Consider the following 72089-nt stretch of genomic DNA (forward strand, 5'->3'; position numbering starts at 1 on the left):
AAATACTTTCAAAATGAAAACATCACCTAAAATTCTTAATCACTACTATAAAACACATAGCACACCTTGTTCATTTCTAACTCACCTTTGTAGTTGTTATTCAGATTTCAAATGACACACGCATAAAAAAAATTCTTGGTCACATAATACATGTACAGCTCCGACTTCATCAAGAATGAAACCAGAAATGGCACAATTTCTCTGTCGCTCCACACATAAATACATGAAAAGAACAAATCAGAATACTTCATTCCTTCAATGACATTCCAAAACTTACCTCCATTGGTTAATTTAGAATTTTCCATACGAAAAGCTACTTAATATTCCGCGCCACATACAGGTCACAAGTTCAACCTATACCACACTTTCTGGAATCTTCTACGACGCCTGCAGGTTAAAAGTTCATCAATGTATTTTTAACCTAACAATATACTTTTGCAACATTTTATCGAACATTTAATGGCACATGCAGGTTAAAAGTTTACAATAGGGGTCAGTAGTTCATCAGCTTTATTCCCAACTCCAGCAGCACCTCACCAGACGCCCCCAGCGCCATCAGACCTGTAGGAGTCAGTGCTTTCCACTTTCCAAATTCATTTCATAAAAAAATATTTATCCACGCACTCCCTATATAACACCCCCTAAGCACCATACACAAGTTACAATGTTCAAAACAAAAGTTCCTCCGAGTAGCTATAACTACATGCTGACACTACTTGGACAGATGTGGGACAGCGGCTAGAGCACATGACTTCACAGCATATGACACAATTTGGGCTCACGCTTTCATCCGGAGTCTGGCAGCAGCTCAGCTTAGCAACATGAGACTCTATACACTACCTCACATATTTTCCGTACCCCAGGACTTTCAGACCAGTACAGGTCAGTAGTTCATACTAGTAGTTATAAACACATGCTGACACTACTTCTACAGCTGTATTGCAGCCGCCACAGCGCATGACTTCACAGCATAAGACACACAATTTGGGCTCACGCTCTAATCCTCGAATTTTCGTAGCCTAGCAATTTCACACAGGTAGGTATGATTAGTTCACTTCCCACCCCCTCTATGGCACACCCTAAACACCCCTCAAAGGTTATAGAGCTCCTACCCTCCTCTTTCCCACATTTTTCACACTTTTCCCCCCTTACTCGCTTCAACGGAATCACAAAATGTCTGCCAACACTTCCTAGTTGCAAACGCTCGCAGCCAATCAGCAGCAAACTTGTGCTCTTCACACCTCAGCCAATCAGATAGCAGAATTCCCAAATATGGATATCTGTAATTTCGATATTTCTCAAAAACTACTGAACGGATTTACACCAAATAAACAAAAGCGTGCTTTCTAGACCAAGACCCTCTTCCATGTCAAATTTTGGGTAATTCCGTTCACCCGTTCGACCTGTAGCCTTGTCTAAAATTTCCTATGGAAATTAACATTGAAAAAACACCCTTTTTTCTCAGACCCCCTTGATGAATCACCCCCAAACTTTCAACATAGGATCTGATCTGAACAAAGGATTAGTTTTGAAAATTTCACGAAGATTCATCAATCGGCTGTAAGTTAGTTAGCTGGCAGATTTTATTTTTAAAAAAAACATCAAGTGGTTTTGGCCGTTACCTCACCGCCTTGTTCATATATATTTTCACTGAAAAATCCATAGGTTTCAGGGACTTTATAGTTAGAAATTAGCATTTAAAAAACATTTGAAATTCACTGAAAAAAACATACGTTTCAGAGACGTTTTAGTTAGAAATTAGCATTTAATACACCTTTGACATTCACGGGAAAAACCACAGGTTTCAGGACATTATAGTTAGTTGGACATTGCACTCATACAAAACCAGAGAAATTCAGCCGTTATAGTTAGTTGAGCTAACTATAACTCATTCCCCCGCAATGCACTGCTGGTGATATCACATATTACATCATTCATGACGTGGTCAGTGATATCACTGATGACATCACTGATGACATCATCCAGTGACTGTGTGTTTCTGCAAAGTTTAAATATGTTTTATATATATATGACAAGGTACATTGAAGAATGAGTGGGTGTATAAGTGTCTAAATGGATGATTTAGTAGGTGCCTGACTGACTGTATAAGTGATGATTAAACGTGTCTTACTGAATGTGTGGTTTAGTGACTAAACTGTGTGAATGTTTGTATCAGTCTGTCAGTTTGTAGGCGACTGCATGGGTTGGTGAGTAGCTACATGAGTGTCTATAAGGGTTATTGATTGGTTATCTGAGTATCTGTATGGGTGCCTGTGTGGATGGGTGGTGTGTGTGTGTAACTCTGTGCATAGATGTATGAGTGGGTGATTCACTGGGTGTATGGGATCAAGAGTACATATGTGAAGGGCTGTATGGGTGGGTGAGTGTGTGTATGGGTATGTTGGTTAGTGAATGGATCTCTCAATGGCACTTGTGTGAGTAACTACATATGTAAAAGGCAGTATATGTGAGTGTTGGAGTACATAAATGACTATATGTGAGAGTGAGTGATTGTGAGAGTGGCTGTATGGATGAGTGTGTGCTTGTATCAGTGATTGTATAATAAAGTAAGTATGTGTTAGTATCTGTATGAATAAGTGAGGTGGTGTTTGTATAACTGTATAGGTGAGTACATGGGAGTGAAATTGATTCTTTGTATGACTGACTAGGTGTGTGAGTAACTCTATGGAGGAGTGGCTGTGTGTGAGTGTCTGTATAGGTGTATGAGTGCATATGATAGTGCTGTATTGATGAGTGACTGTATGGGCGAATGTTTAGATGTGTCTGTAGATCTAGGAATCAGTGATAGGGTATGTAGTAACTGGTATTGGTGTGTGTTAGACCTGTCTGCTTCTGGGAAGACTCTAACCACCATGATTTATTTTTTTTGTCCCCCTTAGCCTCCCAGAGTTTCTATTTTTATTTTTGCATATGTCCATCAGGAGTTGTTTAATGCTGTCAGGAGGCTAGGTGCTCCTTGGCGATGACGCCATTTTTCCCTCATAACCTGTGAGGCCTAGTCAGCCCCCTTGAAAATCTAGGGATCTCCAGAGACCTAAAATGGTGTCCACCAACTGCCATAACGGACACCACTGGAGGACAGGACCATAGGTTAACATTAGGGAACTTTCTAGAATACCCTAGAGAATTCTGCAGGTCTCAGGCCACCCTATATAAGGCCAGTGACCAGCAGCCATTTTGTGCTGACCCCAGAGTAGAGGAGTGAGGCAGTGGTGAGAGGAGGTGGACACACTGAGAGCAGCTAGTTTGTCACTGAGGCTGACAGTTACTTCAGAGGATTGTTCCCCCTTCAGCCCTTGACCGATCCCTCTACCAAGACACCAATTATTGACCAATGAATCGAGCTACGTGAGGAGGAAGACCCTTCGAAGTCTTGCCCCCGCTGATCCCTAGCGGAACGCCTGACTAGGAGACTTAATTTCCCTGAGTAAGACGTCCACCTACCAGCGCTGAGTAGTAGAGTGGATTCCATCCAGGTGTGGACTATGTGGTGCTCCTGAGGCTTGGCGTAGGAGGTAGGCGGCAGCAGAGCCTGTTGGGACCCTGACGATAGAGCGCCCCGCTCTGTGCAGCGTTTTTCCTGGAGTCCAGTGAGGGGAGGATCAGTGGCCAAAAGTGTGGTGACAGTGCGGCGCCAAGCGGGAACACTGGTCCCTCGCACCCGCGCTGCCTTGATCAGTCTTTGTGAGGCGAGGTGAGCCGGCCCTGAGGAGACGCTTCCAGCGCCGGGTCCGCGCATGCCCTGTGAGCGGCGGAGGTCCCCGGAAGGAGGGGCAACAAGGTGAGCAGGCCCGAAGCAGTGCGTCGCTGAGGAGGCGGAGCCGGCGTGGGACGCTTCCGCGCATGACCGGAGGAGCAGCGCGATTGTCGGTGTGACGGAGGAGGCGCCGGAAGGCTTCCTGGAGCGCCGTGTCAGCAACACCGATTCCCCCCACGCTCGAGCGCCGGCTGAAGGAGCCAGTGCGAGCGAAGGAGAAAGTAGGCTCAGGCGTGTGCTCCGGTTTGCCTTTCCGCTTGTGTGTAAAGAAAACACGAGCAGGGAAGGGTGAGCGGGGCCCCCAGTTGATTCACTTCCAGACGCCCCAACAAAGCGCCGGTTCGGCAGAACAGAGGCACAGACGCCGGCAAACGCCCAGAGGCAACAGTAACGCGTGGGGACTGGGACATCATCGTCCCCACGCTAAAGTAAGGAGTGGGGAAGAGGGGCTCCTAAAGAATCTTATATCTGGGAACTGCTAATAAGACTCCTAACCTGTGAATAGAGGAGATAATAGTTCATTGTGGAGCTCAGGGCTCATCTGAACGGGGAGTTAGCTTGTTACCCCAGAGTAATTATAGCCTTGATTACCAGGGTAGTGATACTAGGGCCTTGAAAATTACTACTGAAGCAGGCCAATAATCTTGAATAGCCCTGTGAAACTGTTAGGAAATGTACCTGCCAGTTAGGTGATGCAAGTGTGTAACCCTGCATAGTAAAAGAACTAATAGGTTTCTTCTAATTTCAAAAGAGTGTCACTTCCTCATTACTGAACGTTGATCAAATGAATGTGTTTTACTGCCTTTTTCCACAGCTGGAGGAGTGAAAACTATTTTCCCTAGTAAAAGTGTAATGTTTATTCCTAAAATCAATTGATGTGATAACCTGTATGATCTCAAATCCAAAGAGCCATATTATTTTTATAAAAGGTAACGGTATTTTTGCAAACAAAGGTGTTGTGTCTTTATTTTAGTGGTTCATCAATGTGTTACTGTGGGTAAGCCTTGTAAGTACTTAGCCAACGCCGGGAGTTAGCTGTAGACCACTACTGTGCCAAGCTACCATATGTAGGCTTGGGTAATCTAGGTCCAACAGTGTGTCTATGGTTTCGAAAATGGTAGTCTGTATTTTAGAGTAGGTCTATCAAAGGTTATATTTGGGTATGAGGGGGTGCATCAGAATATCATGTGGATGATGTCATCAGTAATGGCATCAGTGATGTCATTTGAGATGCCAACAGTGATGTCATCAGTGATGTCACTGACCATGTCATGAATGATGTAATATGTGACTTCATCAGCAGTGTTATATATAGAACAACTAACTATAACAGCTGAATTCTTCTGGTTTTGTACAAGTGAAATGTCCAACTAACTATAACGTCCCTGAAACCTGTGTTTTTTTCTGTGAATTTCAAAGGTTTTTTAAATGCTAATTTCTAACTATAATGTCCCTGAAACCTATGGTTTTCGCAGTGAATTTCAAGGTTTTTTTTAATGGTAATTTCTAACTATAACGTGCCTGAAAAGTATGTTTTTTTCAGTGAATTTCAAAGGTTTTTCAAATGAAAATGTCTAACTATGTCTACAGCGGTAGGACATATGCAAAAACAGGAAGAAATGCAAAGAAAGAAGCAAAAGAAGCAAGAGAAGTGCAGAAAGAGGCAAAAGAAGTCCAGAAAGATTAATAAAGGTGCAGAAAGAAGCAAGAGAAATGCAGAAAGAACCAACAGTGGTGCATAAAGAGGCCTTGTTGCAAAGTCATCCTGCACCCCCAACTTTTTGCTGACTGGTACTGGTGGTAACTGACTCTTACAAACCAGGCCCAGAGCCAGTGTTATGCAGGTAGACACTTAGAATACAGTGAAAACACCTACATACACTAGGTTACACTGTAGTTTGGGGTACCCCTGAGATTGGCATGATGGCCTGTAAGGTCCTAGTGCATAATAGTGCAGGAAGATTAAAACTACCTCTAAGTCCCTAGCTTATAATAGGGCATGGCAGTTTAGAGGCCAGCAGCCCTTTGACCAGCACTCAAGAATTCAGCTGCGTAGGACTTACAGGAGGTACAAGGAGGGCTTCTTGGCCTCCAAACTCCCTCAGGAGTAAAGTAGACTTCCTCACCCAACCAGTTCTGTGCCAGGTGTTTTTTTTGCGAGTGGTGGAGAAAGGGGGCATGGCCTCTAAAAAACCCTTAGCAATCTCACAGTGTGGGACTTAGTGGAGGAAATAGCAGAGGTAGTTGGCCCCCAAGGACAACCTTGGCTGCCAAATTCCCTCAGGAGTAAAGTTGACTTCATCCCCCAACCAGTACTGTGCCTGGTGGCTTTTTTGCAGAGTGGTGGAGAAAGGGGGCATGGCCTCCAAAGACCCCTTAGCAATCTCACAGTGTGGGACTTAGTGGAGGAAATAGCAGAGGTATTTGGACCCAAGGACAACCTGGGTACCTACTATCCCTCCTTTTACCTCCATTAATTAATTAATTAATTGTGGGTTTGTAATGCGCTAGAATCGACTCCTGAAGGAGTATCTCTGCGCAGTAGACCGCTGGGGAACCCGTCCTGGCTTTCCCTGTGAGATGGTCCTTACTGGGTATCTCCAAGGTGAAACCAGGCATCCCCGGCGTATGTCTGACACACTGGGATTGCTAAGTTGTCTTGGAAGGCCATGCCCCTTTCCCTACTCCTCTGCAAATACACTCCCTAGCGCGCTCTTGGATTGGTATTATAGTGATCCTTGCTTCTGGGGTTCCTTAGGGGCCAATTAGCCTACGTGATATCACCAGTATGCCCCATATAGTGGGATTACTGATTGGTGGACACAGGTCATGCCCCCTTTGTCCACCATATGTCCCATCATGCATCAACAGACAATTGAATTATGTTAATGCCCACTGGTGGTGACCGCATTAATAAAAGTAATGAAAATAAAGGAAAGGTGAGCCGTCAATGTTATGTCAGCAAGCCCATGAAGAAGAGACGTGGAAGCCTCGAAACGCGTCGGCATGGTTTGAAGTTAATGGCTGCAGCGAGAATAAAAACCGACGGTAGGAGCGCCGTTGTGTTTCCTTTCAATGCTTTGGAGCATTTGATGGAAAAAAATGGGAACACGGCTGGCCTGCTGTGGAAAGGAGAACCATTTCGAGAGTGAAAGGCTGTGTAATGGATTTTTTCCAGACTTTACAGAACGGCGTTCCTGAATGAAAATGAGAGCCAGCAGTAACTGTTTCCAAACCTATTAAAAGTTATTAAAAGCACGATAACTGAGTATACAGGGAACCTACTAAGGAATACTTTTACTCACCTTTAGGGACTATATGTCCCATTATGAACCAACAGACGATTGAATTATGTCAACGCCCACTGGGGGCGACCGCATTAATAAAAGTAATGAAAATAAAGGAAAGGTGAGCCATCAATGTTATCTCAGCAAGCCCATGAAGAAGAGGCTTGGAAGCCTCGAAACGTGTCCTCATGGTGTGAAGTTAAAGGCAACAGTAATGCGAGCTGCAGCAAGGCAAAAATCCGTATGGTAGGAGCGCCGTTGTGTTCCCTTTCAATGCTTTGGTGTATTTGATGAAAAAAAATATATATATGTATACATATAATCCAATCTGAAGGTTAAAATTCATCAATTATGTAATTTCAGATGTCGCTTTGATGTATTCAATGATGTCTTAGAACATAGTATGAGTGATTCAATATGTGAGGTAACAAGTAATACGCAGCAAGAGAGCAAGCACAAGTTATTAGAGAGAGAGAGTCAAGGTTGGTAAATATGGAGTTATAAATAGTACATCTAAACTTGTCTGCATATACTTACCCATGATAACAATGTGGTACTTGATCTTATTGCAGCCCGATTTTTTTAATTTCACTACTCTTATATACATCCTTAGTCTTCTACAGTATAAGTAAGAATATACCAGATATTTCTTCAGCATGTACCAGTAATGATTTTTGAATCAGACGATTAAATAGGTTTAGTTTGATAACTTACTTTTGGTTTCTTAGATGTGTATTTTAGCTAAAATTGAAGGTGATATTACTGAATGAGGCAGGATTGGCAGCCTCAATGCTAGAGAAACATTCAATTTACTTCAGCCATGGAATAATTAGAGTTAGAAGCCTGTTCTAAGAATCATGGTTGACATTTTCTGAAACATAGGACCAGGCTCGCTCAAATTTATTGCTACGATCAATACGGAGCAAAGCTAAATCTATGCAGCACCATGTTTCCTCCATCTGTGGTTGGCAGACAAAAGTCCACAGAACATACCTTGGAGTGTAATCCTTTGCTCTCTGGTATTTTGAGCATACAAGTTTTCCATTTTGCAAAGATATGTTTGCTCTTAAACTTAACAGTTTATAATAGATTTCTCTTTTGTTAACTCCAAATAAATTATCCAATTTCGTTATGAATGCTTGTTTGTCCTTTCTATGTACTGGGTTGTATTCAGATTACTGGAGGTGTACACTGGCGGGGTCGGCTCAGGTAACAGCGGCGGGGCAGTGGGACGAGGTGGGAGCAGGGCGGTAAGGGTCGTGGGGGTAGTTGACAGACCACAGGATAGGGAAAGTAAAATAAAAATATTTTCAAAACATTTACCTGGCGTTCGCCGCATCGCTGACTCAGCAAAGCGGTGAGCACAAGGTAAGTGGTTTTATTAATTTTTTATTTTACTTTCCCAATCTCATTGTCATTCTACTTCAATCCACACCACCCACCTGCCTACCCCGGACATACTGCCCCACCGCTGTTACCTGTGCCAGCACCTCCTGTGTGTACATGTGGCTATAGTGAAGTTGGGTAAACATCCGTTAATGAATTCATGCCCAAACCGGTTCCCTAGTGTGTGAAACCAACAGTAGACTTCTGCATGATTGGTCATTTTTTCTCCGCCAAAATTTGTCAGAATTTACAGGTAATCATTTTCTGCAGGAGAAATAACTGCCAAGTGACAAAGATGGGGTGGGGCAGTGCGACTGGCATACGGCTCAGTTCATCCTGTGACTGGTAAATGAGTATGAAAGTGGGAACCCTCTTTTTACCAGTTTTCAAACAGCCAGTCTCCCAGAGGTGACTGTACATCAACTTAAGGCTGCACAGCTTGCTGCAGAAATGAAAATGAAGATTTTCCAATATGTTATCATGTCTAGAAGTTTGCTGTATTCATTTAGCTTCAGAAGGATATCCCAGTAAACCGACTGCATTGTACAGTAGACCTTAGGGATTACGTAACAATGACACAGGAATACTCACTCACCACACAAATCGTGATATCGGCTCAAGTAACATCCTCACAACCACCTTTACTTATACTACCCACAACTTCATCAGGATCAACCTAACAGTGTTCTCATAGTGGGACGGTCCTTGAATTTGTGTTTGGTGATGAACCTTTGCATACTATTATGACCCAAACATCCCTCATTAGGATTTGTCCTTATCAATGGCATCCTCACTGATTTTCAGAAACGGTTCTCTCACAACTTTTTTCACTAATCATAATACCAATTGCCACTAGTGGAATTTGCCATCATTTATTTGTCCACATGCTCCTTACCAACTGAATACCCTCCACAATCTCCCACTGGTAATTGTTATCTTTGATCACGTTCTTGAATGAATGAATGAATGATTGAATGAATGAGCAATGATTTCTAAAGGGCGCTGCTACCCTAAGGGTGTCCTAGTTCTTATTTTTTTTAATTGGGTCCGACTCTGGAATGAAGGTCAGAATACCTTGAGAAAAGTCAGTATTTTTAGATTTTCTGAAGGTGATTTGATCCTGTTGAAGGCAGAAGAGTTTTCTAAGATTCTTCTGCCAGAAATAAAAAAGACCTGCATCCTGCTACACTGTTTTTAAATTTACAAACCTTAACTATATGCTTATGGTTTGACTGCGGTTGTTTAGGTAACAGTGTTAACATGTGTCTTGTAAATAACTATGGCATGTGTCATCATTCATTGCATAATGAACCAGCAACGAACGAAAAAAACTATTTCTTTAGGGCTCCAGCATAAGGTCTTGAAATGAGAAAACATAGGGGTTCTCAGGTCTAAGCGCAGGACTAGCTGAGCATGTACAGCCAGGAGTCTCTTCAGCCTACATAGACCTTCATCACAAATTAGCCAGACTTTCCAGCGGAGAGACTGGAGAGCCAGAATGTCTGCTGCAACAGTCCGGCCATTCCAAGTTGTGCCTATGAAATAGGGTATAATTGCTCACAACAGGATTTACCAAGTGTTTTATCATGCTATTGTTCATCATTTCTGAGATAAAATCCTTTCATTTTCTGCTTGAGTGTATGCAGAAATGCTGGTGAGAGGTAAGGGGTACAGGTCACTTGGGTTTAAGGCAGGTTTGTACCTATTCAAGGGGAGTATTGTAAGCTCCCCCCAAACTGCTGCCCCTAGACCCTATCATGCAGCTAAAGTCCCAGGCCCGGTGTCTTCAGGTAAAGAATTAGTAGGTGCTGAGTTTTAGGACTCGATAGTTCTGGGCTCTGACATACTTGTAGTTTTGACTTACATTACTTCATCCAGAGTTTTCACTCTGGATGACATAAGACAACTCATACTGAGGTCCATAGTGGATTACCAACTCATAAGGAGTGGACATAGTGAGACTACAACAACATAAATAAGTGTATCACAGTTCAAGGAATTGATACTTTCTCTACTATTTAAGATAGTACACGTAAGATAATGTTTTTTTTAATTAAAATCCAAAGTTGCAATAAAAACATCAAATCATGATATTCATACACCAGCAACATAACTACATATACACATCGCATTTCATCATAGAATAAATCGGTAAACAAAACTGCATTAAAAACTCCAGATTTACATTAATACAAATTACGAATGTAGACAGCTCTCCTTCCTAGTTAAACATTCTACCTCTTCAACCGACCCCGAAGCTTCTTCCATCAATTTATCAAATGTCCTACTCCCCCATAGTGTAGACCATACAGTCATTTCTTATCTCTTACTTGCTTAATTTTTACCACCCATTGCCCTATTGTGGGGACCGACTCTGACACCTTTGAAATAATAAGTAATTGGCTTCTGCTATTGCAATTTATAGTAATTTTGTACATTTGGCAGCTAATCAAATAGCAGGGTTGTATCCCAAATCCATATACCAAATATTAGGGGCTAATTTAGTCCACCAGACCCTCCTCAAGTACTGAAATATGTATTTCCAAAATTCTTAAATCGAGACACATAGGCCAATAACATGTGACCTGTTTGCACCAGCCTCCGAATTGCTTCAAAAGCAGAGACCCGACACGCTGGGGTTAACCTGTGCTAAAAATTGCAGAGTTCTATAGAGAAGCCACTTAGTAAAAATACAGGGGCATATTACCAACAACTAGCGATAATTATCGCTATGTTGATTTAGCGGCGATATTTTTATCGCTGAGCTGCGGCGATTTTTATCGCTTAGGAACCCTGCTATTATCAAGGTTTATCTCCTAAGCGATAAAAATCGGCCGAAATGCTGAAAAGTCAGCGATATTCATGCATTACCAAGCTAATGCTCTTAGCCATGTTATCCACCTACCACTGGATAACATGGCTAAGAACTGCTCACGGGCAGGTGTTAGCTTTTGGAGATATTCGCGCTTAGCGCGAATATCTCCAATAGTTGGTAATAGGAGATAGCGATGTTAGCGACTGTTTCCAGTCGCTAACATCTTGGCACGCCCACTTTGCATGTCATTAGTGATAAATATCACTGACATGCAAAGCGGGGCCCAAGATGGTCGCTATCTCCTACTAGCTGTCGCTAACTGGTGTTAGCGACAGCTAGGAAATAGGGAGATAAAATTATCTCTGCTTTCTTGGCTTTTAAAGCCAAAAAAGCGGAGGTAAACCCTCTTGATAATATGCCCCACAATTCTGCCACAATTGACTCTTCTTAAAACGTTAAAATGTTGTGTATTCATTTTATCCCACATCTTTTTTGCGCATTCCAACCCTTCATACAGTTCCCATTTACAATTGCTTTTTGGCAAAGATCAGGGCCTTTTGTAGAGGAGAGCAGTGTTTTCCATTCTCCTAGTCGCTTATGGGCGAGAGTTCTACTAATGCTGTTACCACTTTTAGACTTCTCCAAATCTACCTAGACTCTAAATTGTTGAAAAGACTAACCAATATTCTAAAGGAGCTAAGGATCAGAAAATCACTTTGGACAAGTTCAGAAAATTTCCAGCAGGTTTATCCACCTCTTTCCACTCGTAAAGTCCACTCCCTTCTTAAACCCAGCTCACTCCCATTTTTGGATTATATCGTGATAAAACTTAGCAATTGAATCCCCGGCTAGTTCTGACCAAGATGTAACAGCATTAGTATGGGGGAACAGAAGGCTGAGAAGGGATTCTGTGGCAAGGCTCCAACTGTGCCAGTGATGTTTGCCGGAAAAGGAGCCAATAATGTCGCAGCACAGGTGGATTTAAGACTGTCCCTGGGTAAAGGTAAAAGCGCTGCCAATCTAAACGCTTAAAATCTTAAAGACACTGGGAAGAAAAAGCTAAATGAGAATAAAGGGGCACAAAAAAATGGTTTGAACAGCCCTGTGAGGCCTGATAGCACGGTGTCAAGGGCTGATGAAATTAATGGCCTTCCTTCTGAACTGGCTAATATTTTTACTAGCGTCCCCCCTAATACAAACAGTGTGCCAAAAAGGCAATGCACTGAGGAAACTCCTGTGGAGGACTAGGAGCAATTTGGGGGACAATCAGAGACCAATGGTAACAGGTCTCCACATACCCCGGTAAAAGTACCATCTCACACGCCCTCTCAGGCACAAGCTGAAGTAACTGGAGCAGCGACCCCAGAGGCGGATAACTTATTTTATTTTATATATTTGTAGAGCGCTCTGTTACCCGGAGGTGTCCTGGCGCTAGAAGGATAGACTGGTGTGATGGAGCGTGCTTACTGAGTGAAGAGCCATGTTTTGAGTCCTCTTCTGAAGGCCATCAGATCCTGAGTTTGTCTGAGCGCAAGTGGGAGTTTTTTCCAGGCCTCTGCCGCCCCAAGAGAAAAGCTCCTGCCTCCCCAGCGAGCTTTTTTAGTTCTGGGGACCGTAACCAGGGCCAGTTGTCCTGACCTCAGGGATCTTGCTGGTTTATGCCAGCAGAAAAGTGATTTCAAGTGCCTAGGGCCCGTATCGTGGAGGGCTTTGAAGACCATGCATACTGCCTTGAAAGTGATTCTTTTACGGATGGGTAGCCAATGTAACTTTACCAGATCTTGAGATACTCAATGACTGATGATTCTGATATTCCAGAGGACAGCTGGAAAAACAGCCCCGATGGCCTCTCAACAGACAGCGGAAGCCCTGTTCTGAAGCCTGACACTCAGAGGCGCATGCCCTTCCACTGTAAAAAGAAAAGCCCTAGAGACTTGGGAAAGGATCAGGGTTTTACCTCTGACTGTAGCCAGTCAAGACAGATGAAATGGGACTACTCTGCCTCACAGTTAGAAGGAGCTCAAGAGACAGAACCCATACCTGGGCAGGGTAACACAAACGGTGCTGATGGTGCTACAGGGGCTCAAGGGGGCCAACCTTCTATGGAACTGATTTATGCTACTTTAAAACAAATACAGTCGGAAGCCCGACAGGAGCATAAGAGGGCCCATGCAACAACTAGGAAACTCCAGGGCGCTGTTAGGAAAGTCAATAAAGCCAACTCTGAGATTAATGATCGGACCACTGCACTGGAGGAGCGCATAGTACACCTGGAGGCAAGTGTGGGGAACTCTGACAAACAGTCCACTTCTAACGAAAGTAGAATGACCGACGTCCTCTGGAAGCTGGGGGACTTTGAAAATAGACAAAGACGAAACAACCTACGGCTACTAGGAATTGTGGTGAAAGAGGAAGGCAACAACATTCGTGGCTTCGTATTGAAGCTTTTTCGAGAGGCCTTCCTGGAGTTTGCTCATTGGAACTGGGCAAAGGGTGCATAGATTCGCCTTAATGCTTAAGAAAAGACTAGGCCAGGAAGAAAAACCTAGAGCCATTTTAATTTTCTTCTGTAACTTTCTTTTACGGCAAGCTATTTGTGAGAAAGCCAGGCCAGACGCAAGAAGATCTGCTGCAGGACACTCCTTTTTCGTGCGCCCTGACTTTTGTCATTCCACAGTAGAGAGGAGATGGAGACTCCGCTCACTTATCTCTCCCTTCCAGCAACAGGGGTGTGAAGAATTCTTGCTAAACCCTGCTAGGCTGAAAGTTATTTGTAAAGGCACGACTAGAATGTTCACCTCTGAAATTCAAGCCCAGGAGTACTTGAATGAGCTTACGAATAGGGACATCACAAAATGAGGGTTAAGCTGGAGATAGGCAGCATACTTTATGTTGGTCCTTTTTTTTGTGTTTTGTTTTTCTCTTTTTGTTTTGATGTGGGGTCGTGGCCGGGAGGGGCTAGGGGCGCAACCACATGCAGGAGGCATCACAAGGGTCCTTGGACCTATTTTGCCATTTTGAAGGGAGGGGGAGGGATGGGTTGGGGAGAAGGGTGGGGGTCCGGGACCACGGGAGAAGCAGTATGTTCATGGTTTATTGGATTGCACAATTTTACTCTGGCTGGATGGCTTGCTTTTGACCTTATTGTTATTTTGTAATGAAGAAAATTGGAATAGCCTCGGTTAATATTTGTGGCTTAACCCCTTCAACGCTGATGACGAGCTGGGCTCGTCATGGCGTAGCCTCCTCGCACGCTGATGACGAGCCCAGCTCGTCACGTAAAGTGCGTTTCCGCAAAACCCAGCGTGCGAGCGGAATTCCGCTAGCGCGCATGGTGTTAAATGATCCCCAAAAGAGGACGCGGGTTAGTGTTGATGTGCAATTGTTAAGAGCTGAAGGAGTTGTCTGGGTATCATATTGTAGCTAGCACAACACAAGAAACTCGTACAAAGGGTGTGGCTATCTTGGCTCGGAATGGGACGGGTAGCTTTCTTAGCTTTCCACAATGTCTGGTTGATAGTTTGGGCAGATGGGTGATCGTACAAGGGTGTATAGAAAGTAAAATGTTTACCCTCTGCTCTGTATATGGATCTCTGCTAGATGATCCAGCTCTATTTGACTGGCTTAGAACCGAATTAGTAGGCTGGACTTTACCCCTGATTCTTTGTGGAGATCTAAATGTTAATTTGAATAATCAAGTTGCCTCTAGGAAAACCCTGTATCAGGGCAGGAAGCCCAAAGTGTTTAATTCACTGTCTCAACTGCAGGCATTGCACAGGTTAGAGGATGTGTGGCCTTGAACAGGGGCGTAGAATTAGGATACACATATTTTTCCGTTCCTCACAAGGTTTACGCTAGGCTGGATTATTTTCTAGCTTCACAGGAGCTAGCCTCAAAAAGTACCATTGAGTTATTACCAAAGGTTATGTCAGATCACATATCCCCTGGTGATTGAGCTAGATATTAAGCTACCTCTCAGGCAGTGTTAGTGGTCTTTTAATAGGGCTTTTTTAAGTGATAAACAGCCAGATTCATCAATGTCAAATTCTGCGATTTCTAAATTGCGGGAAAATGCGAATCGCAATTAAGAAATCGCAGAATGGCATTCATGAATATTTGCGAGAAAAAAAGCGATTCGCAATCGGCCGCAATCGCCGATTGTGAGTCCCCAAAAATCAGTCAATATTCGCAGAATCGGCCGATACCCGTGATGAAATTGCGATCTCGCAATTTCCGAAATCGCAAATTGCGATCTCGCTAACTGCGAGATTGCAAAAATGGGAAGTCGCATCCTGAGCACAGTGATGACATCACAACCAGGAAGTAGGCAGGTTCCACCCTCATTCAGCAGTGAGAGCCTGAAGTGGAAGCAGCAGTGTCAGAGCTCCCCTCCAGTGTGCCTACAGGAGTAAACCAGGAGACACCCAAGTGGCAAGCATGTCACAGGAAGCTGCAGGTGGATCTTCCAGTGGAAGAAAAAGGAAAATAAAATTTTCAGAGCAAGAGCTCGAATTTTTGATCGAAGGAGTCTGGAAGGACCACAATCGGCTCTTCGGTAAAGACTCCAGAAGGGTGCCTGAGGCTGATAAAAGGCGGATATGGTTGCGCATCCGCGCAAAAGTGAACTCTGTGGGGGTGACCCAGCGCTCCGTGGACGAGCTCAAAAAACATTGGTATGACCTCAGAAGGCGGGCAAAGGAGAAGATTGCGGAGAGGCTGGGGGAGCATGTGGCGACAGGTGGAGGGGAGCCCACTGTCCCACCGAACACACCACTGAAGGACCGTGTGGAGGACACCATCAATCCGCAGTCATGCGTGGGTCTGATCCAGCTGGACTCCTCCCGACTCACCCAGGACACACCAGGTAAGAGCCTTGCGACTGCAACCCCTTGTCCCCTAACAATGTCCATGACTCCAGAGCATCCCATATCAAACCCCAGTCATGCAGCCAAAGCACACCACTAAAGCGCTATTGCATTGTGGGACATGTAGTCTGACCACAATTACCATCTTGCCCCATAAAGCCAGACACGTTTAGTGAGAGTCAATCCTGCAGCGAGTCAGGGAATGGTAGTCTGCATGCATGTAGGAAGCCTAAATGTGTAAGAAACATGTCACTAATCAACGTCCACTCTACATCACAGGTGGCGCTGAAGTCCCCAGCCTGGTAATTGAGGACATCACGGAGGACACAGAGGGAGACACACATCTATCCCCACATCCCCGACCATCAGGGCAAGCTGCCGCACCAGCGGTCATTCCACCACCTGCCCCTGTGGCCAGTGCTACCCCTGTGCCAACAGGCGCTGCAGTACCACTGCGCGTCACACAACCACCAGTGGGGCTTGCAATACCAGCAGCAGTTCGCCAACCAACCCGCCGCTCTGCGGCTGCGAGGAGCCAGTCAAGCGGACTGGTGAGGGAGCAGCGCAAAATGAATTCCCGCGCTGGCAGGGGACAAAACGTGCGGCCAGGTGGGCTCTCCATTGAGCACCGTATGCTACATGTGCATCAAACCCAGGCCCGTCATCTTGCGGCTATCCACCTCCAACTGAACAAGACCGCCCGAAATGTAGCACAAATGTCTGACCGCATGGAGAGGATGACAGCTGCTATGGAGGCCAACACACAGGCCATGTACAGCCAGCAGGATCTCAACTGCCGCAGAAACCGCCAGCTGCTGACCCGCCTGTCAGCATACACGCGGTCCAACTACATTATTGGGAACGGGACCTCCCAGCTCTCACGACGCTCCTTGGCCATGCAGGTCCAAATGGTCCAGTGCTGCCAGGACGTCGCGAGAGCTCTGGAGCAGGTGTCAACAGCAGTGCAGGGCATGCAGGCTACCGTCCATGGCCAGGCGGGGGGGCTGACAACACCAGTGAGGCTACATCCAGCCATAGCAGCCAGTCCGTTCCACCGGTGGTAGCACCCCGCCGCAGCAGCAGGCCCTCTGCTGCCTCACGGCCGACTCAGGAGGAGGAAGTTGAAAGGAGGTTGGGAGCATCTGCCCGGAGGCGGCATTGAACAATTGAACATTTACATGAGGGGCCATGCTGCTTCTACAAGCATGCCCTCCTGACAAACAGACATATGACGCAATATGTCATTCATGTACCAGTTTGGGGAATCCACACTTTATTATGCTGTAACAATACAACTATTCAGTTCACCTTAATCTGACTCATGTCATTATTAATGTTGTCATGCATGAGTGGAGTAATGGGTGTGGGGAGTGGGTGCACTAGAAATAGTTCATGCAGATTTGGTTACGCCGCCTGTGTCCTTCTGAAGGATTCTCCCCGCGTGCGTCACGCACATGTGTAGGTGGTCGGTTGTCCCCCTCCGACTCACTGCCAGAGATGTCTACAGGTATCTTGCGCTTGGTAGCAATGTTGTGGAGGATTGCACACACAGCCACAATGCGGCAGCAGACCTCTGGTTCGTATTTGATGGCCCCACCAGTCTTGTGCAGTATGCAGAATCTGCTCTTCAAAAGCCCAAATGTCCTCTCAATGCAATTTCTTGTGCGTATGTGTGCTGCATTGTAACACCGTTGCTGTGGTGTTGCAGGGTTGAGGTGTGGGGTGAGGAGGTACTCACGGAGAGCGTAGCCGCTGTCGCCTGAATGAGAGAAGCAGAGGGTGAGTGCCTGTGCTGCGCAGCTACTTTATCACAGTGTAACATTGTGAGGCATGTGTACTTACCTAGTAGGTGTCCTTCACCAAAGTCTCCCCTGGCCAGTCGTGTGTGAATGCCGCTGTGCCAGAATATGAAGGAGTCATGTGTGCTCCCCGGGTACTGTGCCACTATGTCCGTGATGATTGTCTTTGCATTGCACACCATCTGGATGTTGAGAGAGTGGTAGGACTTGCGGTTGCAATACATGTATTCCGTTTGTGCTGGTGGGCAGATGTGGATGTGGGTACAGTCAATGCATCCTATTATATGTGGAAATTGTGCTACGTTGTAAAATTGTAGCTTCGTGTCATTCAAGACCTGTTGGCTGGTGGGGAATGCGATGTAGTGGTGTAGCCGGGTCAGCATGGCCTCCAGGAAACTCCTTAGGCAGTGGGACATGGTGGGCTGGGATATCCCCCCTGCAACAGCGACTATCCTCTGGAAGCTTCCGGAGGCCAGAAGGTGCAGGCTGCACAATACCTGGACATGTGTGGGCACGGCATTGGTCCTCCTTGAATGGGTGCTGCATCTGGGGTTCTAGGTCCTGGATTAGCTTGATGATCATTGGTCCATTCAGACTGTACTTAGCGTATATTTGCTCCCTGGTTTGGCCCAGAAGGGTGACCCGCAGGCAGAATATCCGCTCCTGGATCCTACGTCTGTTCCGTGCTGCTCGCTGTAGCCTTCGCCGCCTGACCACCATGTAGAGTCCTGGCATTGTGAGAGTCCTAATGCTCCAGCTGCATGTCCGTAAGTATGTTTGGTCAGGCCTGCACCTGTTGGTACTTAGTAAACGTTTTTTCAATATATATTTTTTCCTTACTGGTTACCACCTGGTTTGGGTTCTCCTTAAATTGCGCGTCGCAAATAGCGATTTTTGGGATTTTTGCATTTAGCGATGTTTCATGAATAGCGATTGCGATTTTTTTGCGATTTTGCAGATTAATTAGCAGATTCAATGGTTTCTTGCAAACTTTGATTCGCTAATGGGCTTCTTCCAGGATTCTGCGAATTATTTTGCGATATCGCTATTTCACATTTGCGAAATCGCAATTTTTGGGATTACACTGTCATGAATTCCTTTTCATCAAAGTGCGATCGCAATTGCTTTTTCGCAGCTATTGCGATCACAATTTGGCTTCATGAATCTAGCTGATAGAGTACATTCGACAGATTGGCGAGTGGATCCCTAGGTTTATTGAAGATAGCTATGGAAGCACCAACCTAAGTAATGTGTGGGAAACACTGAAAGCAGGGGTATTAGGAGAATCAAACAGGTTTGGGTGGGAGACACAGAGAGAAGAGAAAAGTCTGCTGCAAGCATTATATGAGGAACTAGGCGCGGCAGAGGCTCAACTGATAGAGGTACTTTCTGCTGTTACAGATTCAGAGGCAACTCAGCTAAAAGTTTCCATTGCCAGATCCGCAATCATACAAATCTCTGCTAAAAAGGCAGCTGGTAAATATATGGCGAAGAAAATGCAGGCTTATGAGAGCAGCGAGAGAATAGGCCATCTGTTACCAACACGCACCAGAGAGAGAACAGAATAAGAGAAATCAGGGATCCGGGTGTGGGTCTGGTGACTGAGACGAAAGCTATTATTACAGCCTTTCAGAACTTCTACCAAAATCTGTATACCAAAGACAGTCAGGGGGGACCCTGGGAAATTCAGGATTACTTATCAGGGGTGGCCCTGGGTCAGCTCTCAGTTGAAGAAAGAGAGAGACTAGACGAGCCGATTATTTGGGAAGAACTTTCAGTAGCCATAGATCTGTCCCAATCATTCAAAGCCACATGCCCAGACTTAATTACAGGGGAGTTTTATTAAAAATTAAAAAAAAAAGATTATGGGTTTGATGTTGGAAGTCTTCCGAAATGCACAACAGGACCAGGCTACGCCAGACTCTTGGAAAGTGGCCAATATCATTGTATTCCCGAAAAAAGGCAAGCCTATTGCGGAACTGGGATCTTACCGGCCAATAGCCCTGTTGAATAGTGATTTAAAGTTATACTCAAAAATTCTGGCAAACAGGCTGTCAACAGTCATAGGAAAGCTAGTCTCTCCGTTCCAGCATGGATTTGTACCAGGCATGGGGACTACAGTTCACATTAGAAGGATAATCATGCTGTTTGACCTTGCTAGGTTGTCAGGAGACCCTATGGTGGCCATTTTTCTTGACGCAGAGAAGGCCTTTGATAGGGTCTCCTTGCCCTTTCTCTGGGCTACCATGGAAAGGCAGGGACTGGGCAGAAACTATATTAATGCAATAGGCTGTATGTATCAAAACCCCGAGGCAAGGATCACTGTGATGGGCGCCGCGTCGGATTCAATTAAAACCACACGTGGATCTTGGCAAGGATGTCCTTGCTCTCCACTACTATTTGCATTGTATATAGACCCTTTAATCAGGATAATTGTGGAGAACAACAATATCTGGGCAATTCAAACCCTGGGGGGTGAGTCAAAGATCTTAGCATACGCAGATGACCTTGCTATAACAACTACTAATCCTGCGGAGACAGTAAGGGAGGAGGAGAAAGAGGCCAAAAGATTTGGTGAAGTTCCAGGCTACTTTTTGAATAGGGGAAAAACAATGATCGTCAAAAATCCTTGGGCAGACTTGATCGACAGTAGGGTTACAGGGATGGCTAGATATCTAGGGGTGGAAATCTCTGCTAATGTGGATGATATAGTGCAATGTAACCTGGCGCCCTTGTTACTCAAGACCAAAGCCGAATTCAACAGAATGAATAGTTTACACTTGACACTGTTGGGAAGGTGTAATGTTATTAAGATGTTGTTTTTGCCCAGAATTGTATACTTGTTTAGATCCATCCCTCTGGAAATTAATAAAACTTGGCTCTCTGCCTTTAACCAAGCTATTTCTAAATGTATATGGGCCGGGAAGCACCCACGGAGAGCTCTGAAGTACATGACCCTTCCGAAGGATGGAGGGGGTGTTCTGTCCCAGAGATTCAGATCTTTTACTGGGCTGCAAATTTTCAACAGATGACTGATCTCTTGGGGAAAGGACTTCCCAACGCCCCAGATGGATCTTACCCCTCCATTTATAGGCTACTGCTTGGGGACAAGGCCCACGGTTGCTTGATGCGGCATATTGACTTTGCCTACTTTAAAAGAGTAAAGTTCAAGGTCTTGCTGGGTGCTTTTAAAATATGGACATCGATCAGGAAAAAACTTAAATTGAATAGGATACTCAGGTATACACCTCTCCAAAACAATCAACTCCTACCAGAAATCTTCCACGATGGCTATAAGGAATCTTGGAGGGAGAAAGGGATTAGACAGATTGGGGATCTAATAAGGGATAACACAATACTTGATTTAATTAAGGAAAAATGTGGTGTGGGAAACAACTACTTCTCCAAATTCTTACAGGTCAAGAATTTTCTCTCTAAAAGTATGATTCAGGGCCACAAAATCCCCCTAATGGAGGTGGCCTTGGGGACCCAAGGTGTATCAATCTCCAAGTTTTACACTCTGCTTAGCGATACAATGGAGGATGATCTGGTTAAACACATGGACCGATGGCAGGATAAGGTCCAAGCTGACCCAGGGATTTGTGAGGACTCCTTACTGCTAAGCTAAACAGCAGCAATCTCCGCTAACATACAGGTTCAATGTTTTAAGACGTGGCTAAATTTGTATATTCCGATGGCTCGGATTTTTAAGTGGGGAGGCTCGGCAGGTATTCACTGTTCTCGTTGTGGAGATCTCGCAGCCGACAGTGTTCATATGTTTGCTACATGACCCGCTTAATGGAACTGATTGAAAAAATGGGTTATTATGTCAAACAAATTTTGGACTGCGATATAGTGCTGTCACCACATTTCTTTTTGTTGGGGGTAAGCAATCAGGCTCTGACAGCGCCGAAGAAGACCTTGCTTTTTATTATGATGGCTGTGTTTAGGCTCTCCATTGCGACAATCTGGTTAGATAAAGAACCTCCATCAGTTCACTGCTGGCTGGGAAAGCTGTTAGCTACATATCGCTGGGAGAAAGAGATATATAAACGCAGAGGCCTAAGAGCAAAGAAAAAAGGGGGCGACATCTGGTCTCCAGTTAGCACGTGGTTCAATGAATCTATGTTTTAAGTTTGCGGCTGGGGAGAGTGGTCCTATGTGTCTGAAATATATCAGAGGTAATGGATTTATGGGACAAAACAGATCATTTTAGGTAGTGGCTGCATGAAATAAATGTATAAAAATGTAATGTATTGTAATGGCATTCTCCCCAGCAATATTAGTACCAATTATTTACTTCCAGGAAATTAATTGCCATTTTTTTTTCTTTTTTTTTCTCTCTTCTGTTTTGTGTAATTTAATTCAAAGTGGTCTCCTACAGTTCCGGGAAGAGGGCGGATGGGGCGGGAGGGGGAAAAAGATAAAAAATAATGGTTGGATATATTATGTTTTGTATGACTAGTATTATCTTCAATTTATGTGTATTTTGTAATGATTATAGTATTTGGCTGATCAAATAAAGAATTTAAAAAAAAAGCCTTCTCCTGTGTGCCTTCATTAGTATCAAAAATCTACACATTATCATCGGCACATCATTTTGTTTTCCCCATCCGTACAAGGGGAGGACGGATATCACCATTCTTCCTAATTACAATTGCTAACGGATCGATAAAGAAGCTAAATAGAGCCAGCGATAAGGGGCAACCCTGCCGGATCCCCCAATGAACTTGTAATTTACAAACCTCTGCAGCTTTACTTATGATATTGGTTTCAGCATTCCGATATATCTTATATATCAACCCTATGATCTGGGAGGGAACCCCAAATTTAGCTAGGATACTAAAACGCGTTTTTGCAGACCACAACCTCAAATACATTTTCTGCATCAAATAGAAGATCTATCGCTGGTGTGTTATTAACTTAACAATAATTCAGTGCTTCAGCTAAGTGATGTCTAATTATGCCTAGCGTCCGTCCAGCAATAAAGTCATTCTGATCTGGATTGATCAGTTTGTATGCTATTAAGTTAGATCTATTAGTCAATAGTTTCATAATTAGTTTATAATTCGGATTTTGGGTTTGGGTCTTCACCATCTTTGCCTCTTTTTAAAAAGATAACAACGTTCCCCATGCTAAATAATGCCAATATAGGGGCCCCCTTCCAACACTATGGGGCTGATTAGGATGGCGGTGAATCCGCATCCTCCGGGCTGGCTGAAGCCACCGCGGGTCTGGATGATGCGGATTCACCACCGCGGACATTGGAAAAACCCACCACCACATCAGGATGGCGGTGGGCTCAGCGGTGGACGGCAAGTCTGTCCACCGCTCATCGGCGGTGTATGCAGGCAAATATGGTGGCGGTGTCTGCAAGACACCGCCAGCCATATTAGGATGCAGGCTGAAACATGCTTTTCCACGGCTGCTTTTCCGCCGTGGAAAAGCATGTGGTATTTTGTGTTTGGGAACCCATTGGGGTGGGGGCCCCAGGTGTCAGGGGTGGGGGGTGAACATGGGGGGTACCTATGGTACCCCCTGCATTTACATGCAAAAAGCGGCAGGCACCGCGCAGTGCCTGCCGCTTTGTGCATGTAAATGCAAAGCATGCATTTTTAACCTTGCGACGGGTGCTGCTTCAAGCAGCACCCGCCGCAAGGTTAAAGATACGGGATGTGACCGCCAGGGTGGCGGTCACATCCTAATTGGTATGGAGGGACCTCCGCGGCCCCTGCGGATGGTCTCTCAATCGGGGGTGGCGGACGGACGCAGGTCCGTCCGCCATCCTAATAGGCCTCTATGTTGGAAACCAATAAAAGATAGTCAGCCAGTCTTCTATCAAAGAGTTTAAAGATCCTGCCAAGAAGAAGACTGGGCAACAAACCTTGCAGTTTGGAAGGTTTTTAACCACAACCTCCAGTTTTTCGAAAAAGGCTGATAATGTTTTCCACATCTTCCTCTGATAAATTAGGAAGTTCCCCAAATCATCTTTATTTACCAGTTGATTTCAGCTTAGTTTGAATATAATGCTCAAGCATAATTTCACCCACTTTCCCCTCTTCCTATCAACTAACCCCAGAAACCAGGCATTTCAGAGCATGTACTGTGTTTCTTGCAGCTTGTTACATCAGTCACAAAAAAAGGGGAGAGGGTCTAAGAATAAGTTCCACCACCCCACAACCCCCAAATATATAGTACACACACCAAAAGGGGGTGTGGAACAACAGACACAGTGATGCAAAGACAAGACTAAAAAGGACAAAATGTATTGAAAAAACTGCCCTCACTCACACACAATGTGCGTGACATGCTTCATCATCGGATCTGCTTACAATACGCCCCCGCGTAGCCACGCAGGGGGTGGAGTATAGGGAGGGGGAACACAAAAGCACACTACTCAAAATCAATAAATACAAACAACATATAAGTGACATACAGTGATCACAATGATTAGTGTTGTCCGTCCGGACTGTGTACGTGATAGACTTAAAGTGCAGTTGGAAAGTGCTCGTTAAAACTGGCTCATGGGTACCCACAAGTACTTTATTCCAGGGTCCCAAAGTCAGGATTAAAATTAAAGTGAAGGATGTATACGTGTTTAGGCAGGAAGTCAAAATCCACAAACACTACTCCTTATACTGCGGTGGTCAACATGTTCGACCGTTGATCCGTGCCCTTGATTAAGTGGGTCACACCGGTCTTCGTCAGGACAGTCTAACTGTCCCAGCCCTTGTATACCTCTTACCTCAGTGCAGTGATGGGTAGAGGAAACCACGTGGAGGGTACTTCCACAACCGTGGATCGTTATTACGAGTCTACTGATTCTTAAGGCTCGAAATGGCATCAGCGGGTGAAGCTCCAAAGAACACAACTGTATTGTAGGATCGCTCCAGCACAAGCCGCGCCCGCCATACACGGATGCCGCGAAGATCTTGCAGCTTGTTCACATGCCTGCCAAGCTAAAAATCTCCCAGTGAAATTACTCTCCTCGTAAACCTTTTGCATAGAGGCACGATTGAATGCACCACACTTAGGGGCCGATTCTGATCTGGGTCGGAAAGCTATCCACTGAGCCGGATCCGGAGAGTTTTCCATTCGTGCCAGACTCCTGCAGTCCAACCGAGAGAGTACGATGGGAGCTGGTCGTATGACGAGTACATGCGCATGATGCATACATGGGCTCCCATTGACTGGATGGGTACGTCTCTCACAAGGGCACCCCCTACAGTATGCGTCAGGCAATCCACACCATATATGCCTGTGTTGGGGAGACCGCCGCATGCTGCCGGACTCGGTTCGGTTGGACTTCCATAGAAGTCAATGGGAGCCAGTCGTACGACGTGTACATGGGCTCCCCATGACTGGATGGGTATTTCTCGCTGTAGGGTGCCCCATACAGCGGGTACGCTTCAGTTCCTTCCGCACCGAACATGCCTGTGTTGGGGAGACCCTTGGGTCCGAGTGTTCGAGTTTCCCTGTGTCCGAGTTGTAAGGCTGTGGGTGACGGGGGTCCGAAGCAGCCCCCAAAGGCAACTTCCCGGACATTTTGCGAGCCGGAAGTTTTGGCTCAATACAGCTGTCCGACGTGTGCATCGTACTGGCTCGGTCGGAATTGGCCTCCTTTGCACGCCATGGTTTGCTGACGGATGAGGCATACGGAGTGGTTCAGACCAGGAAACAATTTGGTTGGTGATTTTACGTTTCTCGAATCGTACTTGCTCACTCGTACAGCTGTACGAGTCGGAAGGAGAACACGAGTACAGCTCGTACTTTTTACGGACAGATCGCATTTGGGTACCTTCCGACCCTGGGCCTCATTTATGAGGCCCCTTGCGCCATCGGTACTTAACTTTTCATGAAGTTCCGTGGCGCAGAAGCCTGCGTGGTATTTATCAGGCAGCAGTAGGCCAGTTTTTGTGGCGTACTGCTGCCTGATAAATATCAGTCCCTTTAACGCAGTGTACTGCGTTAAAGGGGCGTGCAATGGGTGTTGCTGGGGGCGTTCCCAGCAACATCCATGGTCTTTTGACACTGCCCCAGATTTACGAGAAATCGTAACTCTGAAGCAGTGCCAAAAGCTTACGCCTCCCCAGGGGAGGCGTAAGGGAGGCGCAACAGGGAGAAATGTCTTTATTTCTCCTCGTATTTCCTTTTTCTATGTGTGCTGCATTCTACAGCACACATAGAAAGAGGAAAAGCCTCTTGTGATTATTTTTGTACAGAAAGGTTTCCCTTCCTGTACAAAAATAATCTTCCCCGCAACGCAGGCACCCTTGCACTATTGTGCAAGGGTGCCTGCGCTAGCGCAGGCAGCCCATTGTGCGCCGGCGGAGGGGAAAAGGACAGGAATGCGCCGTATCTTATAGATACGGCACATTTCTGCCCTTTTCTTTTGCCGTAGGGAAGCGCAGCAGGAAGGCCTGCTGCGCTTCCCTACGGCAAAAAGTCATAAATGAGGCCCCCTGATCGGAATTGGACCCTTAGTAAAATACCAATCCCTTAATGCTTGTTTGGTCTTAGCCAAGACTCTCCTATTCACCATTGATGGATGCCTTAGAAATGTATTCTGAATATCTTGAATAGTCTTTTCCAAAGGTTGATTTTGTTGTCTAGCACTTCTGATTTTGACTGTGTCCTTCACTATCATAAGCCCCCTTGTATAGGATTTTAAAGCATCCCATACTACGCATGAGGGAGCGGACCCATTATTCCGATTTAGAAATTCCTGTATCTCCTCTTTGTATATCCAAACCAAGCTTTCCTCCTGTAATTACTGTTTGGTAAAGCCCATCACCTAATCCACATAGTACGTTTCTGCATCAATACCTCCAGGACAATCATTGCGTGATCTGTAAAGCCATTAGGGGGTGTACGCTGGCCTTTAGAAACAATGGGTTTTTTTAAAGTAAAAACAAAGTCAATACAAGAAGAGCCATTTAGTCTACCAAAAAACATGTATATTCTGTTTTTGCTGGAAAGGCCTCACTTCAAGGATCAATAAGAACCAGGGATCTTTGATAATTTAAAAAAACCTTTGGGGCTTTGGTCTATAACTGCTTTGTCAAACTTACTGAGGATTATATTCCAGGGTTCTGCAAGAAGTTGAAGTCACCTCCAATAATAATTTCCCCTGGGCCTTGAAATGATGACTGAAAACGTTTTCATAAGGCCCTGCATAATTTTCCACTGGGGCATACGAACTCACTAATATGAGTTACCTAGACAGCACCAAACAGTTCACACAGTACCAACGTCCAAATGTATCACTAGCACAATACTGTACGTCAGCTCCTAGCCTCGTTGCCAAAAAATAGCGGTACCCTGATGTTCGCTTGGGCAGGTAAGAAACCTCTATAGCCGTCCCAGTTCTTAAACATAGAAAATTCCAAAAGCTTCTGGACGTAATATGCGTTCCCTGAAATAAAACCCCCAAAGTGTTCTCTGCTATCACCCAGGCCTCTTTTGCACGCAATTTTGTCTTATTGTTAAGGCTGTTGACATCACCTTCAAAATAATATTAATCATCACCACTGCTTTCTTTTCCCAGGTGATTCACTGAGAACATCAAGAAAAGTGCATAAAGTGCTTCATATTCTAAAAGTGACTGGGGCAAAACAGTGCAATCCTACAACCCCGGCCAGCGCTAGGCCGACATTTGAAGTGCAACCGTTTTCTAAGGCGCAGCTCAGATTATCGACTACCCTAGTCCACAATCTCCTGTCCAAATTGAAGTGCATGCGTCCCTAGCCCTACCGACTATCAGCCAATAATGTGCACACTTTCTAAAGTGATTCATAACTCAAAGTGCCCATGTACCTGAACTTTTTCCCTTTGCCAACCCCCCAGGCATGCATATTGGCCTGCTGTTTCACAGAAATGGAATACACCCAACATAGTCATCCCCAATCTTTTAGTTCAACACTCTAAGCAGGTATTTTTAAGGGCAGTCAGTGGTCCCAGGGACCACTGACTGCCCTTAAAAAATGAAACTTAAAAGTTTCATTTTTCTTTTTTAAAAGCATCCCGTTTTCCTTTAAGGAAACGGGCAGCACTTGAAAAAAAACTGCTTTATTTAAAAGCAGTCCCAGACATGGTGGTCTGCTGACCCCAGCAAGCCACCATCCCTGGGAGGGGTAGTCATTGCCAATGGGGTCGCAAATTGAGACTGCCTCATTAATAGTCATGAGGAATGCAATTTGCGACCCCATTAGGAATCACAAACAGTGTCTCAGACACTGTTGTACATAGCATATTGAGAATCAAAAATGCTATAGTCATACATCTGGCCCACAGTCATTACATATGGGCCATTTTATAGATGCAGTGTCTTGCACAGCCAGCCAGCACTGGAAAGATAAACGGCTAACATCTACCCAAAATCCAGTGGACAAAGGAATAAAGTAGGAGCCTCACTGTGCAATGTCACAGCTGCCTACTCACGTCAGCATTTATTGGCCTATTGTCATTTTCAGCATTCTGTATTGTGTTTTATGTATTTTTAATTATGAAATTTCACAATTGTACCACAAATATATTTTTATTCATTTTTATTATTATTAATGAATACATGAATGAAGCAATTTCTGCGGAGGTGTCCCAGCGCTAGCAAGAACTGGCATGAGGGTCGTGTAGGCTGAATATGTCTGCCTGAAGAGCCAGGTTTTTAAAGCTCCCTAAAATTCTGTTTCTGACTCCAATAGGCGCCGGTGAGGTGGGAGGGTGTTCCAGAGTTTTGTAGATTGCACCGCAAGAGGTCCACCACCCAATCAGGCTTTACGGAAGCGTGGACTTTTTAGGAGTCTCAGATTGTTGGATCTCAGGACCAGTTTTTGATGGTAAGGCTGCAGCCTCTTCTGGGGGTACTTAGGTCCCAAGCTTCTAGAACCGCTAAAAGCAAAGATAAGTGACTTGAACTCTATCCTCCTAATTACAGGGAATCAATACAGCTGTCTCAGATGCAGAGAGATGCAAAGGTACCCACCTGACTGTGGTTTTTGCATTTGTCACCCCGAGTGGGATGGGTATGCTCAGACATGACTCCCATGCTCTCCACACCACTGGATTCAAGCAAGCCGGGCTGAAGACAGCTGCAATGCCAGAAACTGGTCCTCGGAAGCTTGTTTCCGGTCCAGGGTAGGCATGGCTTGGCAGTTCGGGCTGGACTCTTTTTTTTTTTTTTAATCTTTAAAATATAGAATTTACTTTTATTAAATTCGTACTTTATTGCATATCCAAGGAACACACAGCACTCATCGCCCACAACCCGGAGGCCGGCGGCAACAGTGAATAGCTTCCGGTTTAGGTCTCAATAGCATCATACACAGCCTCAGTGCCAGCATCCCGGGGGCCTGGCGGCGTAAACGGAGAGATTATTATGCATGTATAGCACAGCCATGTAGCAAGTATGGAATGGGCTATCCTCGTGATGTCACCCAAAACCGTGGAGTATTGTGCAGTTTCAGTTCAGCCAGAGTGTCTGTGCATAACAAATCTTTAAGTCGAAAAATCAGCATTCACCATGGAGCAGTACAGTAAATCCCACAACTAAACAAATCCCCCACACCCCCAACAACCAGCCTACACGAACATGTGCCTACCTACCCACTCGTGTTATCTGTGACAGTCTAATAGCTAACACTGTGCCCACAGCCACAGTTCCTACAGACCCCCTTGTGTGAGAGTAACTCTACTGTAATGACCACCGACAACTAGCCCCCTGTGTTACCCCCCCTGCCTCTATCCATCCCACACAGCGCGGTCAACTGCCCCGGAGGACCGGGTCACTACCCCCCATGGTGCCATAGTTACACGTGTAGTGTGTCCCTCTCCAACGTCTCCACCCCTTCCTCCTGTATCTCACCCAACTCCTCCCTCTCCGAGTCCGGGTCCGACTCCTCACTATCTTTGGCACACAGATAGGTCCTATATAACCCCCAGAAGTTCTTAGGCCAGTTCTTCGGGGGCAGCAGTTCGTTATATGCCTCTGACTGCGTGCAGCAGTATAGTAAGTCCAACTCCCACCTTTTCTTAGTTGGTATTGGTCCCCTCATCCAACATATTGCAACCAGGCGTTTGGCAGTCAGCAGCGCAATATCCGCCAAGCGCCGCACCGCAACCGGCAGTGTCTTGGAGTAGCCTAGCAGGGCCAGTGCCGGGCACGGCGGGACATCCACTCCCAACATCAGACTAAGTTCTGAGAATATCCCCTGCCAGAATTTATTAACGTTAGGGCAAGACCAAGCCATGTGCAAAAAGTCCGCCAAAGGAAGGTGGCATCGCTCGCACTCCGCCGAGTCCCTCAATCCGTACCTGTGCAACCTTTCTGGAGTGTAATAGACACGCTGTAAATATTTGAAATGTATCAATCCATGCCTGCTATTGAGCGATACCTTTCTGGTGTTCGTGCAGCAGTACTGCCACATCTCGTCCGTGATCGTCAACTGCAAATCACTCTGCCAAGCCAACCTGGCCTTGGAAATCGGGTATAGCTTGTGTCGATCCCCCAGTTTCTTGAGATTCGTGACCAATTTACTGGACGACGGAGTCTTGAGAACATAGGTGAGTTCCGGCACCTCCGTCAGTTCCGGGCCCAGCAACTCTTGTAGCGCGGCACGGACTCTATGATATTGAAAACTATGCAACATCGTCTTCCCAGTCTGGGATTGAAGGACCTGCTGAAGCGTCTTTACAGTGCCATTCAAGAAGAGATCCCCCATCTTTTCTATGCCTAGCTCCCGTAATGCCTTAAGTACCCCCTTCTCCGTCAATGGGGCTAACCACACCGCCCATTCCACACGCATGAGGGGTGAATACAGCAGCTCGCTTTCTCGCGAGCGGACCAGCTCATGCCAGGCGTGATTCGTAGCCGCTATTGAGTCCAAGATCCCAATCCTGCGGTCAACTGGGCGGCAGTGGGGTCCGCGAACAGGCGTTCTAGCTTCATGTGCGGAATATCGGGGTTCCCATGGACCCAGGTGTGTAGGTGAGCCCCCTGCGCTATCCTGTAGTAACGCTCTAGATCAGGAGCTCCCAGTCCCCCTCGGTCATAGGGGAGCATTAAAGTTTGCCACCGGACCCTGGGTTGTTTGCCTCCCCACGCAAGCCTGATAAGTGTCTGCGTGAGCTGCCGGAAAAAAGCCTTAGACAGCACTACTGGAATATTAGCAAAGAGGAAAATAAACCTGGGGAGGACCACCATCTTCATAATCGCTATCCTTCCCATCAATGACAACGGAAGCCTACACCACACCTCCACGTCGTCCACAAGTTTAAAGTACGCCACCCCATAATTCTCGCGCACAAGGATCTCGGGGTCAGTGTGTAAACGTATCCCCAGATAGCGAATGGAGTCCGTGGTCCACTGTAGTGGATACTCCGAGTCAAACGGGTGGGTCACCGGGGTCAAAGGGAGCGCTACTGACTTGTCCCAGTTGACTCGCAAGCCAGACAAAGCCCCAAATCTCACCACTTCCTGCAATACAGACACCAAGTTCTCCTCCGGCTCCCGAACATACAGCAGGGTATCATCGGCAAACGTAGATATGCCAATCTTATAAGTAGGAAAATTAATCCCTTCAAACCCATGATATTCCCTGATAGCGCACGCCAGGGGCTCCGCCACCAAGGCATATAGAAGAGGGGAAAGGGGGCAGCCCTGTCTGGTGCCCCTGCTGATCTCAATTGGGGCAGTGACCATATTCCCTAGTTTCAATCGGGCCGTCGGCTTGTAGTATAAGGCCCCCAGCATCTGCAAGAAAGGCTCACCCAGCCCGTATTTCCGCAGGACCCTAAGCATGAATGGCCACTCCACCGAGTCAAAAGCTTTTTCCATGTCCAAGAATATAGCAACTGCCTTATTTTCCTGTCGGACATGCTGAATAGTGCCTAACACCGTGCGAATATTATACGTCAAAGTCCTAGCGGGGACAAACCCGCCCTGTTCTGGGGCAACTAATTCAGGGACCAGTATGGCCAGCAGCGCAGCCAGCACTTTCGCATACAGTTTAGCGTCCACATTAATCAGGGAGAGCGGTCTATATGAACTACATTCGTTGGGGGGGTTTCCCCGGTTTCGGGATCGTGATGAGGAGCACTTCCCTCATAGATTTCGGCATACTACCCTGTTGGCAAATATCATCAAAGAGTAACATCAAGTGCGGTATAAGTTTATCTTGGAAAGCCTTATAGAAGGCCACTGTAAGCCCATCAGCCCCCGGAGCACTGCCTGATCTCATTCCCTCGAGTGCCTCTAAAATCTCATCCTTCTGAATTGGCAACATAAGAAATTCCCTCTGCCAATTGGCGAGGAAGGGCATATTAATATAACTCAGATAGTCATCTATTTCCTCCTCCAGCCGGCCAGACCGTGATCAGTAAAGTTCAGTATAGTAAGCTTGGAATTCCGCCAGTATGTCGCCCTCCTCTGTGCCCAGTGCCCACCTCACCACTAGATGTAAGTAACTCCTCAACTACCAATTGCGGTCTGCTGTTACGCATAAGTTTAGCCAGTAGGGAACCAGGGCGATCTCTCTCCCCGTAGGTGCGTGCCGTGGCATACTTCCCCATGTGCTATATTTCTCTATCTGCTTCCTCATTAAATTCTATTATTAAGGTTTTAATCCTCTCTTCAGTGTCATTGTTTCTTGCAAGTCCTGAGCGTCATTCCAGATCAGACAGCTGTGCCTCTAAGTGTTTCAACCGCTGCCTGATAGCTTTGAGCACCCCAGAGTGTTTAGCCATCGTCATACCTCGGATGTACACTTTGAATGCATCCCAAAGAGTCTGCACACTATCTACCAACCCCACATTGGTCGCAAAGTAAGTATCTATGTCTTCAGCTAACTCCCCTCTAAAAACCTCATCCATAAGCGAATATGGGGGAAACCTCCATGTAAACGGGGGGATTCTCCTAGCCGGAGCTTCCAGGAGCATTAGTAATGGTGATTGATCTGACAACGTACGGAGCAAAATCACACACCCCTTCACTGAGTTAAGCAGGGAGTGGGACGCAAACCAATAGTCAATTCTCGTGTGTATGTTATGATAGGCTGAGTAATGGGTGTAACCTCCCTTCCCTGGGTGTCTATGGCGCCACACATCCACCAGATCAAGCTTTACCATTTTGTCTGCATAAGCATCGCCGAGGCCGCCGGGCAACGGGCGGCACCAGCCAACCTATCCAGTTCCAGGCTCAACACAAAATTGAAATCGCCCCCCCCACAGCAGCCTGGAACCCTCGTACTGTCTACACAAATCTGCCAGAGTGGAGTAGAAGACAGGAGTGTCATAATTGGGGCCCTAGACATTCACAACAATTAAATTGTGACCTTTCCCCACACAGCGTGTAATGAGATAACGGCCCTCCGGGTCCACAACCAGCTGTAGTAACTTCAGTTGCGCCTTGGGATTAGCCCATGTGAGCACCCCCCTTGCATGTGTGGTGAAGCCCGCTGCAATGCAATTGCCTCCAAGGCCTCTGGCCGCCAGCATAGGGCTGGAGAGAGGGAGGTGCGTCTCCTGAATGAGTGCAAGGTCAACTTGGTGTCTTTGTAAATAGGCCAGCACTTTTCGGAGTTTACGGTAGTCATTCAACCCCCTCACATTCCAGGTCAGCACTCTAAGAGAGTTGGGGCCTCCTTCCAACTCTAAGACCTCAGTGCTCGCCATTTTAGTATAACTTGTTTAGTGAACTCTAAGTATGAGCGGAAAATCCGTTCCGCTCGCGGATTTTGCAAATTTTCGGTAAATTCGCGATCCGCGAACTCCTGCGAATTTACCGAGAATTCGCAAATCCGCGAGCGGCGGATTTTTCCGGGGGCAAAAGTTGAAGCCTGGCCTGTTGTAACTATTTTACGATGGCGCCGGCAAGCTGCCAGCGCCATCCTAAAATAGTTACTAAGTTAGCTTCAACAGGAAGCTCTAATAGATAAAATAAAGCAGGTGCTCGATTAGCTTCCTGTTGAAGCTAATTTAGTAAGTATTTTAGGATGGCGCTGGCAGCTTGCCGGCGCCATCCTAAAATATTTACCATGCCCTTCCTGTGACTCATTCATCAGCCCAAAAACAATCATGAGCGTCGTCGAGGCAGGTGTGCCTTCTTCACAAATCTACCGTGGAAAATCAGCTGTGATGCTGGATAGAGGCTTTTGCATCCGTGACTTTCACGAGCGCAATACCCGTGCTGTTTCTGTGACCAGGAGCTTATTTCTCTTCATCTGCTGAACTGATCTTTCTCTGACCTTTTATACACACTAGAAGCATGTGTGAACTCGCATGGTAGCCCTGCCCATTTGGCCCCTACCCACACACTCGCGGTTTGCACCGTCTTCCCGCCATTCACCCACTATGATGGACAGCTCACTCAAGGGACCCTTGCGCCCTTCGGGGCGATTGCATGGTAACACACACATGGTCGCTCGAACTAGTTGATGCTCAAATTCAGTGACTCATTCATTAGCCTAAAAACAATTGTGAGCGTCGTCGAGGCTGGACAGGTGTGCCTTCTTCCCAAATCTACCGTGGAAAATCAGCTGTGATGCTGGATAGGCTTTGCATCCTTGACTTTCACGAGCGCAATACCTGTGCTGTTCCTGTGACCAGGAGCTTCTTTCTCTTCATCTGCTGAACTGATCTTTCTCTGACCTTTTATTCACACAAGAGGCACATACTGGGCACATTGTGTTCGCACGGGTTTCTGCAAGTTCGCACGCGTTTTGTACAATTTCGCAATTTGCGAAATTGTACAAAACCCTCGCGAACTTGCAGAAACCCGTGCGAACATAAAAAAATTTAAAAATCCGCAAATTCGCGGGAATTCGCGTATTTTGCAGATTGCAAGTTCGCAAATCCGCAAAATTCGCGAACGCGAGATTCGCAAAATTCGCCCATGCTTAGTGAACTCACACATATTGGATCGCAGACACCGTCCCGTAGTAGGCCTAACAAAACCCTCCCCCCAACTGTCCCAGTTTTATCATACCCAACATGTTCAGAAAAGAAAAGCATCCACCCACCCACCCACAGCCGGCCACCCCCAACCCGGTCAGACGGATCCCGCTACCACCCACCTTCCCTCCACACAATAAACCAACCCGACAAACCCTTATTGTACTCTAGACAGAGCCAAATGCCAAAAGCGCAGGGGCAGAGGTTTCCAGCCAGACAACAGTACAACTTGAGTCTGTGACTGCAAAGCTCAGCTACTCCTCCACCCTGTCCCCTACTAGCAATCGGCACCCTCGCCAGTTCGTATCCAATAGTCAAATAAGTGAACTCCCGCTCGCAGGAGGGCCTTCTCCACATGAACGAGTGGTCAGGAGAGCGTGCTTCGAACAAACACCCTAGAGCAAGCAAGTTAGTTCAAATAGGAATCGGAAAGATCTCACCCTAAGAGCGTTTCACAGTGGGCCTGCACCCTCCTTTCAAAGTCCAACGTCCGCCGGGCCGCACTCGACCCTCAAAGAAGCCCTCTTGGTGGTTCCATCCCGACGCAGCCCAGGCGAGTCTGCATGGGGCAACCCAGTTCCGCACTCCTGTTCACCCCTGGTCATCCATGTGAGATGCGGCATCCGCGTCCTCTCGCTGACTTCTCGGACTATTACGCCATTCCTTAGCCCATTCCTTCAGTGACTTTTTCAGTTCCGTAGGATCAGTGAAGAAATGTGAATGCCCCTGCCTATTAATACGAAGTTTCGCAGGGTACATCATAGCATAGTCAAGCCCGAGTTCTCTCAGTTGCTTCTTACATGGAGCAAAGCGCTTCCTCTCCTCCTGCACTTTTGCCGTGAAATCCGGGTATAGAGAGATGTTCATGCCTTCATACTGCAAATCTCCTTTCTCTCTGGCCAGACGAAGCGCTAGGTCCCTGTCACGATAGTTCAGCAGCTTCGCTATGATCGGTCGCGGCGGGGCTCCCGGTTGCGGCTTCGGCCCTAAAGTGCGATGAGCTCTCTCCACAATAAACATAGGGGAGAAGAAGTCCTCCCCTAGTAGTCCGCAGCAACTTCTCCACAAACAACTCCATTTTACCAGTGTTGGTGGTCTCCGCCACTCCAGTGATGCGTACGTTGGAGCGTCGTGAGCGCGCCTCCAAGTCCTCCGTCTTGTCCTGAATAACCTGGAGGAGTCTGCCAAACTGTTTGCGATCTTTATCCCATTCCGACTATGCCTCCTCCGCCTCCGTCAGCCGCCTTTCCGCCATGTCCAGCCGTTCCGCGTGCTTATCGATTCTTTCAGACATGCGGTCCATGCGATATGTCAATGCATCAATTTTAGTACCGATCGCCGCCATACTGTCCTGCAAGCCTTTTTCCATCGACACCAGCATTTCGCGAATATCCGCACACAGTGAACTTTCGGAGGCGGTAGTTCGTGGCGAGGTGTCCGGGGCCGACCCATCAGTCCCCTTCGTCTTGCGCTGGTCAAAGGACAATTTGGGCTGGGTCCTGTCGCCTTTCCCCATGGCGTTTCTAGTTGACATCCGGGGGAGTCGATCAGCCAACTGTAATGTGCCGCAGGGGGATGGTAGTGGGGCAAATAGGAGTCGCTTAGGCAGTTGGCGCCAAACAGCAGTGTGTTGCGCAACAAGAAATTGCGCCCAAAATGGCGGCCGTCCGCACGGCAGTGCGAGTAGGCCCAACCGCCAGATACATCCACGAGAAGCACTCCCTAGTAACCACACCATCCAAGGGCCGGGCCGAAGGGTCACCGCCGCTCTAGATCACATCACACCTTCGTTCCTGCATACTTCTGTGGGTAGCGGGAGGACCAGGCACAGGTCGACAGGGCGTCCTCCCAAAAGGTCGGCAGCCAGCCGACCACCATCCCAGGCGGCTAGGACCGCTGCAAACACCCACACGTAGGGCACCTCTGACTTTCCGCAGTGGAACGCCGGCTTGCCACACCGCCTTCAGAGAGCAGGACGTACCAGCACCGCTCAGCGACGAATGCTTGGCTGCAGATCAAGCACACCGGTCCCACTCCAGTACGGCAAACCGCACGTAGCGTGACGCAGCACGGGCAGCCCCTCAGGATAGTCCGTGGATGACGGCCTGGTCCGCTCCGGCACAGTCCCCCGGGCAGCAAGCACCACAGCACCAATTTTCGACAGGACAAAGGACTCCCACCGGGCCAGAGCGTAGTCAGGGAGTTCTGACCAACTTTTAGAACCAGTTGGGTGCCGAAAGGATAAGTTTGACGGAGTTTAACGGGGCTCAGACGAGGAGGTCAACGCTCACACGTCTTTCATGGACGCCGGCAAGCTCCGCCCCCCTCAGGCTGGACTCTTCCCATGAGGCACAGGGTCAGACTGATTTGCATATGGCCATGTATGAACTGGGGTGGTGTGGAGTGCACAAAAATGATGGATTTGTGCCCAGATCTCTGTACTGGGGTGAATGTATGACATTGTTCTGCATTCTGTCCATCAACTGTGGTTTTTGCATTTGTCACCCGAGTGGGATGGGTGTGCTCAGACGTGAGTCCCATGCTCTCCACACCACTGGATTCAAGCAAAACGGGCTGCAGTTGGCTGGAATGCCAGAAACCGGTCCGCAGAAGCTTGTTTCCGGTCCAGGGAAGGCATGACTTGGCAGTTCCCATGAGGCACAGGGTCAGACTGATTTGCATATGGCCATGTCTGAACTGGGGTGGTGTGGAGTGCAAAAATACTATGGATTTGGGCCCAGATCTCTGTACTGGGGTGAATGTATGACTTTGTTCTGCATTCTGCCCATCAACCCGTGACGAGCTGTCCTCCTGCAACACAGGCCACGGCCTCTTTAGTGATCTATCACGCCATCGTGCCCAGAGACTGGGGATCCTTGGCCATAGTACACCAACCACGGACACCGCCACCACGATCATAGTGGGTCACGATAGTCACACAGAGCCCGTTTCCTCTCCCCCACTTCTGTCCATAGTCTACTTAAATACTCGTTCTATGGTCAAACACAATCTGGACCTTTTCCTCTTATTGGACGAGGATAAACCCGATCTCCTGCTACTTACCGAGACGTGGCTAACTCAAGACTCAGCCCCAGACATTATCTCGGCCTTACCACCAAACTACCGTACTATCCACTCTGATCGGGGTTCTTCCAAACCGGGTGGGGGAGTGGCGGCAATCTTTCGCCACGACCTAAACATCACAGCCCTGGCTAATCTGAACTTACCAGACTCTGAAAACCTAGTATTTAAAATTGAAACGCCCCACTCCTCTATAGTCTGTGTCCTTCTTTATAGACCCCCCAACAACATGCCGTCTTTTCCCCTAACGTTCAGTGAACAAATCGCCAACCTGGTTATCGAACATGCCTGGATATTACTGGTAGGGTATTTTAATTATTGGTTCAATGACCCTAGGGAAAGTCCACAGTCGCAGGAACTCATTGAGCTCCTCACTAACCTGAACTTCAATTAACAAGTTCAAGCACCAACCCACAGTAAGGGTCACATTTTGGACCAAGTCTGGACCAACTCCCTCTCAGTGACATCCCCGATCATCTCTCCGTGCCTATGGTCTGATCACTTCCTGCTTAAATTTAGTCTAGCCCATCCTTTTAAAAAGACCACCGCTATAGCAACAGGAGGACGTGCCAGAAAAGGGAACCCTCTAGTCAAACATGACTTTATACAAACCTTGGCTGCCTCCATCCCCCTCCACCACACTGATATTAACGTAGCTGAAAGCAATCTTGCTCACTGGCTGCAAGAAGCCAGCGATGTGCATGCCCCGTACAAAACAATTAAACTTGCCCGTAGAGCCGATGCCCAAAAATGGTTCTCCTCAGACCTGAAGGCAAAGAAATTAGCCCTTCGCCAACTTGAACGATTATGGCGCCACAATTACGCTTCTGACGCTAAAATTCGATACATTAGTGCCAGGAAGGAATATATGAAATCCATTTTAGAAGCCAAAACCGCTTATTTCTCTGCCCACATTACCAATTCGACTAATAAATCTAAAGATATTTTCTCAATCCTTAACGAACTAGCCAACTTGGACAATGTCCGCCCCAGTTTGCCTCCAACCCAGGTTCTGTGTGACTCACTTAACCTCTTTTTCACTGAGAAAATTGCCACCATCAAATCCAGCATCCCCCAATGTTCAAATCCCTCCCTCCTAGATTCAGACCCCTCTCTTTTGGAGTCAGGTCCCAAAGCAACCGGCTCACTGTGTGAATTCACTCCTATCACTCCAGAACTATTCCAGGAATTATTGATAAGAGTGAAATCAGGCGCTCCTTCTGATAAATGCCCCCCTTACATCTTACTTACGTTCATTGACCACTGGACGAGTTCCACGTGCCTTCAAAGGAGCAACAGTAATACCCCTTCTGAAAAAAACGGGCGCAGACCCCACCTGTAACTTAAACTACCGACCTATCTCCCTCCTCCCCTTCCTGGTGAAGGTTTTGGAGGCGCATGTTGCCAACTGCTTGTCTAATTTTATCGAGACATCAAGCTGCCTAGACATCCCCCAAGCGGGCTTCCGCCCTGCGCATTCAACTGAGGCTGTGGTAGTGGCAGTCATGGACACCCTTAGGGACTGTGCAGACAACCGTATCCCGCAGGCCTTAGGGCTCCTGGATTTGTCAGCCGCCTTGGACACGGTCGACCACACCATCTTGATCGACCGTGTCACACAGGCTGGCATCCAGGGCACGGCAGCGGCCTGGCTGAAGTCCTTCTTGACGAACCGCTCCCAAGCAGTTCGGCTAGGTAACTTAGTGGGCACTAAACAAGCTATCACCTGCGGCGTACCTCAGGGCTCGTCCCTATCACCACACCTGTTCAACCTCTACATCTCCCCCCTAATCCAGGCCCTTAGAAAGAAACAGGTCACGGTCCTGATTTATGCGGACGACCTACAGCTCCTATTCACAATTGACAATTTCGATACGTCCATTGCTATTTTCCAGTCTACAATGAGGTTCATCCAAGCCTGGATGAACCAGAATCATCTGAAACTGAACCCTGGGAAAACAGAGCTGGTCCTGACCGGGGACAGTGTCAAATACTGGGGCCCACACTACTGGCCAACAGACATGGGCCCAGCCCCGTCCCCCTCATCATCGGCAAAGACGCTTGGCATTACCTTAAATAGTGACCTCTCGCTTAAAACGCAAGTTGGTCAGGTAGTCTCCAAATGCCTTTTCCAATTAGGGAAAATCCGAAAGATTCATCGCCTTCTGACCCGCGAAACCCTGATACAGGTGGTGATCGCTACTGTGATCTCTCACTTAGATTATGCCAACTCAATCTACCTGGGTCTTCCTCAGTTCCTCTTAAAACGTCTGCAGATGGTGCAGAACCATGCAGCCAGATTGATTCTAAGCCAGCCTAGATGGCACCCAGCAACCTCCCTTTTGAAAACACTCCACTGGCTTCCGATAACTCAGCGTTGCATTTTTAAAGTAAGCTGTATGATGTTTAAAGCACTCTACGGCAAAAGCTCCAAATTCATCTCTAAATTGGTCATCAAATACGCTCCGCCTCGAAGCCTACGCTCAGGACATCACTGTCTTCTACCAACACCCTCCTTCAAACGCAAGCGGTCTGGTGGCTGCAGATTTGGCACCCTGGCACCTCGCCTATGGAACTCCCTTCCTCTCGAGATCAGGCTATGTCCTGACCTCCTGTCATTCAGGAAACTCCTAAAGACCTGGCTCTATCTACAAGCATATCACTAACCCACAAGCTTCCACCTCTGACCACACTCTCTCTCTACAGCGCCAGGAAACCAACCGGTGTCAGTGCGCTATACAAACCATTGTTAACATAACATAACTGTGTTTTTTGCATTTTTCACCCCGAGTGGGATCGGTATGCTCAGACGTGAGTCCTATGCTCTCCACACCACTGGATTCAAGCAAGCCAGGCCGAAGACGGCTGGAATGCCAGTAACCAGTCCTCGGAAGCTTGTTTCCGGTCCAGGGAAGGCATGCTTTGGCAGTTCGGGCTGGACTGTTGCCATGAGGCACAGGGTCAGACTGATTTGCATATGGCCATGTCTGAACTGGGGTGGTGTGGAGTGCAAAAAAACGATGGATTTGGGCCCAGATCTCTGCACTGGGGTGAATGTATACATTATTCTGCATTCTGTCCATCAACTGTGGTTTTTGCATTTGTCTCCCTGAGTGTGATGGGTATGCTCAGACGTGAGTCCCATGCTCTCCACACCACTGGATTCAAGCAAGCCGGGCTGAAGACGGCTGGAATGCCAGAAACCGGTCCACGAAAGCTTGTTTCCGGTCCAGGAAAGGCATGGTTTGGCAGTTCGGGCTGGACTGTTCCCATGAGGCACAGGGTCAGACTGATTTGCATATGGCCATGTCTGAACTGGGGTGGTGTGTAGTGCAAAAAACGATGGATTTAGGCCCAGATCTCTGTATTGGGGTGACTGTATGACATTGTTCTGCATTCTGTCCATCAACTGTGGTTTTGCATTTGTCACCCGAGGGGGATGGGTATGCTCAGACGTGAGTCCCATGCTCTCCACACCACTGGATTTAAGCAAGCCGGGCTGAAAATGGCTGGAATGCCAGTAACCGGTCCTCGGAAGCTTGTTTCCGGTCCAGGGAAGGCATGGCTTGGCAGTTCGGGCTGAACTGTTCCCATGAGGCAGAGGGTCAGACTGATTTGCATATGGCCATGTCTGAACTGGGGTGGTGTGGAGTGCAAAAAAACGATAGATTTGTGCCCAGATCTCTGTACTGGGGTGAATGTATGACATTGTTCTGCATTCTGTCCATCAACTCTGGTTTTTGCATTTGTCACCCCGAGTGGTATGGGTATGCTCAGACGTGAGCCCCATGCTCTCCACACCACTGGATTCAAGCAAGCTGGGCTGAAGATGGCTGGAATGCCAGAAACTGGTCCTCGAAAGCTTGTTTCTGGTCCAGGGAAGGCATGGCTTGGCAGTTCAGGCTGGACTGTTTCCATGAGGCACATGGTCAGACTGATTTGCATATGACCATGTCTGAACTGGGGTGGTGTGGAGTGCAAAAAAACAATGGATTTTGGCCCAGATCTCTGTACTGGGGTGAATGTATGACATTGTTCTTTATTCTGTCCATCAACTGTGGTTTTTGCATTTGTCACCCCGAGTGGGATGGGTATGCTCAGACGTGAGTCCTATGCTCTCCACACCACTGGATTCAAGCAAGCCGGGCCGAAGATGGCTGGAATGCCAGTAACCGGTCCTCGGAAGCATGTTTCCGGTCCAGGGAAGGCATGGCTTGGCAGTTCGGGCTGGACTGTTTCCATGAGGCACAGGGTCAGACTGATTTGCATATGGCCATGTCTGAACTGGGGTGGTGTGTAGTGCAAAAAAATGATGGATTTGGACCCAGATCTCTGTACTGGGGTGAATGTATGACATTGTTCTGCATTCTTTCCATCAACTGTGGTTTTTGCATTTGTCACCCCGAGTGGGATGGGTATGCTCAGACGTGAGTCCCATGCTCTCCACACCACTGGATTCAAGCAAGCCGGGCTGATGACGGCTGGAATGCCAGAAACTGGTCCTCGGAAGCTTGTTTCCGGTCCAGGGCAGGCATGGCTTTGCAATTCGGGCTGGACTGTTCCCATGAGGCACAGGGTCAGACTTATTTGCATATGGACATGTCTGAACTGGGGTGGTGTGGAGTGCAAAAAAACGATGGATTTGGGCCCAGATCTCTGTACTGGGGTGAATGTATGACATTGTTCTGCATTCTGTCCATCAACTGTGGTTTTTGCATTTGTCACCCCGAGTGGTATGGGTATGCTCAGACGTGAGCCCCATGCTCTCCACACCACTGGATTCAAGCAAGCTGGGCTGAAGATGGCTGGATGCCAGAAACCGGTCCTCAGAAAGCTTGTTTCTGTTCCAGGGAAAGCATGGCTTGGCAGTTCAGGCTGAACTGTTCCCATGAGGCAGAGGGTCAGACTGATTTGCATATAGCCATGTCTGAACTGGGGTGGTGTGGAGTGCAAAAAAACAATGGATTTGGGCCCAGATCTCTGTACTGGGGTGAATGTATGACATTGTTCTGCATTCTGGCCATCCAAAACAATATAAACATCATTCTTAAATCAGTCCCAATGCATTTCGGGCATGACTCCTGCCCTTCGTCAGGCGAGCATTCGGTAAACAAAACAATGAAAAAATGCAAGGTTTGAGTTGGAAGTATCCTCTCTAGTCTTCAAACAAACTAATGACAAACGATTAATCAATGATCTGCATAGCCATGCATGAATTCAGATGGTGAGAAATACGGTAATAATTAGAGTGAAATCCATAAGGTGAACTTGTAAAATTTGTCACTGTGTGGCATAACATGGTGTCAAGAGTTTGGAGAAATGTGAAGCTTATAGGGTAAAACAGTGCAATAAATTGCGGTGCATGTGACCAATACAGTGAGATAACCGAAAAAGATGTGCTGGCAGTATTTACTGAAACGTGCAGAGGTCCGTAAATTACTGTGACAGTGATAAAAGTGTCAGAGCTTAAGAAAGCATGCTATTGTAAATGTAAATCTAAATCTTGTAAAGCACACTGCTACCCGGAGGCGTCCTGGTGCTGCAGACCGCTGGGGAACCTGTCCTGGCTTTCCCTGTGAGATGTTCCCTCCTGGGTATCTCCAAGCTGAAACCAGACATCCCCTGGCGTTTGTGGGGGGACGTTGTGGAGATGAGGCAAGCTAATGCCCAGAGTTGCCGAGTGTGATTCCTGGTTAGAGTAGGCACCGAGGCGAGAATTATCGAGTTCGCTGACCCTGGTTCACGACCCAGCCGTATCGGGAATTGAACCCTGGTCCTGGGCCGTCCACTGCTTCTGGGTCTGCCGCCTCTAACCAGTGAGCCACACCACTCCGCTATTGTAGAAACATACAGAAGAAGTCTGCAGAAAAAGACTGAATGCTGTTCTTCAACCGTTTGCGAAGGGTAGCGATTTCTGCAGCGGGACAAAGTGAAATGCACATAAGTGAACAGAAAGCGTGTATATCGGTTAAGGAGTCCCATTGTAAAAGGTACTTACTGGGTAAGAGGAGTCAACGGACAGATTATCACAAGCTGTGTACCGGTATTTGGTTACGAGTAAGGAGGCGAATGTGAACGCTCGGTTAATAAAGGTAAAATTGGCGTTGTAAGGTGAACACGCCCTGCACAGGCATGTTAAACAGTGAAGAGAGACTAACACTAGAAAGTGATCAGCCATGTTAGCACCATGGCTGCTGGAGTCATTCCTCTGCTGTTCTGGGCCATAATAGAAATGGGTGTGGTCATGACGAGCTCAGCTCGTCATAAGCACCGAAGGGGTTAGAGGGGTCTCAGAGAAACGGAGTAAAAGGCAAATTAGAAAGAAAGTAAGAGGCAATGTATAATGATACACCCTAGTGAGTCAACATATCTGTGTTATTAAATCATGTAAAGAGACATTGGATTGGCAGATATCAAAAAGAATGCATAAAGGTTACATCAAAGATAACAAAGGAACTCCATCCTGTCATTTAGCCCATTAGGCAGCATCGTGCACAAATAACGTATCCAGAAATTCTCTCTTTGGAGGAGTCTATGCTTGTTGTTGACACCTTCAACATGTAACACATTTTCAAGTATTAAAAATTGCAATTGTGAAACATTATGCCTTTTCTCCAGAAAATGTGTAGCCACAGTAGATTTGATGTTATGAGTTCTGATGTTACTCTTGTGTTCAAGAATGCGAGTGCGTATTTTTCGTTCTGTGTGTCCAACATAACAAAACCCTGCATGGGCATTTAAGTAAATATATAACGTTGGAGGTGTTGCAAGTAGCGTTAACTTTTAGTTTGATGGTGGTGTCTTTCATGGTATGGTGAATGCTGTTGCCTTGTATTGAATTGTTGCAATTGCTACAGTAGTAACATAGTACCAAGCCTTTATACTGGTTTGTATTGGAGTCTTTAATTGATCGTGTCAAAAGATCTTTAAGGTTAGGTCCTCTGGTATACGAGAAGATGGGTTTCTGTTCAAAGAGTCCTCTAAAATCTGGTTCCCTGCTGAGTAGTGGCCAGTGTTTCAGGATGATGTTACGGTATCTGTTACTGATGGTAGAATAGAATATTTGGAAACTATTACCATGCGATTCAAATCTTGTTTTGGTTTGATTGACAAAAGGTCTTGTCTATTAGTGATGTCACAATTATTCATGGCAGTTTCCAGGATTTGAGAAGGTTATCCACGATTTTTGAATCTGTTGCACATGTCCTTCATTTCTTTGATGCACTCTGAGGGCTCTGAAAAGATCCGTTTAACTCTCAATAGTTGAGAGAATGGTAAGTTACTTTTAAGGCCTGGTCTATAAAAACTTGTGTAGTGTAAAATGCTGTTTCGGTCTGTTTCTTTGCGGTGGAGGGTTGTGAAGAATTTCACCGCCCGTATGGCGGTGGTGATTCACCCGCTATAACCCCCCGCCCATCAGTTTCCCCAGCCATGGTGGGGGGGACCAGGTGGATGGGAAGAAAAGAGTTGAAAAGAGTCGATGGGCAGAAATGCATCTAACATGGTGGCGTTCTCTGTGAGAAACCACCATCCATATTAGCATAAATGCGGGGTTGTGCCTTTCCGTGGTGGCAACTCCACCACGGAAAGGCATGCAGTGTTTGCCATTTGGGGCCTGTAATGGGTCCCCAGGGATTCTGGGGGGTATGGTACCCCTGCAGTTCCATGCACAACATGGCCGGCACCACGCGGTGCCTGCCACTTTGTGCATGGAAGTGCACAACATGCCTTACTGGCATTGTGCACTGCCCGCCGCAATGTCAGGAATGCAGAAGGCGCCCGCCAGATTGGCGGGAGCATCCTAATGTCTGCAACGGGACCCTGCACCAATGGCGGACGGTCTCAATCCACGAGAGGATAGTGGGCGGACAAAGTCCACTCGCCATCCTAATGACCCTCAAAGTGATTTACCCAGAATCACAGGATGTTGCTCGTCCTTGCAGAGACTTGAACCTGGTTCCCCAGATTTAAGGTTGACGGCCCTAGCTGTTAGGCCAACTCCTCTCCCTCCTTGGCCATATCTAGGCATTTGCGTGTGTTCAAGGCCAATAGTGATTCCTTTGTCCAGGAAATAGCATGATCGCTGTAGATTTTGGGCAGCGTGGCTGGTGCAGGATGCAGACGGGCACTTACGGGCCTGTGATTGGTGCACCTTTGGCGCTCCAGTGGTGCATCTGCTTTTCATCCATGTCACGGCTCTCATTTTAAGTATTCTTAGGCAGGTCAACCACTAGGCTAACAACCTCCAAGATGGTGCCCAGCTGGGGTCCCAATCAAGGAAAGGAGAAATGGACACTCCCTCGAGTTGGGCGGTGGCACGGAGAAAACCCGAACACTCCCTCCCAATTGGCAGCTAGTAAGGAACACCGGTAAGGAATGGCCGACCCTGCACCCTGCCACACACAGCAATGCAGAGAGGCCTACGTTAATTAAAATATACTTTTTTAAATATCAAAGACATAAAAACGCTTTACACAGCAGTACAGCCCACTTCAGACTGCATTCACAGCTCTTGCTGGACCTTCAATTTTTATTGCAATTTTGATAACTGTATTATACTGCACATAGTGGCACCTAGTTGTAATTCACACATGCTTATTGGAACAGTTTATGCTGAAAACTATTTTTTTACCTACCTGTCACCTACCTATTGGAAAAGTCTTTGTGAATGAGACCCCCCTTGTGGCAGACTGTGTGCATATTGAGTGCATGTGCACATAGTGCATGTGTGCCTCATACTTGACAGCCAAGGTGTGTGTTTTGTGAGTATGTTTACTAGGACCAGTGGGATCCATATTGGATGGCCCCTTGTTTTACATTATATACGCTTTTCCAGACCATGGAAGCATATTGCTTTCATTCCTATGTTTGAAGGGTGAAGACCCAGACACTAAAGAGAGAGAGGTAGGTATGAGGTCTGCATTTGGAATTTGTCCAAGGACCTTTCAGCAAAGGATGATTCAAATTTTCTGAGCAGTTCCGCTTGTTGGATGGAAGTGGAGAAGGGTGAGCCAGTAGAATCTGTTGTTATAGATGAGAAAGTTTCTAGGCAGGACTTGCACTTGTGTCTATCCCTAATTGCTACAATCAGATGCAGAGACTTCTCACTTCATTGGGCCCATTTTTGGATACTTCAGCTTGGAGTCAGCATCATTTTCAAATGCAGTTTAAGCCACAACTTACCTTCACTACTATCAAAAATAAATGTTGAGGAGAACCCCCTCAAACTGGTGCCAAGATCTTAGATAGTGGATGTTCATCCCCGGTCTGGAATATAATTATGAAAGTGGAACCCAAACCACCCCTTTTTTTACCAATTCTAAACCACCAGTCTTCCAAAGGTGAGTGGACATCAACTTAAGTTTGCACAACATGCTGGAGAAGTTTCTTAACACCAGGACAGCTGCCTATTTGCTCAGATAGGGAAGGAAAGTGCCTGGCCCTGCAGGAAGATAAACTATCCATGAGTAAAAGCACAACTGTGTTTCAGATGTCTGAGAACACCATGAAGAAGCTGATTACTATGGAGAGCACAACTGGAACCGACCAAGACTTGAGAGTGCTGCCAGTCTCCCAGCATGGTTGAAAATGCGTATAGCATAAAGAAAAATTCCAACTCAAGATGGCGGTGTGCTGTGCAGCTTTACTACAGTGTCACAAGAGGGATAATTGATGTTGCTGCTAACCATATAATATGCGGAAGAGGATCACTGTCATTACTTGAGCAGGAAACTTATTCTGTCTATCTCTGCAGGAGGCACAACTGCTCAAGAAACAGCATGTGTTAACCAGACCAGCTGCCTTGTGCACCTGACTCATATCACTGAGGAGTGATGCCACTGCTGTGGTTCTGTACCATTTCCAAGGACCCTGCAGGCATGAAAGAGACAAGCGCACTGACTGGAAGTGATATAGCTGAATCTCCTGTAAACAGGTAAAACTGTCCTGAACTAAAGAGATTGAGACTGAATTTTGAACTGCAAAGTTCCATCCGTCTTAGGGACATATTGATATTAGCATGAACTTTGCTTAGCTAAACGTCAGGTATACTGATGGGATCAGTGACTAAATATCCAGGGACACAATATCGAGTGTCCATATTATCGAAGCCAAAATATTGAGGGACATAACATCGAGTCCCTATCTACAAACAAGTAAGTACTAAAATATCGAGTACAAAATATCGTTATTAAGAATATGGATAGCTAAAATTTTGATTTTGTAAAATGTATTAAAACTAATGTAAATCTAATTAAATAATAAACACAATTAAGTAAAACATAGTTAAAATGATATAAGAAAGCTTAAAATGTAAAAATAATGAATGCAATTTTAAAAGAAATAATTGTTTTTAACATATATATATCAACTTAATAATATTTAAAAGTAATTTATATTCTTAATGATAAAATATTTAAAACATTAATAAAATATAATTACATATATATATAAAAACAAACATATATACATGTAAAAATAAATAATATGTAATATTTGAAATATTAATATTTCTTATGCAAAATAATATTTTACACGACATTAAATGGAACAATAATAAAAATTTAGCATAGCGCAGTAAATAAAAATAGTATTCACACTACAACAAGTGCAAAGTGGAACAGTAGGGAAAGTGTTGGATAGCAGGAGGATAAAAATGACTATTCCCACTCTAGTGAGTGGAACACTAGGGAAAGTGCTGGATAGCGGGGGAAAAATACTATTCCCACTCCAATGAGTGGAACAGTAGTAAAAGTGTTGGATAGTGGGTGGATAAAAATTACTATTCCCACTCCAGTGGGTGAAACAGTAGGGAAAGTGTTGGATAGCGGTGGGTAAAAATTACTATTCCCAATCCTACGAGTGGAACAGTAGGGAAAGTGTTGGATAGAGTTGAATAGCGGTTGGGTCAAAATTATTATTCCCACTCCAGTGAGTGGAGCATTAGGGAAAGTGTTGGATAGCGGTTGGCTAAAAATTACTATTCCCACTCCAGTGAGTGAAACAGTAGTGAAAGTGTTGGATAGTGGGAGGATAAAAATTAATATTCCCACTCCAAGTGGAGCAGTAGGGAAAGTGTTGGATAGTGGGAAAATAAAAATTACTATTCACACTCCAGTGAGTGAAACAGTGGGGACAGTGTTGGTTAGCGGGTGGGTAAAAATGACTATTCCCACTCCAGTGAGTGGAACAGTAGGGAAACTGTTGGATAGTGGGAGGATAAAAATGACTATTCCCACTCCAGTGAGTGAAACAGTAGGGAAAGTGTTGGATAGTGGGTGGGTAAAAACTACTATTCCCATTCCTACGAGTGGAACAGTAGGGAAACGGTGGGATAGAGGGAGAATACAAATTACTATTTCCACTCCAGTGAGTGAAACAGTAGGGAAAGTGTTGGATAGCGGGTGGGTGAAAATTACTATTCCCACTCCTACGAGTGGAACAGTAGGGTAAGTGTTTCTATAGCGGGAGAATAAAAATTACTATTCCCACTCAAGTGAGTGAAACAGGAGGGAAAGTGTAGGATAGCGGGTGCGTAAAAATTACTCTTCCCACTCATACGAGTTGAACAGAAGGAAAAGTATTGGATAGCGGGAGGGTAAAAATTACTATTCCCACTCTTTCAAGTGGAGCAGTAGGGAAAGTGTTGGATAGCGTAGAGGAATACTTTAGTAGCCCCAGTCATACAATTTAATTACAATTAATTACAAAATAATTATTTATTTAAATTTGATTTACCTCCCACTAATTTCCACTATAAACGTCACCTCTAATAGTCTAAAATATTAATAAAATAACATAAATATTTAACATTTAATAATTAGCTAATCACAATCAACAACAAAAAAATAACAATGACATCTAATTTATTTAAAACAATTAACAGAATAAAATATCTTTGATCAAATACTATAAAATATTAAGAAAATGTATTTTTAATTAAGGTAATACACACCATACTCCCCTATAAATACTCAACACACTCCTCAAAAAATGAACATAATTAACATATTAATGCATTAATTATTAATAATTAATATTTCATTAAGTACTAATTAATAAAAAATTACACAATTTACATAATTATCAATTAAGAAAAAACGTCTATTAATAGCTTTTAAAATATTTATTAATACATTAGTTGACTTACTTAACAATATTAATTGTTTACCATAAAATGATTATTATTTATGATATGTTTTTTTATGTAAATCAAATTACTTCCCACCTTATTCCCCTATAAACCCACAACCCACTAGGGAACTCATATACGCAAAAATTAATTACCAATATAAATTATTAACCATAAAACTAATAATTAAAGAATTCTAATTTTTTTTAATTTAAATTAAATTACTTCCCACCTTATTCCCCTATAAACCCACAACCCGCTACGGAAATAATATATGCAAAAATGGATTACCAATATTACTTAATAACCATAAAATTATAAATTAATAAATGATTTTTTTTATATGAATTAAATTACTTCCCACCCTATTCCCCTATAAACCCACAACCCACTACGGAACTAATATACGCAAAAATGAATTAACAATTCATTATCTTAAAAAAATTGTAACATACATTAAAAAAATATTATATACTTTGAACACAGATACTAACATATAATACAATTTAAAAATAATCGATATCATCCCATTTTATATAATGACATTCTATATAATGACATTTGATATAATGACATTCGATATAATGACATTTGATATTACTTCCCCATATGTCGATATTATTTCCAACTATATTATGTCCATTCTATATTCTGACCCCTCAAAATTTTTGATTCGATATTTTGTCCTTTTGATATTTTTTATTTTATATTTTGGGTTTTTACCATACTGATCTAGAGGTTGACAACACGTGGGGGCCAATTCCGATCTGGGTCAGAAAGCACTCCGACCGAGTCGGATCCGTTTTGTTTTCTGACCGATCCAGACTCCTGCAGTCTGACTAAGTGAGGACAATGCGGCCCAATGCTGTTGGTTCGGTCAGACTCCCATAGAAGTCAATGGGAGTCGTTCATACAACACGTACATGGGCTCCCATAGACAGGTTGGGTATGTCACGGACAAGTGCGCCCTCTACAGTGGGTATGCGTCGGTGCCATCCGCACCGTACATGCCTGTGTTGGGGAAACTCATGGGTCTCCCCCTGTGTCCGAGTCGTAAGGCTGCGGGTAATAGGGGGGCCGACGCGGACCCCCAATTTCCAACTCCAGGAGCTATTGCGAGCCGGACGCTCAGACTCGATCCGGCTGTTGGAATCGAGCATCGTACTAGCTCGGTCGTTAAACATCTCTATTGTGCACCACAGTTTGCTTGTGACCGAGTCGTACGGAGCAGTTCGAAGCCGGAAATGATTCAGACGATTATTTCGTGCTTGTTCGCATCGTACTTCGACTTCCGGACCTGTGTGTGACTCGGACAGAAATTCAGCCTCTGAATTGGGTCCGCTAATGCTGAACCCGATTCGGTGCCCTTCAGACCGAGATCGGAAAATGTCTCTAGGTGATCGCTTGCAGGCAGGTCACCCCCACAGCGCCGCTCGTCCCCTACATACACGCTGATTGCCGTTTTCTGGTGCCCCTTCTGCCGCCGTCTTCGACCACCGCCCCTACCTGACCTTCCCGCTGCTGCCTCCCTCTGACCCCACCACCCAGAACTCCAATTGACCTCCCCGCTCCCGCCTCCCAGCTGCTCCTCCCTCCCAAGCCTCCTCTTATGCAGGCTGAGAAGCGGGCCCGCACAGTGGGCTTGCAGCAGGCGCGCCGATGGTGCGCCGAAGGCACACCTAAGGCAAGCCCGTCGGCGCACGCTCGCGCCTGGACCGCGCCCAGTGCCAGAACCCCTGGACCCTGCGAACGCCACGACACCAGACTCCACTACGACGCCAGCAGCCTCCACGCACTCAACGCTATCCAAAACCAAGTCTGCTTCCAGGCCGCCCTGAAACTGACCCACGGACCCTTCTCCTGCCACACCTGCAGCTTCACCTGCGACAGAACCACCAAACCTCCAAGGACCGAACCCAACTACCTCCGCTGCATACTCCTCAACACCCGCTTTACACGGCAACATGCCGTTGAGCTCGGGGATCTGCTTGACACCTCCGCCCCAGACGTGGCCTTCCTGACCAAGACCTGGTGGAACGGCTCCTCGGCGCCCGACATCGCCATAGCCATCCCGGACGGCTACAAGATCACCTGCAGGGTTCGCGCCAACGGAATCGGAGGAGGAATAGCCATTGTCCACAAGTCCACCCTCAAGGTCGCCACACACGAAGACGACACCCTCAACACCGCTGAACACCTGCACCTCCGGATCCACACCGACCCCAACACCACCCTCAGAGAAACACTCATCTACAGGCCCCTCGGACCCCAGGCTCAGTTCAGCGACTCCATCACTGACCTCGCCAGCAACCACGCACTCGCCTCCACGGACTACATCCTCCTCGGGGACCTGAACTTCCACCTTGAGAACAACAACAATACCAACTCCGCCACCCTGATCGACAACCTCAGCCTCAGACAACTCGTCTCCACACCCACCCACACCGCCGGACAAACGCTTGACCCTATCTTCTCCACAGGCTCTCACGTCACCTTCAATCACACCACTGAACTCCACTGGACCAACCACCGCTGCATCCACTTCACCTTCAAGAAACCAACCACGCACCATCGCACCCAACAGCTGCATCGCTGCTGCAGGAGCAAAGTCACGAAGACCAGCTACTCACTCCCTTGCCAAGAATCCACCCACCGACCCCACCAACTCTGACGCCGCAGCCCTCAGACAGAGGATCGACAACTGCGCCAAGACCCTTGCTCCACTCAAGAAAACCCCCAATAGCCACACCAGCAAGAGAGCGACATGGTTCACCAACGAGCTCCAGGCCTCCAAAAGCGCATGCCGAAAACTAGAGAAGACATGGCTCCACGAAAGCACACCAGACACCTACCCAGCCCACAAGGACACTACCCGCAGACATCACCACCTTATCAGATTAGCCAAGAGATCCTCCTTCAAAGACCGCTTTGATAACAACACACACAACAGCAAAGAGCTCTTTAGCATCTTAAAATAACTCTCCAAACCCAGCACCAACGCCAACGACATCCCGCCTTCACAAGAACTGTACGACTCACTGGCCATCTTCTTCCACCGCAAGATCGCTGACATCCACGACAGCTTCAACACCACAACCGCCCGATCACACCAGATTCCACCTCCCCTGTGAACACCACCAGTGCCAACCGCCTGATCTCCTGGTCCAACGACGACGAGACACATAAGGTCATGAACTCCATCCACTCAGGATCTCCGTCTGAACCGTGCCCACACCACGTATTCAACAAAGCAGACGTAGCCATCGCACCCCAACTTCAGAAAGCTGGAAGCACGCCAAAATCAATGCCCTCCTCAAGAAGCCCAAAGCAGACCCCAAGGAACTCAAGAACTTCCGGCCCATCTCCCCGCTTCCATTCCCAGCTAAAGTCATCGAGAAAATCGTCAACATGCAACTGACCCGCCACCTGGAAGACAACAACATCCTGGACCCGTCCCAGTCCGGATTCAGATGAAACTACAGCACCGAGACAGCCCTCATCGCCGCCACAGACGACATCAGGCGCCATCTAGACAACGGCGAAACAACAGCCCTCATCCTCCTGGACCTGTCGGCCGCCTTCAACGTGGTCTGCCATCGCACTCTGAAGACACGCCTCCTAGAAGCCAGAATCCAAGAGAAGGCCCTTGACTGGACCACGTCCTTCCTCACCGGCAGAACCCAGAGCGTCCGCCTCCCACCCTTCCAATCCAAAGCCGCCGACATCATCTGTGGCGTCCCCAGGGCTCATCCCTCAGCCCGACGCAGTTCAAAGTCTACATGGCCCCTCTCGCACTAGTGGCCCGCCATCACGACCTCAACATCATCTCCTACGCCGACGACAGCCAGCTCATGTATGTTCTGACTATAGTTTTCTTTTAATATTGCTAACTGATTAAAATTGTAACATTAACTAAATTAGTTAATAAACCCTTAACGTTTGAACACCATCATCTTTGGCATTCTTGTGGAGCCACATTGGTTTCACTGTATTTGGAATGCCTCACCGATGTTAGCAACTTTCTTACACTTCAAGTCAGAAATTAAATGTTAATACGACCAGTGGGGGATTGTCTTTGATGATTTTACTAAGAGATTGAGATTTTTGAAATCCTGCTCAATCAAGGGGAACATTGGATGCTGCATATCAGCTTGAACTACACTTTAGCCTTTATGTGGAATAAAATTAATTTGCTCTTTCAGCCTTGATAAAATCCAGTATGGATGAAACATGTGTCGACTGTTCATCTTTTTATGTGCAATATTGTACCACTATCTGCGGTTTGAAACTTATGCTCTAGCTTTAATTAGCAGCTAGGGAGAACTATTTACTCACTTAATGTTTTACTGAAGCAGGCACAACATGCTGTCCAAGCACATAGCAATGGCAGCCATTTCTTTTATATCCAGCCCCACACAGCAGCACAGCACAGGACACAGTTTGCCGTCCACCCCCTGCCCATGTTATTTATTATTTTCTTTTTTTTAAAGCATCCCAGCATCCCGCGCTTCAACAATGGCAGCAGGTTATATTATGTACAGCCCCAAACACCACTCGCAGGATGCTGGATCTTCACCAATGGCGGCCGCTTCTTGTTTTTATTTTCAGCACACCAGGTACACTTTCACTTTCAAATTGGTGGCCATGCACCTTTCTTTCTGTGCGGCTTGCCTTTTTTAGGTCTCGCTGAGCAATGCAGCACAAAGCGCTGTGAGCTCGGCGAGAGATTTTGTGGATGAGGGGTTTTCAGAAAGGGGCTCAAAGCCCGCCCCTCATTTACTTTGGCTTGCATGACCGTCTATGCTAAACGGTGGCCTGCCATTAGAAATGGCGTTTTGGAGCCGCAGCCCTTTCACATTTTGTCCCACCCATCCGGACTGTCTCGTCTGCTTTGCGGCTGTCGCAAAGCATTTGCTTATCTTTGTCGGGCCATGTGTTTTCACTCAGTCCGTGTTTATTTTTGCATTGCGCTTTCAGTGAAAGTGAAAGCCCAATGCAAATATAAACAAGAAGCTGAAATGGCGAGTGCTTGGGGGTAGATAACTGGCGCATCCCCAGGGATGCGCCAGTTATTTTGTGCCGCTGCTCCGCCACCCATGGTGCACCGCATTTACAATGTGGCGCACCATGGGGCAAAAACAGCACAGATGCGTGACGCATCTGTGCCGTAAAGGTGGCGCATTGCTGGAGTTGGGTCGCAAGCGCGATGCAGCTCCAGCAAGGCTCGGGGGTGCCCTATCTGTCCAATGCTGCGTCAAGCCTTACGCCTGCTTCAAGCAGGCGCAGGGTTTTGACGCAGCATTGGCCTGAAAGTGATGAGTGAAATCTTATAGATTTCACTCAGCCACTTTTGCGAGGCGCACCTGCCCTGGAACGCCCACCCTGCAACGGAACGCCCACAAGTGGCGCAGGGCTTTACAACGTGACGCATCTGCCTAGATGCGTCACGTTGTAAATGGGTCGTAGGGATGCGCCACGTTTACGCCGCAGATGCGTGACGCAGACGTGGCGCATTACCAACATAAATCTGCCCCTTAGTTTTTATCTAAACAATGTATGAATGTGCACATACCCTTGGAAGCGTTTTGAGGGGATGTCCGTAACACTAAGCCTCAGCATAAAAGTTAGGCTTTTGTGGATGAGGGCTCGGAATAAAAGGTAATCTTTAGTGGCTTATGTGTTTCTGATTGGTTTATTCATGGCTTTTTTTTGGTGATATCGATTACACCATTAAGGTGCAGTCTCTTGCGTGTGGGATGCATTTTGTTTCCCCTACATTACTTGTTGCTATATCTTGCGTATATCTTTATGGTACTTTACTATACGCTTGAGGTGCAGTTGATATTTTCTTTATCTAAAGAATGTGTGAATGTGCACATGCCGCTGCCGACACGCTGCTGCTGACATACCACTCCTGACACACCACTGCTGACATGCCGCTGCTGACACACCACTGCTGACACGCCGCTGCTAACACGCCATTGTTGACACCACTGCTGACACACCACTGCTGCCATGCCTCTGCTGACACACCACTGTTGACACCACTGCTGGCACACCACTGCTGACACTTCACTGCTGACACACCGCTGCTGACACCACTGCTAACACACCACTGCTGTCACACCACTGATGACACGCCACTGCTGATATGCCACTGCAGACGCCACTGCTGACACACCACTGCTGACACACAGCTACTGACACATTGCTGCGGACACGCCTCTGCTGAAACCACTACTGACTAACCGCTGCTGACACATCGCTGCTGACACACTGCTGCTGACACAACTGCTGACAAACTATTGCTGACACGCTGCTGCTGAACCACCACTGTGGAAACATCGCTGCTGTCACACCGCTGCTGACACACCACTGCTGACACAGCATTGCTGATGCACCACTGCTGACACAGCTGCTGACAACCCACTGCTGACACATTGCTGCTGACACACCACTGCTGACACATCACTGCTGATGCCACTACTGACACACCACTGCTGCTACACCACTGCTGCCACACCATTGCTGACACACCACTGCTGACACACCACTGCTGACACGACGCTGTTGACACATCACTGCTGACACACCACTGCTGACATGCCCCGCTGACACGCCACTGATGACACCACTGCTGACACACCGCTGATGACACACCGCTGCTTACACACCGCTGCTGTTACACCTCTGCTGACTCACCACTGCTGACACACTACTGCTGATATTTTGCTGCTGATACGACCCTGCAGACACCACTGCTGACACACCACTGCTGACACACCACTGCTGTCACGCTGCTGCTGATAGGCTGCTGCAGACACCACTGCTGATACACCACTGCTGACACCCAACTGCTGACACACCACTGCGGACATATCGCTGCTGAAATACCACTGCTGACATACTGCTGCTGACACACTGGTACTGAGGCACCGCTGTTGATGTACCGCTGCTGACACAGCTGCTGACAAGCCACTTCTGACACATCACTGCTGACACACTGCTGCTGTCACATTGCTGCTGATAATGCGTTTCTGATTTTTTAATTTATGGCTTTTTTGCTGATATCGGTTATGCCATTAAGGTTGCAGTCTCTTGCATGTGGAATGCATTTAGTTTATTCTACGTTACTTGTTGCTATATATTGCATGTGGGATGCTTTTTCTTCATTTTATGGTGCTTTGTTACTATACGCTTGATGTGCGGTTGATGTTCTCTTTATCTAAAGAATGCGTGAATGTGCACATGCCCCTGCCTACACGCTGATGCTGACATACCACTGTGACACACCACTGCTGACATGCCGCTGCTGACACACCACTGCTGACACACCACTTCTGACAGGCTGCTGCTGACACCACTACTGACATACCACTGCTGATACCTCACTGCTGACACGCCACTGATGGCACACCGCTGCTGATACCACTGTTGACACATCACTGCAGCCACACTGCTGCTGACACTTCACTGCTGACACACCGCTGCTGACATCACTGCTGACACACCACTGTTGTCACACCATTGCTGAAACGCCACTGCTGATATGCTGCTGTAGACACCACTGCTGACACACCACTGCTGACACACAGCTACTGACACATTGCTGCTGACATGCCACTGCTGAAACCACTGCTGACACACCACTGCTGACAAACTGCTGCTGACACAACTGCTGAAAAACTATTGTTGACACGCTGCTACTGAACCACCACTGTGGAAACATCGCTGCTGTCACATTGCTGCTGACACACCGCTGCTGACACAGTGTTGCTGATGCACCACTGCTGACACAGCTGCTGACACATCGCTGCTGACACATTGCTACTGACACATTGCTGCTGACACACCACTTCTGACACATCACTGCTGATGCCACTGCTGACACACCACTGCTGCCACACCACTGCTGCCACACCATTGCTGACACACCACTGCTGAAACACCACTGCTGACACGACGCTGCTGACACATCACTGCTGACACACCACTGCTGACATGCCACTGCTGACACCCCACTGCTGACACCACTGCTGACACACTGCTGATGACAAGCCACTGCTGACACACCGCTGCTGTTACACCTCTGCTGACACACCACTGCTGACACACCACTGCTGACATGCCGCTGCTGATACCAAACTGCAGACACCACTGCTGACACACCACTGCTGACACACCGCTGCTGACACTCCACAGCTGACACCCCACTGCTGACACACCACTGCTGCCACGCTGCTGACAGATGACTGCTGACACAACACTGCTGACACATCACTGCTAAGAAATCGCTTCTGATTCTGCTGCTGACGGACCACTGCTGCTACACCACTGCTGACACACCACTGTTGACACACCATTGCTAACACACTACTGCTGAAACACCACTGCTGACACAACGCTGCTGACACATCACTGCTGACACACCACTGCTGACACACCACTGCTGACACATCGCTGTTGACAAACCACTGCTGGCACACCACTGCTGAAAAACCATTGCTGATACGCCACTGCTGACACACCACTGCGGACACATCGCTGCTGTCACACCGCTGCTGACACAGTGCTGCTGATCCACGGCTGCTGATGCACCGCTGCTGACACAGCTACTGACAACCCACTGCTGACACATCGCTACTGACACATCGCTGCTGACACATTTCTGCTGACACATTGTTGCTGACACACCACTTCTGACACATCACTGCTGACACGTCGCTGCTGACATGCCGCTGCTGGCACGCAGCTGCTGACACTACTGCTGACACACCGCTGCTGAGACACCCCTGCTGTCACACCACTGCTGACACACCACTGCTGTGACACCACTGCTGGCACACAACTGCTGACACATCGTTGCTGACACATCGCTGCTGACACACAGCTGCTGACAACCCACTGCTGACAGATCACTGCTGACACACCAGTGCTGACACATCACTGCTGAGACATTGCTGCTGATGCCGCTGCGGGCCCACCACTGCTGCTACACCACTGCTAACACACCACTGCTGACACACCATTGCTAACACAATACGGCTGAAACACCACTGCTGACACAGCGCTACTGACACATCACTGCTAACACACCACTGCACCACTGCTGACACACCACTACTGACACATCGCTGCTGACACATCACTGCTGACACACCACTGCTGACACACCACTGCTGACACATCACTGCTGACACCACTGCTGACACACCACTGCTGACACACTCCTGCTGACACATTGCAGCTGACATGCCGCTGCTGACACCACTGCTGACACCACTGCTTACACACTGCTCCTGACACATTACTGCTGACACACTGTTGCTGACACACCGCTGCTGAGACACCCCTGCTGTCACACCACTGCTGACACACCACTGCTGACACACCACTGCTGACACACCACTGCTGACACCACTGCTGACACACCACTGCTGACACAGCCCTGCTGACACATTGCTGCTGACATGCCGCTGCTGACACCACTGCTGACACCACTGCTGACAACATTGCTGACACACTGCTCCTGACACATTACTGCTGACACACTGTTGCTGACACACCACTGCTGAGACACCCCTGCTGTCACACCACTGCTGACACACCACTGCTGAGACACCACTGCTGGCACACAACTGCTGACACATCATTGCTGACACATCGCTGCTGACACACTACTGCTGACACACAGCTGCTGATAACCCACTGCTGACAGATCACTGCTGACACACCAGTGCTGACACATCGCTGCTTAGACATCACTGCTGACACTGCTGCTGACACACCACTGCTGTTACACCACTGCTGACACACTGCTAACACAATGCTGCTGAAACACCACTGCTGACACAGCGCTACTGACACATCACTGCTAACACACCACTGCACCACTGCTGACACACCATTGCTGACACATCCATGCTGACACATCACTGCTGACACACTACTGCTGACATACAACTTCTGACACACCCCTGCTGACACCACTGCTGACACACCACTGCTGACACACCCCTGCTAACACACTGCTGCTGACACACCACTGCTGACACACTGCTGCTGACACATTGCTGCTGACATGCTGCTGCTGACACCACTGCTGACACCACTGCTGACACACTGCTGCTGACACGCCGCTGCAGACACCACTGCTGACACACCACTGCTGACACACAGCTGCTGACAACCCACTGCTGACAGATTACTTCTGACACACCAGTGCTGACACATCGCTGCTGATGCCGCTGCTGACACAAAACTGCTGCCACACCATTGCTAATACAATACTGCTGAAACACCACTGCTGACACAGCGCTACTGACACATCACTGCTAGCACACCACTGCACCACTGCTGGCACACCACTGCTGACACATCGCTGCTGACACATCACTGCTGACACACCACTGCTGACACACCACTGCTGACACCACTGCTGACACACCACTGCTGACACGCCCCTGCTGACACACCGCTGCTGACACGCCGCTGCAGACACGCCGCTGCAGACACCACTGCTGACACACCGCTGCTGAAATATTGCTGCTGACATGTTGCTGCTGACACCACTGCTGACACCCCTGCTGACACACTACTGCTGACACATCATTGCTGACACACCACTGCTGACACGCCACTGCTGACACACCACTGCTGACATATCGCTGCTGACAAGCCGCTGCAGACACCACTGCTGACACAACACTGCTGACACACCGCTGCTGACACATTGCTTCTGACATGCCGCTGCTGACACCACTGCTGACACACTGCTGCTGACACACTACTGCTGACACACCGTTGCTGACACACCACTGCTGACACGCCACTGCTGACACACCACTGCTGACAAACTACTGCTGATACACCACTGCTGACACCCCTGCTGACACACTGCTGCTGACACACCATTGCTGCCCCACCACTGCTGGCACACCACTGCTGACATGACGCTGCTGACACATGGCTCCTGACGCACTGCTGCTGACACACAGCTGCTGACAACCCACTGCTGACAGATCACTGCTGACACACCAGTGCTGACACATCGCTGCTGAGACATCGCTGCTGATGCCGCTGCTGACACACCACTGCTGCTACACCATTGCTAACACAATACTGCTGAAACACCACTGCTGACACAGCGCTACTGACACATCACTGCTAACACACCACTGCACCACTCTGACACACCACTGCTGACACATAGCTGCTGACACACCACTGCTGACACACCGCTGTTGACACCACTACTGACACACCACTGCTAACACACCCCTGCTGACAAACCGCTGCTAACATGCCGCTGCAGACACCACTGCTGACACACCACTGCTGACACACCGCTGCTGACACATTGCTGCTGACATGCCGCTGCTAACACCACTGCTGACACCCCTGCTGACACACTGCTGCTGACACACTACTGCTGATATGCCATTGCTGACACACCACTGCTGACACGCCACTGCTGACACACCACTGCTGACAAATCACTGCTGCTACACCACTGCTGACACCAATGCTGACACACTGCTGCTGACACACCATTGCTGATACACCACTGCTGACACACCACTGCTGACATGACGCTGCTGACACTTCACTGCTGATACACTCCTGCTGACACGCCACTTCTGACATCCTGCTGCTGACACCACTGCTAACACACCACTGCTGACACATCGCTGCTGACACGCTGCTGCTGACACACTACTGTTGACACACCACTGCTGACACAATGCTGCTGACACACTGCTGATGACACACCACTGCTTACAAGCCACTGCTGCTACACTACTGCTGACACCACTGCTGACACACCACTGCTGACATATCGCTGCTGACACACTGCTGCTGACACACCCCTGCTGACACACTGCTGCTGATGCACCGCTGCAGACACCACTGCTGACACACCACTGCAGACACACCGCTGCTGACACATTGCTGCTTAAATGCCGCTGCTGACACCACTGCTGACACCACTGCTGACACCACTGCTGACACACTGCTGCTGACACACTACTGCTGACACACCGTTGCTGACACACCACTGCTGACACGCCACTGCTGACACACCACTGCTGACAAACTACTGCTGATACACCACTGCTGACACCACTGCTGACACACCGCTGCTGACACACCATTGCTGACCCACCACTGCTGGCACACCACTGCTGACATGACTCTGCTGACACATGGCTCCTGACGCACTGCTGCTGACACACAGCTGCTGACAACCCACTGCTGACAGATCACTGCTGACACACCAGTGCTGACACATTGCTGCTGAGACATTGCTGCTGATGCCGCTGCTGACACACCACTGCTGCTACACCATTGCTAACACAATAGTGCTGAAACACCACTGCTGACACAGCGCTACTGACACATCACTGCTAACACACCACTGCACCACTCTGACACACCACTGCTGACACATAGCTGCTGACACACCACTGCTGACACACAGCTGTTGACACCACTACTGACACACCACTGCTAACACACCCCTGCTGACAAACCGCTGCTAACATGCCGCTGCAGACACCACTGCTGACACACCACTGCTGACACACCGCTGCTGACACATTGCTGCTGATATGCCGCTGCTAACACCACTGCTGACACCCTTGCTGACACACTGCTGCTGACACACTACTGCTGATATGCCATTGCTGACACACCACTGCTGACACGCCACTGCTGACACACCACTGCTGACAAATCACTGCTGCTACACCACTGCTGACACTAATGCTGACACACTGCTGCTGACACACCATTGCTGATACACCACTGCTGACACACCACTGCTGACATGACGCTGCTGACACTTCACTGCTGATACACTCCTGCTGACACGCCACTTCTGACATCCTGCTGCTGACACCACTGCTGACACACCACTGCTGACACATCGCTGCTGACACGCTGCTGCTGACACACTACTGTTGACACACCACTGCTGACACAATGCTGCTGACACACCGCTGATGACACACCACTGCTTACAAGCCACTGCTGCTACACTACTGCTGACACCACTGCTGACACACCACTGCTGACACATCGCTGCTGACACACTGCTGCTGACACACCCCTGCTGACACACTGCTGCTGATGCACCGCTGCAGACACCACTGCTGACACACCACTGCAGACACACCGCTGCTGACACATTGCTGCTTACATGCCGCTGCTGACACCACTGCTGACACCACTGCTGACACCACTGCTGACACACTGCTACTGACACACTACTGCTGACACACCGTTGCTGACACACCGCTGCTGAGACACCCCTGCTGTCACACCACTGCTGACACACCACTGCTGAGACACCACTGCTGGCACACAACTGCTGACACATCGTTGCTGACACATTGCTGCTGACACACTGCTGCTGACACCCAGCTGCTGAGAACCCACTGCTGACAGATCACTGCTGACACACCAGTGCTGACACATCGCTGCTGAGACATCGCTGCTGACACCGCTGCTGACACACCACTGCTGCTACACCACTGCTGACACACCACTGCTGACACACCATTGCTAACACAATACTGCTGAAACACCACTGCTGACACAGCGCTACTGACACATCACTGCTAACACACCACTGCACCACTGCTGACACACCATTGCTGACACATCGCTGCTGACACATCACTGCTGACACACCACTGCTGACACACAACTGCTGACACACCACTGCTGACACCACTGCTGACACACCACTGCTGACACACCCCTGCTGACACACTGCTGCTGACACGCCGCTGTAGACACCACTGCTGACACACCACTGCTGCCACACTGCTGCTGACACATTGCTGCTGACATGCCGCTGCTGACACCACTGCTGACACCACTGCTGACACACTGCTGCTGACACACTACTGCTGACACACCGTTTCTGACACACCACTGCTGACATGCCACTGCTGACACACCACTGCTGACAAACCACTGCTGCTACACCACTGCTGACACCACTGCTGACACACCGCGCTGACACACCATTGCTGACACACCACTGCTGACACACAGCTGCTGACAACCCACTGCTGACAGTATACTGCTGACACACGGGTGCTGACACATCGCTGCTGAGACATCGCTGCTGATGCTGCTGCTGAAACAAAACTGCTGCCACACCATTGCTAACACAATACTGCTTAAACACCACTGCTGACACAGCGCTACTGACACATCACTGCTAGCACACCACTGCACCACTGCTGACACACCACTGCTGACACATCGCTGCTGACACATCACTGCTGACACACCACTGCTGACACACCACTGCTGACACCACTGCTGACACACCAATGCTGACACACCCCTGCTGACACACAGCTGCTGACACGCCGCTGCAGACACCACTGCTGACACACCACTGCTGAAACATTGCTGCTGACATGCCGCTGCTGACACCACTGCTGACACCCCTGCTGACACACTGCTGCTGACACACTACTGCTGACACACGATTGCTGGCACACCACTGCTGACACGCCATTGCTGACACACCACTGCTGACACGCCACTGCTGACACACTACTGCTGACATACCGCTCCTGACATGCTGCTGCAGACACCACGGCTGACACAACACTGCTGACACACTGCTGCTGACACATTGCTTCTGACATGTCGCTGCTGACACCACTGCTGACACCACTGCTGACACCACTGCTGACACACTGCTGCTGACACACTACTGCTGACACACCGTTACTGACACACCACTGCTGACACGCCACTGCTGTTACACCACTGCTGACAAACCACTGCTGATACACCACTGCTGACACCCCTGCTGACACACCGCTGCTGACACACCATTGCTGACCCACCACTGCTGGCACACCACTGCTGACATGACGCTGCTGACACATGGCTGCTGACGCACTGCCGCTGACAAACAGCTGCTGATAACCCACTGCTGACAGATCACTGCTGACACACCAGTGCTGACACATCGCTGCTGAAACATCGCTGCTGATGCCGCTGCTGACCCACCACTGCTGCTACACCATTGCTAACACAATACTGCTGAAACACCACTGCTGACACAGAGCTACTGACACATCACTGCTAACTCACCACTGCACCACTGCTGACACACCACTGCTGACACATCGCTGCTGACACACCACTGCTGACACACCGCTGCTGACACCACTGCACTGCTGACACACCACGGCTGACACACCCCTGCTGACACACCGCTGCTAACATGCCGCTGCAGACACCACCGATGACACACCACTGCTGACACACCGCTGCTGACACATTGCTGCTGACATGCCACTGCTAACACCAATGCTGACACCCCTGCTGACACACTGCTGCTGACACACTACTGCTGATACGCCATTGCTGACACACCACTGCTGACATGCCACTGCTGACACACCACTGCTGACAAACCACTGCTGCTACACCACTGCTGACACCAATGCTGACACACCGCTGCTGACACACCATTGCTGACACACCACTGCTGACACACCACTGCTGACATGACACTGCTGACACTACACTACTGACAACCCACTACTGACAGATTACTGCTGACTCACCAGTGCTGACACATCGCTGCTGAGACATCGCTGCTGATGCCGCTGCTGAAACAAAACTGCTGCCACACCATTGCTAACACAATACTGCTGAAACACCACTGCTGACACAGCGCTACTGACACATCACTGCTAGCACACCACTGCACCACTGCTGACACACTACTGCTGACACATCGCTGCTGACACATCACTGCTGACACACCACTGCTGACACACCACTGCTGACACCACTGCTGACACACCAATGCTGACACCCCCCTGCTGACACACAGCTGCTGACACATTGCTGCTGACATGCCGCTGCTGACACCACTGCTGACACCACTGCTGACACACTGCTGCTGACACATCATTGCTGACACACTACTGCTGACACGCCACTGCTGACACACCACTGCTGACATACCGCTGCTGACAAGCCGCTGCAGACACCACTGCTGACACAACACTGCTGACACACCGCTGCTGACACATTGCTTCTGACACGCCGCTGCAGACACCACTGCTGACACACCACTGCTGCCACACTGCTGCTGACACATTGCTGCTGACATGCCGCTGCTGACACCACTGCTGACACCACTGCTGACACACTGCTGCTGACACGCTACTGCTGACACACCGTTTCGGACACACCACTGCTGACATGCCACTGCTGACACACCACTGCTGACAAACCACTGCTGCTACACCACTGCTGACACCACTGCTGACACACCGCGCTGACACACCATTGCTGACACACCACTGCTGACACACAGCTGCTGACAACCCACTGCTGACAGATTACTGCTGACACACCAGTGCTGACACATCGCTGCTGAGACATCGCTGCTGATGCTGCTGCTGAAACAAAACTGCTGCCACACCATTGCTAACACAAATTACTGCTGAAACACCACTGCTGACACAGCGCTACTGACACATCACTGCTAGCACACCACTGCACCACTGCTGACACACCACTGCTGACACATCGCTGCTGACACATCACTGCTGACACACCACTGCTGACACACCACTGCTGACACCACTGCTGACACACCAATGCTGACACACCCCTGCTGACACACAGCTGCTGACACGCCGCTGCAGACACCACTGCTGACACACCGCTGCTGAAACATTGCTGCTGACATACCGCTGCTGACACCACTGCTGACACCCCTGCTGACACACTGCTGCTGACACCACTGCTGACACACTGCTGCTGACACACTACTGCTGACACACCGTTACTGACACACCACTGCTGACACGCCACTGCTGACACACCACTGCTGACAAACCACTGCTGATACACCACTGCTGACACCCCTGCTGACACACCGCTGCTGACACACCATTGCTGACCCACCACTGCTGGCACACCACTGCTGACATGACGCTGCTGACACATGGCTGCTGATGCACTGCCGCTGACACACAGCTGCTGACAACCCACTGCTGACAGATCACTGCTGACACACCAGTGCTGACACATCGCTGCTGAAACATCGCTGCTGATGCCGCTGCTGACCCACCACTGCTGCTACACCATTGCTAACACAATACTGCTGAAACACCACTGCTGACACAGAGCTACTGACACATCACTGCTAACACACCACTGCACCACTGCTGACACACCACTGCTGACACATCGCTGCTGACACACCACTGCTGACACACCGCTGCTGACACCACTGCACTGCTGACACACCACTTCTGACACACCCCTGCTGACACACCGCTGCTAACATGCCGCTGCAGACACCACTGATGACACACCACTGCTGACACACCGCTGCTGACACATTGCTGCTGACATGCCGCTGCTAACACCACTGCTGACACCCCTGCTGACACACTGCTGCTGACACACTACTGCTGATACTTCATTGCTGACACACCACTGCTGACATGTCACTGCTGACACACCACTGCTGACAAACCACTGCTGCTACACCACTGCTGACACCAATGCTGACACACCGCTGCTGACACACCATTGCTGACACACCACTGCTGACACACCACTGCTGACATGACACTGCTGACACACCAGTGCTGACACATTGCTGCTGAGACATCGCTGCTGATGCCGCTGCTGAAACAAAACTGCTGCCACACCATTGCTAACACAATACTGCTGAAACACCACTGCTGAAACACCACTGCTGACACAGCGCTACTGACACATCACTGCTAGCACACCACTGCACCACTGCTGACACACTGCTGACACACCACTGCTGACACATCGCTGCTGACACATCACTGCTGACACACCACTGCTGACACACCACTGCTGACACCACTGCTGACACACCAATGCTGACACACCCCTGCTGACACACAGCTGCTGACACGCCGCTGCAGACACCACTGCTGACACACCGCTGCTGAAACATTGCTGCTGACACCCCTGCTGACACACTGCTGCTGACACACTACTGCTGACACACCATTGCTGACACACCACTGCTGACACACCATTGCTGACACACCACTGCTGACACGCCACTGCTGACACACCACTGCTGACATATCGCTGCTGACATGCTGCTGCAGACACCACGGCTGACACAACACTGCTGACACACTGCTGCTGACACATTGCTTCTGACATGCCGCTTCTGACACCACTGCTGACACCACTGCTGACACCACTGCTGACACACTGCTGCTGACACACTACTGCTGACATACCGTTACTGACACACCACTGCTGACAAACCACTGCTGTTGACATGCCGCTGCTAACACCAATGCTGACACCCCTGCTGACACACTGCTGCTGACACACTACTGCTGATACGCCATTGCTGACACACCACTGCTGACATGCCACTGCTGACACACCACTGCTGACAAACCACTGCTGCTACACCACTGCTGACACCAATGCTGACACACCGCTGCTGACACACCATTGCTGACACACCACTGCTGACACACCACTGCTGACATGACACTGCTGACACTTCACTGCTGACAACCCACTGCTGACAGATTACTGCTGACACACCAGTGCTGACACATCGCTGCTGAGACATCGCTACTGATGCCGCTGCTGAAACAAAACTGCTGCCACACCATTGCTAACACAATACTGCTGAAACACCACTGCTGACACAGCGCTACTGACACATCACTGCTAGCACACCACTGCACCACTGCTGACACACCACTGCTGACACATCGCTGCTGACACATCACTGCTGACACACCACTGCTGACACACCACTGCTGACACCACTGCTGACACACCAATGCTGACACACCCCTGCTGACACACAGCTGCTGACACATTGCTGCTGACATGCCGCTGCTGACACCACTGCTGACACCACTGCTGACACACTGCTGCTGACACATCATTGCTGACACACCACTGCTGACACGCCACTGCTGACACACCACTGCTGACATACCGCTGCTGACAAGCCACTGCAGACACCACTGCTGACACAACACTGCTGACACACTGCTGCTGACACATTGCTTCTGACACGCCGCTGCAGACACCACTGCTGACACACCACTGCTGCCACACTGCAGCTGACACATTGCTGCTGACATGCCACTGCTGACACCACTGCTGACACCACTGCTGACACACTGCTGCTGACACGCTACTGCTGACACACCGTTTCTGACACACCACTGCTGACATGCCACTGCTGACACACCACTGCTGACAAACCACTGCTGCTACACCACTGCTGACACCACTGCTGACACACCGCGCTGACACACCATTGCTGACACACCACTACTGACACACAGCTGCTGACAACCCACTGCTGACAGATTACTGCTGACACACCAGTGCTGACACATCGCTGCTGAGACATCGCTGCTGATGCCGCTGCTGAAACAAAACTGCTGCCACACCATTGCTAACACAATACTGCTGAAACATCACTGCTGACACAGCGCTACTGACACATCACTGCTAGCACACCACTGCACACCTGCTATCACACCACTGCTGACACATCGCTGCTGACACATCACTGCTGACACACCACTGCTGACACACCACTGCTGACACCACTGCTGACACACCAATGCTGACACACCCCTGCTGACACACAGCTGCTGACACGCCGCTGCAGACACCACTGCTGAGTGGTCGCTCCCAGTGTCCCTTGTTGGCATCTGGTATCGTTGTGCTGCATTGCGATTTGTATTTCAATTGCTTCAATTGCTACTGCCAATTTGTCTTGCCTGCTGTTTGCCTGCTCGCCGCTTTTGCTGCATTTGCACATTTGTTATTTAAAACTGTAGTTTGTACTCGGTTTGCGCGTCTGACCCTAGCGCTCCGCTGTGCTCCCCCCTCCGCCTCCATTTTGTTTGTTGTTGTCGTCCTCGTGGACCCGCCCCGCCTCCCAGCTGAGCCGCCCTCCCACTGACTACAACAGCGCTCTCCTACCTGAAGGCGCCGTGACTCGCTCCTCTCACTCGGGCTGAGTGGTCGCTCCCAGTGTCCCTTGTAGGCATCTGGTATCGTTGTGCTGCATTGCGATTTGTATTTCAATTGCTTCAATTGCTACTGCCAATTTGTCTTGCCGGCTGTTTGCCTGCTCGCCGCTTTTGCTGCATTTGCACATTTGTTATTTAAAACTGTAGTTTGTACTCGGTTTGCGCGTCTGACCCTAGCGCTCCGCTGTGCTCCCCCCTCCGCCTCCATTTTGTTTGTTGTTGTCGTCCTCGTGGACCCGCCCCGCCTCCCAGCTGAGCCACCCTCGCCCCTCCCCTTCCACTATCCATATATGACAGTTGCTCCCGCGCGCAACGTTCACGCGCAGCGACCGCGCCCAATCCGCGCTGAAGGCGCGCCAAAGGTAAGCCCGTCTACGCCCGTCCGCGCCTGGACCGCGCCCAGCGCCAGACCCCCTGGCCCTCGCGCTGCCCAGCCCTCCCGCATTACCTACGATGCCACCACCCTCCTAGCCCTTAACCCCGGTCGCTCCCCCAACTGCATCCAAGCCGCTCCTGGACACACCCATGGACCTTTCTCATGCTACCCCTGCAGATTCACCTGCACCGTCAACATCTCCACTACGATCACACCTCAGATTCCCGACCCCAACCACCTACATTGCATCCTGCTCAACACCCGATCGGTCCACAGGCACGCCATTGACCTATGGAATCAACTAGACACCATCTCCCCGGACGTCGCCTTCCTTACAGAAACATGGATGAACGCCTCCTCCGCCCCAGACATCACCATTGCCATCCCAGATGATTATAAGATCATACGCAAGGACCGTACCGGCCACACAGGAGGAGGAATCGCTATCGTCCATAAGAAATCCATCCATATCTCAACCAGCTCTGACACCAATCTCGCCAACTCTGAACACATTCACTTCCAGATCCACATCGACCCCAAGACCACACTCAGAGGCACCCTCCTTTACAGGCCACCAGGACCCCGCGCACAATTTAGTGAAGACATCACAGACTTCATCACCCCACACGCCCTCCCCTCCAAAGACTACATCCTTCTGGGAGACCTCAACTTTCACCTTGAAAAGAACAACGACCGCAACTCCACCACCCTTCTGGACAACCTCGCCAACCTCGGACTTAAACAACTGGTCACTTCCCCCACCCACATCGCAGGTCACACTCTCGACCCTATCTTCACCTCCAGCAATCATGTCTCCTTCAGCCACACTACGGCTCTCCTCTGGACTGACCACAGCTGCGTTCACTTTACCTACAACAAGCCCAAACCCAACAACCAACGTCAACCAACTCTGCAAAGAAACTGGAACAAAACCACCATCGACCAGATCTCCTCATTGCTTCTTCTAAACCCCCCAGCCCACTCCTCAAACCCCGACCAAGCCGCCACCAACCTCACCCTATGGCTTTCCAACAGCGCCGACATCCTAGCACCACTGAAAAAAAGACAAATCACACTAGGCAGCAAGAAGGCCTCCTGGTTCAACGATGATCTTAAGAAATCCAAGATACTCTGTCGCTCCCTTGAGAAGGCCTGGAAAAAAGACCCAACCACCAGCACCAAGGACGCCTTCAAAAACGCCACCCGCATACACCACCAACTGATCCGAAAAGCCAAGAAAACCGCCTTCAAGGAACGACTAGATAACAACGCCCATAACAGCAAGGAACTTTTCAACATCGTCAAGGAATTTACCAATCCCTCGGCCAACTCTAACGACATCACCCCCTCTCAAGCTCTCTGCGACTCCCTAGCCTCATTCTTCCACAAAAAAATTGCAGACATCCACAACAGCTTCGACAACCAACCCGAAGACCAACCCACCCTACCATCTGCTGAACCTCCACCCCCCTTGAACATCCTTAATGACTGGAACCCAATCTCCACTGAGGACACCATCCACTCAGGATCCCCCACAGACCCATGCCCTCCCC

The sequence above is a fragment of the Lissotriton vulgaris genome, chromosome 4_1 (assembly GCF_964263255.1).
Source record: "Lissotriton vulgaris chromosome 4_1, aLisVul1.2, whole genome shotgun sequence".
Taxonomy (NCBI): Eukaryota; Metazoa; Chordata; class Amphibia; order Caudata; family Salamandridae; genus Lissotriton; species Lissotriton vulgaris.